Below are 72,089 nucleotides of genomic sequence, written 5' to 3'. Positions count from 1 at the left end.
GACTCGCGAGGTCTGAAACTGGAGCTGGCACAGTCCTGGCGGACGCGCTATAGGACGGCCAGTGGAGACCGGTGGGAGACGTCCCCTGGCTCTCGTCTGATCTGAACTGCCCCGAGTGCGTTTGCGGTTTGGGCAGTAGCTGTCTCTGATCTGAACTGCCCTGAGCGCCGGTTTGGGGTTTGGGCAGTAGCTGTCTCTGATCTGAACTGCCCCGAGCACGTTTGCGGTTTGGGCAGTAGCTGTCTCTGATCTGAACTGCCCCGAGCGTGTTTGCGGTTTGGGCAGTAGCTGTCTCTGATCTGAACTGCCCCAAGCGCCGGTTTGCGGTTTGGGCAGTAGCTGTCTCTGATCTGAACTGCCCCGAGCGCCGGTTTGGGGTTTGGGCAGTAGCTGTCTCTGATCTGAACTGCCCCGAGCGCCGGTCTGCGGTTTGGGCAGTAGCTGTCTCTGATCTGGGCTGCCGGAGCACGATCGTGACTAAATATCATTAATAAGTCAGATCAGATTTCCTTTGCAGGGATTCAAACCCACATTCCTTTACAGGAAGAGACTACAAATTATTACAGGATGGGTAATACCCAGAGCACTCCTCTATCTCTCTTTACAAATAATTTCAAAGAAGTAAGAGCAAGGGGCCATGATCTTGGTATGGAAATCAGGAAAGGAAAGCTAATTAATCTATGTCACTCTGAATGGCCTGCCTTTGATGTAGGGTGGCCACCCGAAGGGACCTTCCGACTTGCGGTCATCAGTAGGGTAAAGTCCAAGATTTTCCTACCTGGGCGTGCAGGCCACTTAGATCAAATCCCATATATCCTCATATGGCAGGACCTTGTGGAGAGCCCGCCTCCTTGGCTGTCCCCTTTCCAATTAGCCTCTGAACCCTGTAAGGCACTGGTTGCTCGACCACTAAAATCCAAGCAACCAACTGCCCCCCCCCCATCCTGTTCTACCTGATAGCGGGGACCCACTGTTCACAGAACCCCCTCCGTACCCCTCCGGGCCCCAGGCCCCGGCCCCCCGGGCTGAGTCACGGGAGGGAGCAGGCGGAGGGGAGGCGGCCGGCACACACGGGCCCGCTGATAGGGAAGGTAACTTTGAAGGGCCAGCGGGGTGGACGTGAGGGCGCACTTCGTGGGCTAGCCCCCCCCAGCCGCCTGACTCCACGGTGGCTTTACCCCTTCGGGAAATAGGACCCCCAGATGACACAGGAATCCCCAGGCTCCAGTACTGGCCATTCTCCACCAGTGATCTGTATAACTGGAAGACTCAGAGTGCTCGGTTTTCAGACAACCCCAAAGATTTACTGGCTTTACTGGATAGTGTCATGTTCACCCACCAGCCCACTTGGGATGATTGCCAGCAGCTCCTCCGAATCTTGTTTACCACGGAAGAGTGAGAGAATACAGGTAGAAGCTAGAAAGCTGGTCCCGGGGGACGACGGTCAACCGACTGCCAACCCCGACCTCATAAACGCGACCTTTCCTCTGACCAGGCTGGCGTGGAACTACAACATGGCAGAAGGTAGGGGACGGCTACACCTTTATCGCCAGACTCTAATGGCAGGTCTCCGGGCAGCTGCTCGCAAGCCCACTAATTTGGCTAAAGTATATTCTATTCTGCAGGGAAAGACAGAGAGCCCAGCCACCTACTTAGAAAGATTAATGGAAGCTTTTAGACAGTACACCCCCATAGATCCAGAGGCTCCAGGAAGTCAGGCAGCTGTTGTAATGTCTTTCGTAAATCAGGCAGCCCCAGATATTAAAAGAAAACTCCAGAAATTAGAAGACTTGGAAGGAAAGCGGATTCAAGACCTCCTTCAGATAGCCCAGCGGGTTTACAATAACAGAGATACTCCAGAGGAAAGGCAATTTAAGGCCACTGAAAAAATGACCAAGGTCCTGGCAGCAGTGGTACAGAAAGAGCATCTACAGCCAGAGTACACCCAACCTAGGCGGCCCCCCAGGCATGATAATCTGAGAAAAGACCAATGTGCCTACTGCAAGGAGGCTGGCCACTGGGTAAGAGACTGCCCCAAAAAGAAACAACGAGGACAGGGACCCCCTAGGTCTACACCCGTACTAGTCACTCAAGATGAAGACTAGGGAAGACGGGGTTCGGATCTCCTCCCCGAACCTAGGGCAACTTTGCAAGTGGAGGGGTCCCCAGTCCAGTTCTTGGTCGATACGGAAGCACAGCACTCTGTCTTAGTTAAAACTAATGGGAAATTATCCTCCAAGTCCTCGTGGGTACAAGGGGCCACAGGAGTTAAGAAATACCCATGGACAACACAAAGAACAGTAAACCTCGGAGCCAAGAATGTAACCCATTCTTTCCTGGTCATCCCTGAGAGCCCCTGTCCCCTATTAGGGAGAGACCTGCTAACTAAAATGGGAGCACAGATCCATTTCCTCCCTGAGGGGCCGGTCGTGACCAACTCCCACAATCGGCCTGTGTCCGTCCTGACTATAACCCTAGAAGATGAGTACCGGCTCCACCAGGAGCGAGTGGCCACTGACCAGGACATAGCAACCTGGCTCCAGCAATATCCAGAAGCTTGGGCGGAAACGGGGGGCTTAGGACTAGCAAAACACCGTCCTGCCTTGTTTGTTGAACTTAAGCCTGGGACAGACCCCGTGCAGGTACGCCAATACCCGATGCCCCTAGAGGCCAAGAAAGGAATTGCCCCGCATATCCGCCGGCTCCTTGACCAAGGGGTCCTTCGCCTATGTCACTCGCCCTGGAATACTCCATTGTTGCCGGTATGAAAACCTAATAGTGGAGAATACAGACCTGTACAAGACTTAAGAGAAATCAATAAGAGGGTTGTGGACATACATCCAACTGTGCCTAACCCGTATACCCTCCTGAGTACCTTAAACCCTAAACATCAATGGTACACTGTTTTAGATTTGAAAGATGCTTTCTTCAGCTTGCCTTTAGCCCCTCAGAGCCAAAAGCTCTTCGCCTTCGAGTGGAGTGACCCTGATAGGGGCATAAGTGGCCAACTGACATGGACCAGGCTGCCGCAGGGATTTAAAAACTCTCCTACCCTGTTCGATGAGGCCCTCCATGAAGACCTGGGTGAGTACCGACGCAAACACCCTGAAATAACTTTACTAAAGTATGTTGATGACCTCTTAATTGCTGCTGAGACCCAAGAAGCTTGCATCCAAGGGACCAAGGGTCTCTTACAAGCTCTGGGGAATCTGGGCTACCGAGCCTCGGCAAAGAAAGCTCAAATCTGTAAGCCAGAGGTAACATATCTAGGGTACCTGCTTAAAGAAGGGCAGCGCTGGTTAACAGACGCCCGGAAACAAACTGTTCTGCAGATCCCCAGGCCACAATCCACCCAACAAGTGAGGGAATTCCTGGGGTTGGCGGGATTTTGCAGACTATGGATACCTGGGTTCGCAGAACTGGCTAAACCCTTGTATCAGGCAGCCCGGGGGCAGCAGCCATTTAATTGGACAGACAAAGCCGAGTCGGCTTTCCAACAGATTAAAACCGCTTTACTCTCTGCGCCTGCACTGGGGCTACCTGATGTTACCAAGCCCTTCCACCTATATGTGGACGAGAATACGGGTGTCGCCAAGGCGGTAATAACTCAGAACTTAGGCCCCTGGTGGAGGCCAGTTGCCTACCTGTCAAAGAAGTTAGACCCAGTGGCTGCCGGGTGGCCCCCTTGTCTCCGAATGATTGCGGCCACGGCTCTGATGGTGCAAGATGCTGATAAACTTGTCATGGGACAAGAATTGCGGGTCGTTACTCCACATGCCATCGAAGGTGTACTCAAACAGCCACCTAATCGATGGATGAGTAACGCCCGGCTCACCCACTACCAAGGACTACTACTAAATCCTCTCAGGATAACTTTCCTGCCCCCAACAACCTTAAACCCTGCCTCGCTGCTGCCCAACCCGGACCTGGACGCCCCACTCCATGACTGCACCGAGATACTAGCTCAGGTGCACGGAGTTCGAGAAGACCTGCAGGACCGCCCACTTCCTGACGCCGACCTCGTTTGGTTCACTGATAGGAGCAGCTTCATGCATCAAGGCCAGAGGTACACTGGAGCGGCAGTGACTTCAGAGACTGAGGTAATCTGGGCGGAACCCCTGCCCCCGGGGACATCAGCCCAGAAGGCTGAACTGATAGCTCTCACCCAAGCTCTTACCTTAGGGGCGGGGAAGAAGCTGACAGTACATACAGACAGCCGATATGCTTTTGCAACGGCGCATATACATGGGGCCATTTACAGGGAGCGAGGGTTACTGACGGCTGAAGGAAAAGAGATAAAAAACAAGCAAGAGATCCTAGCCCTGCTAACAGCCCTATGGAGGCCAGAAAAGTTAGCCATTGTGCATTGCCCAGGGCATCAGAAACCAACTACTCCAACTGCTCAAGGCAACTTTCTGGCAGACCAAACTGCAAGGAATGTGGCAAAGGCTCCCAGCCAACTCCTTACACTCCAGCTCCCTGACCCGGGCCCCCGGGACTTGCCATATTTCCCTGAATATTCAGAACAAGATCTCCAGTGGATTGACAAACTTCCCCTGAAACAAATCCAGAATGGGTGGTGGACTGATACTAATGACCAAACCATCCTACCAGAAAAATTAGGACAACAGGTGTTAGAACACATCCACCGAACCACCCACCTGGGGGCCCGGTGGATGATAGACCTGATCAGACGCTCCAAGCTCAAAATCAGACATATAGCTGAGACGGCCAGCAGTATCGTGACAAGTTGCAAAGTCTGCCAGCTTAACAACGCATACCCCCAATCTCAAGCTGCAACAGGAACAAGGCTCAGGGGAACCAGGCCTGGTATCTACTGGGAAGTAGATTTTACTGAAATAAAGCCAGGAAAATACGGGTATCGGTACTTACTTGTCTTTGTAGATACTTTTTCAGGGTGGACTGAAGCATTCCCAACCAAAAGAGAAACTGCTCAGGTCGTAGCAAAGAAAATTCTGGAAGATATCCTTCCCAGGTATGGCTTCCCCGTCCAGATAGGGTCAGATAATGGGCCCGCTTTCGTCGCTAAGGTAAGTCAGGATTTGGCTTCCATCCTTGGGGCAAATTGGAAACTCCATTGCGCTTACAGGCCCCAGAGTTCAGGACAGGTAGAAAGGATGAATCGGACCTTAAAAGAGACCTTAACTAAATTGACTATGGAGACTGGCGCTAATTGGGTAGTCCTTCTCACCTACGCTCTGTTCCGGGCCCGTAATACCCCTTACAGACTGGGCCTTACCCCTTATGAAATCATGTATGGCAGACCCCCACCCCTAGTTCCCAGCCTAAAAGATGATCTGCTCAAGTCTGAAACAGAAAATGTCTCTGAACTCTTATTTTCCCTACAAGCCTTGCAGAAAATTCATCAAGAAATCTGGCCCAAGCTGAAGGAACTATATGAGACCGGTCCCCCGCCGACACCCCATCCGTACCAGCCGGGAGACTGGGTCCTGGTCAAGCGACACCGACAAGAGACCCTAGAACCCAGGTGGAAAGGACCGCTCCAGGTACTCCTAACCACACCCACCGCCCTAAAGGTAGAAGGCATCGCGTCGTGGATCCACTACACCCACGTCAAGCCGGTGGACCCAACCTCCGACCTCCTGGGACCAATCACGGCGGCGGCTGAAGCACCGGACACATGGACTGTGGACAGAGCTAAGAACAACCCCTTAAAACTCACCCTGCGCCGACAGCATAGCTCACTGCAAGCATGCAGTTAGGTAGTCTGACTCTAACGTTAGTCGCCCTAGTGGCCGCTGGGGAAAACATAAAGCCAGCTCCTAATCCCTTTGTCTGGAGATTCTGGCTTTATGAAAACCAAACCCACCCTGGGCAACCTCATAAGCCCGGGAAATTAGTGGCCAGTGCAGATTGCCCCTTCTCAGGGTGCAATAGCCCAGTTTTACTAAATTTTACCGATTTCCCAATAGCCAAACCAGTGGCACCAATGATATGCTTCGAGTATGATCAGACTCAATACAATTGTAAGCACTATTGGTGGCACCAAAGTGCTGGCTGCCCTTATAACTATTGTATCGTCCATAAATACCAATGGTGGGGTGGAAAAGAACAGATAAACCCCAGATGGCCCTTCCATCGTAGGCGAGATGGAGACCTTTCATATACATGGATAGTTAGAGACCCCTGGAACTCCCGCTGGACCACGCCTCAACACGGGGCTGTATACTACTCCTCCGCCTCCACATGGCCTAGTAGTCACCTCTATCTGTGGCGGGGTCTAGTGCAGGTACGGCCCCTGGTCCATGGAAATATCCAGCGACAAGAAAACCGCCTGACACAAGATTTACGTCCTTTTTCCTGGTTAAAATTATTGCAAGAAGGATTAGAACTTGCTAACCTTACAGGACTTCACAGCCTGTCTGGCTGCTTTCTGTGTGCCACTCTAGGGCGTCCACCGCTAACCGCTGTCCCCCTGCCATGGGGATCCTCTACCTCTGCCCAAGCTAACAACCACCGCAACCTCTCATATGCCCCTATCCCTAACGTGCCACTATACCTAAACCCCAGCCAAGAAAAGTTTCCCTACTGTTTCTCAGGAACTAATTCCAGCCTCTGCAGCATCACTGCAACGCCCCCTAATATCACCTTAAGGGCTCCGTCAGGCATATTCTTCTGGTGTAATGGAACATTATCTAAAAACCTATCAAGCCCCTCTGTTACCAACCTACTGTATCTTCCTGTCACATTAGTTCCCCGGTTGACTCTACTTACTGCCGGCGAGTTCCTAGGGTATACCGGCAACTGGACTAGTGCTGTTATTCACCCAGTCCCTAGACTGAGACCTGCACGAGCCATATTTCTCCCCCTCATTGCAGGAATCTCCCTCACCGCATCCTTCATGGCAGCCGGACTGGCGGGGGGAGCCTTAGGTCACACCCTCATAGAAAGTAACAAGCTGTACCAACAATTTGCCGTTGCTATGGAGGAGTCAGCTGAGTCCCTTGCCTCCCTCCAGCGGCAGCTCACGTCCCTAGCACAGGTAACCTTGCAGAACCGGAGGGCCTTAGACCTACTCACTGCTGAAAAAGGGAGTACGTGTATGTGCCTAAAGGAAGACTGTTGTTTCTACATAAATGAATCAGGACTTGTGGAGGACCGGGTCCAACAGTTACGCAAGTTAAGCACAGAAGTAAGAACACGGCAGTTTGCTTCAGCTGCAGACCAATGGTGGAACTCATCTATGTTTTCTCTGTTAGCCCCCTTCCTTGGACCCCTGCTGAGTCTTCTATTTCTGCTTACCGTAGGACCTTGTGTTGTTAACAGAATTTTGCGGTTCGTTAGAGAAAGGTTTGACACTGTACAACTCATGGTCCTCAGAGCCCAATACCAACCTGTAAACGCTGAAACAGAATCAGACTTGTAAGACCCAAGATTGGCTCTAGAGATACCTGAAAAGAAGGGGGGAATGAGAGGAGCCGGGCACATTCCTCAGCCCTGGGCTCAAAACAAACAAGCCCAGTACAAACACATCCCATCCTCCCATCCCACCACATATCGCCACATATCTCTCAAACTTCCTGAGCCCAGTACAAACACCACCTGGAAGGTCTCCGATAAGGAGACAGCCGTTCAAGGTTTTACTGAAAGCGCGGGAACCGAAAGAATTCCTTTGTTCCCCTGTAACTTTCGGGCTATAAAAAAGCAAGCACTCGCATTGTTCGGGGCCCTCTTGTATGCTGTGTAATGGAGGGACCAGGTTCGAACTTGCCATAAAGATCCTTGCCGCTTGGCTTTGACTCTGGACTCTGGTGGTCTTCTTTGGGGAACAGAGGGTCTGGGCATAACAAACTCAGGACCCGAAAAGAGTTGTAACACAAACAGGGATGAAACATGCCCATTGTTTGCCACCTTGTGGACAACAAGAAGGACAGAAGAGAGAAAGAGAGAGGAGCTGCAGCCCTTTGGGAAGCCCAGACCTAGGAACTCACCAAGCCAGGGCTGTGACACCCTCGTTGGGGTTCTCCTGGCATCTCCAAGCTTCTAGGCACCACTGCATTCCCCAGTGCCAGCCATGAAAGCTGCTTGTGGTACGTCTGGTCCAGCTGCAGCCTCACAGGGAGTCAGTGCCCATACTGGCACCTGGAGCTGCCCAACTTACCACAGCTGGCATGCCTGGCTGTGCACAGTAGCTGGACCCCACGTTTGCTCACATACCCCTCTCTGCTCTGCATCTGCAGACCAATGGGATCCAGGCTGGTAGCACAAGCCAAGTACAGCCTGCCAGGCTGAATGGACCGAACAAGCCCAATAGGCTCAAGCAAAACTTGTGCCCCAATGGCCACAGAGGTTTCTGTCTGACAAGGCAACACCCCAAGAATCCCGGGACAATATTTCCATGTAGGGGACAGGTTGTCTCTATAATATAACCATATCAAGCCAAAATGTTTCTCATGATTCAGCCTACTCTAAAATATTTTTAGGCAATGTAAAATTATGACCCTAAGAACTCTATGACCTTCTTCCTCCTCTGATTGACAAGAATCCAAAGCCATTTTTTTTTTTGCCCTAATCCTACAAAGCCTGGGTTTTAGGTTTGAAAAATGAGCATACCTGTTCTGGGTTCTGTTGCACATGTATCTATCCCTGAGGCATAGTTATAACTTCGATGCAAGGAAGTTCCCCCACCTCTATCCCCTCAAACTGCTCAAAAATGGCATGTACAATTAGTCTTCCTAATTAGAGGGTTTTAACAATCAGAGTGCTTCTGAAAGGTCCATAATGCATAGTAAATTATAAGGATAATAGTAGCTATCCTATAATGCTGTTGTAAAAATTAAATGCAACTTTTTTTCACAAGAAACTAAAAAGAAATTTGAAAGTCCAAGTATTATGAAGGACCAAAAACCTTTACTTGGGAATGAGCCTGGGGGTCACTCAAATATCCGCATCTCATCAGTGGAGACTTAAGAAATTGGAAGCTATCCCTCATTATTGACGTTCCATGGTAATCTCATTTGCTTGGGGTGTCTACAGGCATAGTGTTTTCCCCATATGTGTGGCCCACAGATATGGGTCATATCATAAAGGTAAACAGAAACACACACACACACACACACACACACACACACACACACACTGTGAGATATCTACTCCATGGTAGGCTCTAACCAGCTTTGATAGATTGTATTACTGTTCCTAACTATCCACTTTCTCTCCATAAGATGGTTATACATTTATGCCCTTAGTCATATGAGTTGCAGTGCTTCCTACTAGGAAGAACCCCTGTGATTTGTCTTGGCCAATGGAATATGAGTGAATGTGATTTACCCTAGCATGTTAGTTGAAGCTTTAAATGTGCTTGCCCAGATTGTTCCTGCCCTCTGCCCTGGAAGCTATACAAATGAAATAAGGGCCATGCTGGTTAAAATCTTTCCTAATTTTTTCATGTCAGTATAAATTCATCTCATTAAATATAATATGTAATATAGTCCTTCCCCATCTTGACGAACACTTATGAAGTCATTTTAAATTTTTCACTATTATTCCATAAATATAGACAATTGTTATTTGTCAATCCAAACTAAATTAGTGAAAACATTTTTAAGTTAGAAAATAAAATAATTTTTTACAATTAATGCTAACTAATACTTGAACTCCAACTACGTGCCAGGCCGTGTGTGGGCACTTTACATGTATTATCTTATAACATCCATAGGTTCTGCAGCTTAGGACATGGGTATCTTTGGGGACCATGTTTTCAGCCTACTGTGATGTCTGTGATTTATCTCCTCATCCTTTTCAGATATGCACTTTCCCTTCCTCCTCTCTGAGTAACAAAGTACCTAGCACATAGCAGGCATAGAATGGATGATGTTGGGGAGATCAAACCCAACACCCGGTCGTGGGGGCGACGAAGTCTGGCAGAGTGAAAGGACTGAGAAAAGACAGTTTGAGAAGTAAAGTGAGACCAGAGGGCCATCGCGATTGTGGAGGCTGCGCAGGCCACGAGCTCTGGGAGCCCATGCTATTTATTGGTGATCCAACAGAGAAACAGGTGGTGAGAATGTGGGGGTCAAAAGGGCAGGCTCATGATCTACAGCTGTGATGGTTTAGCATTTATATGGAACATATTCTGCTATTTGAGATAATGGGAATACAATCAATCTAGGAGCTTGGAGGGCTAGAAGCAAGGAGCCAGCAAGTCTACACACATTGCAGAGGACATTATGTCAGACATGCAAGCCCTGCCTCGGCTTTCTTCCCAACACTCAGCTTTTTCCCAACAGATGCTGTGCTAGAAATGACTCTTGCACTAGTCAGGATTGACTTATTAAGGGTTTACTACTGAACAAATAGCTCTCCACATTTTAACTCAGCAAAAGTATATCTCTCACTCATGTCACAGTCCAGTGCTTGTCAGGCACCTTTCCTTGGCAGCTGTCCCTCAAAGAAGCTTCAAGCCTATTCTATCTTACAAAGATGCCATTTAAAAGTGGCCTCCATGGAGCTTGCAATGAGCCAAGATCACGCCACTGCACTCCAGCCTGGGCGACAAAGTGAGACTCCATCTCAAAAAAAAAAAAAAGTGGCCTCCAAAAGAGACTATTTGCTGAATGAATATAGGCAAAATGCAAATGTAATAGAATTGGAAAACAGGATAGCATCTGAGTAGAAGTGAGACTGTATTGTTTGAAAGCTCTTCCTGGGATGGGCCTTTGCAGAAACTCTGCAAACCCAGTTCCACATGCATGTGCATCCATACCCATACACTCCTTCAAAAGCCTCATATGTTATCTTGGAATTAGTCATTGTTATTTCTCACTCATAATATTGCTCTTTTGTAATAGCATGAGTAATTGAGTTGAGTCTGTATATTAATTTGGGTGTATCAAGTTATTGGTCAATGAAGAAATTGACTCACTTGCAAATTGTCAGCTAGCTGAGAGAGAAAATTTGAGTCAAGGTTTAAAACATTGTATAAGTAATTTTTAAAACAACACAAAACATATTTGCTACATTCGAAAGCAATTGATTATAAGACACAATTGAAGTAGGGGGACATTAAAATAAAATTACATTGTTTACTAGATTTTAAAAGTAATTCTTGCATTATTTGTAAAACTGATTCAGTAGGAAGAAATTAATACTCAGTTTATAAAAGTATTCATGTTTTCCTTTAGGCATTTCTTCTAGTGCATTCAAAATTATCCAATTTACAAATAATTCATTTTAAGTTAACGTCCAGCATATAAAATGGTTGTGTTGAAACACTGTCTTCAGAATTTTATTTTTAAAAGATACTATTTTAGTATAAATTCACATTTATAGCTGAACGCTTTTGTGAAAGATATTAGTCTTTAAAATATTTTACAGGCTGGCCTTGTTGGTTCATGCCTGTTATCCTAGCACTTTGGGAGGCCAAGGCAGGTGGATCACTTGAGCCCAGGAGTTCAAGACCAGCTTGAGCAACATAGTGAAACCTCATTTCTACAAAAAATACAAAAATTACCAGATGTGGTGGCACACAGCTGCAGTCCCTACTCAGGAGGCTGAGGTGGGAGGATTGCTTGAACCCAGGAGATAGAGGCTGCAGTGAGCCATGATTTCACCATGCACTCCAGCCCGTGCCAGAGTGAGACCCTGTTTCAAAAAAAAAAAAAAGTTTGACAGTTCCAAAACATATTCATGTTAGTTAGAGTCCACTAAGTTGCTATAAATACAACAAAAAATTCAGTGGCACAAAGTATCAGTTGCCTCATGTAAAAGTCCAAGATTAGCAGGTGCAGATTAGAAGAGCAAAACTGACTCAGGGAGTGGTAGAAGGTGAGCAAGGATCCAAGGCATGAGTCACAATCCATGCCTCTTACAACCCCTCACATCTGTCAAATAGAACCCTTGGCGGGATGGGCCCTTGTTCTAGGCCAGTGCGTGAAATCTTGTTTCTATTATATTGGTGGTTCTACATGACTTTATATTTGAAAAGTTACATTTTAGAAGTGGATATTTTGTATGTTTGGTTACTCATCTAACTGTAGGAAAGCACTATTAAAAATACTTTTATTTCATTAAAATTATCTGCTTATGTTTTGGTTTCCTCCACTAAACTGTAAGCGCCTCTGAGTAGGAAACAATACATTCCTCACTATATTCCAGCACTCAGCTCAGTGCACGGGGTTTTAAAAGTAAATTTCTACCAGAAGTATAGATTCTTAGATCCAGATTGTGAGGAGGGGAGGAGAGAGGTATAGGCGAGGCGGGGGCGGAAGCGGGGGCAGGGTCATCTGTTTGAACAGATCACCTGAGGGGTAGGTGTTCACTGAAGCATTTGGAGCAGAACTTGCTTTGGGGTTGTTGACAGTTTTCTTTTCACTAGGAAGTGTTTGTCAGTTAAAGGCAAAAACCAGGAAGTTAAAAGTGGATGCAGAGGCGAGCACAGATGGGACTAGGGGGCACTCTGTTTTCAGAGAAAGTAGTTGAGAGTCCTGGCAACAGCAGCTGAAATATAAAGAAGTTGTAGGATTAACTTTTTCGCCCAAAGCAGCTTCAGCCCACGTTTCATTCCCATCAAGGGAGGGAGAATGGGTGCCGCTGAGTGGGCGGGGGAGTAGTCTCTGAAAGGAGGTGGAGCGCTACAGCCCCTCCCCGTTGGCTCTCGCTGTTTGTATACTGTTGGTTTATACTGATTTGACAACAGCCGGCTGTTGAGTCGCCTCCTGATCGCAGCTGAAGGGTCTGTTGAGGGCTTCGGGAAAGGCGGTGAGATCCAGTACAGCAGCAGAGCACTCCCGGCTCTGGGTTTCGCAGGCGCAGGGCTCCCCCGTGCCAGCAGAGGGATTTCCTCTAGTGAAGAGGACCGTCGAATCTGTCCTCCTCAAGGCAGCTCTTGTACACAATTTATTCGAATGCCATGGCCAAGGTCTTCCTTGAAAAATGTAGACCGATGTGTGCTTTTTGTCTTTTGTCATCCTTTCTTTAGGATAGGCAACATTGACCCACAGGTGAAGATCTCTGGAGATCATGACAAAGAAAAGAATTGCTGTGATTGGGGGAGGAGTGAGCGGGCTCTCTTCCATCAAGTGCTGCGTAGAAGAAGGCCTGGAACCTGTCTGCTTTGAAAGGACTGATGACATCGGAGGGCTCTGGAGGTTCCAGGTATATACATCTCCTAGTCCCTTAATACTTGAAACCCTCCCTGCAACTAGGTGCATACTACAGTTTGTCTTAACAGTGTCAGGTGGCCGGCCCGGTGGCTCACGCCTGTAATCCTAGCACTTTGGGAGGCCGAGACGGGCGGATCACGAGGTCAGGAGATCGAGACCATCCTGGCTAACACGTGAAACCCCATCTCTACTAAAAAATACAAAAAAAATTAGCCGGGCGTAGTGGCGGGCGCCTGTAGTCCCAGCTACTCGAGAGGCTGAGGCAAGAGAATGGGGTGAACCCGGGAGGCGGAGCTTGCAGTGAGCCAAGATTGCACTCCAGCCTGGGTGACAGAGCGAGACTCCGTCTCGAGAAAAAAATAAAATAAAAAAGACAGTTAAACTTATTATATTCCAAAGAATACCAGCCATCTTTATTGATCTCCAAACTGACATGCGTTGGGTTTGCTGAGTTTGCTTTTATTTTTATTTTTTCACTTTTTGAAGGATAATTTTTATTATTTTTATTTACAGAAAAGTCAGCAGTGTACATTTAACCCAGTTTAGTGGCAACTTCTTTCACCTTTCCCTTTTCCAGCTTGGTGATTCAAGCGACAGATTTAGGACCCAGAACATTGCCTCCCCAGTGGCAGCGAATCTCATCATATCTGTCCATGTAATTGGTTCTGAAAACTGCCACCAACTTAGCCACATCTCCTTTGTCTTCCTAGTGAACCTGTGTGAAGGCAACGTCGTGCAGGTCTTCCCGTGGACTAGACATCTCAATCTTAACTTCTCCCTGACAATGCAGTAAGGGACCCCCATTTTGGGACACAGGGCAGGCAGGAAGACAACCAGCTCTATGGGATCCGCATCGTGTGCCATCACCACCAGCTGAGTCTTCTTGTTCTCCACCAAGGTGGTGATTGTGTTAACCCCTGCTGGAGAGACGGGTGGTGTCTCTATGGGATATCCCCTTTGCCAGCAGCTTTCTTCACAGTCCAGGACAGTAGTCTCTACTTCTCTCGTTTTGTCTCTGGTCTGTGTTTGTGGGCCCCCATAAGCAGTCAGTAGCTGTTTGGCAGTGCAAGACCTGGGTGAACTGGTTAATGGCAGGAAGTGCTTTCAGCAGCTTATAGAAGGATAGCTATTTGCTGCTGCAAACTGATACAGGGGGGCCATTTGACAAACAGAGTGAGGTCCCTTTGGGGCTGGATGTCCTGTCCAATGCCAAAATTCTTAGGCTTTTTCTCAAACAGAGGATTTGCAACATTTTTGGCTTCCTGCTTCTTCACGATAGCAGGGGTGGGGGCCGCCTTCTTTCCCTTAGCCTTCTTTCCTATTGGCATCTTGGGTGGCTAGAGGAGAACAGGTTTGCTTTTAAGCTAGCTTTCTGAACAGTGAATAGTATTGAGGTGCCCTAGATAAGTTTTACATTTCATATTTCATAAAAACTAACACAGTGTTGGCCAGCTACATAAAAGTGGCTTTATAGCATTTCTTAGTTGAACAGAAATACAATCCTCTTGCACCCTGACTCTGTTTTGGGGACCAATTTTATGTGACAATGGTCCTTATTCAGATCTGGAGTGGATCCCCTTGGCTGACCTGCATACCTGTATCATCATCAGTCTTGGACATGGGCAAAAAGCCCGTTGTTTTTAGTAAACAGCAGAAAATTCTGCTCTTAAAATCTGGCCACAATATGGTATGGAGGTTAAGAACGCAGTCTTAAACTCAAATGTTATTTCTGTCACCTACTAGCAGTGTGACCTTGGGCACATCATTAAGCCTCTCTGTACCTCTGTTTCTTCATCTTTAAGAAGTGGATAATGATAGTATCCACTTAATAGAGTTATTGTCAGGAGTAAATGAATGGATCATTATGCCAATCACTTACAACAGTACCAGGAACATAGTGCTACATGTTGGTTATTATTCAGTACACCTAGGATGGGACTCACACATGTGGTGTCTTTACTAAGCATCTTAGCCAGGTTTGGCAGTTACTGAAAAGGCATGAAATCAATTAAGGATGGGAGGAGGTTGGGAGGGCATCCATCACGCTGTCTGATTATCAAGTTTCTGGTTTTTATCTCCAATGTGGTTTAAAATTATTATCTGCTAAAGACTTAATGTGGAGGTTTTTCTTCTGATTATCCACTTGGCAAAATTTTAACACTTTATAAACTGCTTCCTTGAAAATAAATAAGCTGTGTTTCATCATAATGCTCTGACCTCTGTTACGACAGACCACACCTGTGGTTCACCATTATATTTCTAGAGCCAAGCATGTATTCTACTGTCTCCGTTTTTTAAAGCTCCCCAGATGATTCCAATGTGCAGACCAGGTTAAGAATAACAGTTCAAAGAGAGTTTCTATTTCATGGGATTTTGAGAATCTGGCAGGAACAGTAGCCCCAAACTGTCCTCATTCCTCCCATTTAAATTTTTCTTCTTTCTTCTGTCCTTATTACTTCTTCCAATCCCATCAGTTCCAATTACCCCAACTTCCATCCCCTGCTCTCTCTCTCTTTTTTTTTCTTTTTTAGACAGAGTCTCAATCTGTTACCCAGGCTGGAGTACAGTGGCGTCATCTCAGCTCACTGCAACCTCCTGGGTTCAAGCGATTCTCATGCCTCAGCCTCTCAAGTAGCTGGAATTATACACATACTACCACGCCTTGCTAATTCTTGTATTTTTAGTAAACACGGGGTTTCATCATGTTGGCCAGGCTATTCTCGAACTCCTGACCTCAAGTGATCTACTCACCTCGGCCTCCCAAAGTGTGGGGATTACAGGCATGAGCCACCATGCCTGGCCTCTCTTTTCTTACACAGACTTCCTGATCAAATAAATGTGTGAGCCTTGTGCCTAGGTAGGAAATATAATCAGTGTATAGAATGTGTAGAGGGAAGATTTATTCATCAATGGTAGAAAATTGTAAAATCCAGGAGCAGAAGCTTCTTTTTCTTCTACTCACTAACCCAATACTGCTCTGTGCTCACTCTTTTGTAAAGCAGTGGATTGGCACAGTGATAAAACTTACGTAAGGTCCAGTCGGGTGGTTCGAAGGACTTGAAGGATTTTGTTGACACAGGATAACACTTTGTTGTGGTTAGTGATTTGAAAAAGAGTTGAAGTATAGGAGTACCTCAAAGAGGTGAGATCTGTCATTCATTTCACTCACTGATCCCAACAGACCTGCTGTGGAAAGCATGGCTCTACTCTTTGTAAACTTTGAATTTTTGGAATACAGGTACAGGCTTGCATTTATCAGTACCTCATAAAGTATTTTATTACAGAGGGACTTTATAAATATCTCTTGAATGAATAAATGAAATAAAATTCAGAAGTTAGGAACGTGCCTCCCCTGTTCTCCTTAACAAACAAACATCTTAATTCCAAAATGACCCTGCCATTCATTAATTTACCTTAATTTAAAAAAGATATACTTGTGTACAAACATGTTTAAACAAACTTAATTTTAGAACAGTTTTAGACTTACAAAATTTATTAGGAAGATAGCACAGAGAATTATAGTATACCTCATGTCCAGTTACCCCATTATTAACATCTTATATTAGTATGATACATTTGTAAATAATTAATGAACCCATATTGATACATTATTATTAACTGAATTCCATAATTTATTCAGATTTACTTAGTTTTTCCTAGTGTCCTTTTTCTGTTCCAGGATCCCACCCAGGATACCGTATTACATTTAATAGTCATATCTCTTTAGGCTCTTTTTGGCTATGAAATTTCTTAGACTTTCCTTGTTTTTGATGCCCTTGATAGTTTTGATGATTACTTACTGGTCAGATATGTTGTAGAATATCCCTCAGTTGGGATTTATCTGATTTTTTTCTCATGGTTAAACTGCAGTTATGAATTTTGGGGAGGAATATTATAAAGGTAAAGTGCCATTCTCCTAACCTCCCATCAAGGGTACATACTATCAACATAATACCCACTGTTTTTTTTCTTTTTTTTGAAACTTAAAACTCATTTTATGTTATTGTAAGTAAGAAATTAGCATTCAATATATGCCAAAATATATCTTTGTTGAAGTGTAAGTTTGTTTCACTTTTCTATTTTTCGTTTTCCAACTTTTATCTTAGGTTCAGGAGGTACATATGAAAGTTTGTTACAAGGATAAATTGTATGGGGCTGGGATAACTGCTAGCCATATGCAGAAGATTGACACTAGATCCCTTCCTTTTGCCATATGTGAAAAGCAACTCAACATGGATTAAAAAGTTAAATGTAAAACCCCAAAATATAAAAACCCTAGATAATATCACTATTGATGTTAACCTTGATGTCCTGGCTTGAAACAGTGTTTATTAGTTTTTGCCACTGTAAAGTTGCTCCTTGTTTTTCCCTTGCCATACTGTGTTCTTTGGAACAAAGCCACTATACACAGCCTACAACTAAGGACAAAGTCTTCTATTCTAGGCTTTCAGTCTTTCCATATGAACTTTAGAATCCATGTGTTAACTTGGATTCTAAAATAGCTTGCTGGGATGTTGATTGGGATTGCATTGTATCTGTAGGTCAAGTTGGAAAGAACTGACATCTTAACAATATTTAATCTTCCAGTCTACGAATCGGAATATCTCTCCATTTATTTAAATCGTAGACTTTCTTCATCTGTGTTTTATATCTGTGTTTTATAATTCATGCTTATAAATCCTATACTTTTTTTATATTTACACCTACTATGTAATTTCGGGGGCATTATTATTATTATTATTTTTTTTTTTTTTTGAGGCGGAGTCTTCACTCTGTCCCCCAGGCTGGAGTGCAGTGGCCCCATCTCGGCTCACTGCAAGCTCCGCCTCCCGGGTTCGCGCCATTCTCCTGCCTCAGCCTCCCGAGTAGCTGGGACTACAGGCGCCCGCCACCGCGCCCGGCTAATTTTTTTTGTATTTTAGTAGAGACGGGGTTTCACCTTGTTAGCCAGGATGGTCTCGATCTCCTGACCTCGTGATCCGCCCGCCTCGGCCTCCCAAAGTGCAGGGATTACAGGCGTGAGCCACCGCGCCCGGCCTCGGGGGCATTATTATAGATGGAGTTTTTAAAATTTCAAATTCCAGTTGTTCATTCTGGTATATAAAAAAGCAAATGGCCAGGCACAGTGGTTCATGCCTGTAATCCCAGCACTTTGGGATGCCAAGGCAGGTGAATCACGAGGTCAGGAGATAGAGACCAGCCTGGCCAACATAGTGAAACCCCATCTCTACTAAAAATGCAAAAATTAGCCGGGCATGGTGTCATGCGCCTGTAGTCCCAGCTACTCAGGAGGCTGAGGCAAGAGAATTGCTTGCATCCAGGGGGCGGGGATTGTGGTGAGCCAAGATTTCGCCACTGCACTCCAGCCTAGGCAATAGAGTGAGACTCTGTGTCAAAAACAAAGCAACTAACTTTTGTATGTTAACCATGTATCCTGCAACCGCGCTGTACTCACTTGTTGGCTCTAGGAGTTTTTTTTCTTTCTTTCTTTCTCTCTTTCTTTCTTTTTTTCTTTCTTTTTTTTTTTTTTTAATTCTTTGGGATTTTCTATGTAGACAGTCAGGTCATCTGCAAATAAAAAGTTATCTTTATTCCTTCCCAATCAGTATATCCTTTACTTTTCTTTCTTGTATTATTGTACTAGCTAAGACTTCTAGTACAATGTTCCACAGGAGTGGTGAGAGAGGACATCCTTACCTTGTTCCCAGTCTTAGGGGAAAAGTGTCCAGTTTCTCACTGTGAAGTATGATGTTAATTGTAGGTATTTTATAGATGTTCTTTATCAAATTGAGGAAGTTTCTCTCCATTTCTAGTTTGCTGAGAGTTTTTATCATGAGTGGGTGTTGTACAAACAACATTTTAACAAAAATAAAAGAAAAAGAAAGAAATCCTACTGCCTTAATAAATCAACTGGTTTTCTGTATTTTCACATTTTTTCTATTTAAAATAAATAAAGTATACTCAAAAGAGACATGTCTAACAGGGAGAGATTATACAATTATAATTATATACCCACAGGTAGACATAATATTACATATTTGGTGAATAGAATGTAAATTTAATTTTACAATTACTTTTTTACTTCAAGTTATATCATAGGCCGTTTTTAACGTTCCTGCACAGACTTCAAAATCATAGTTTTTGGTGTCCCCAAATTCACTTTCCATAATTCATTAACTAATTCATTTCAAAGCATTTATTGCACGTCCAGTACACACCAGGTCCATGATAATAGAGATTTAAAGAAGGATATGGCTACTCTCGGGTTTCTCACAGTCATGGAAACAAATGCTTGATAATATAGTGTGTTTACATTATCTTTATAGAAATATGAACAGAGAGTTTTGGGAGCTTGGAGGATGAATAGGGGAATCTAATTCTCTGAAGAAATTAGAAAAGTCTTCTTAAAGGAAGTGACATTTGATATAACTCTTGAAGGACAGGAAATTTTCCAGGTGAAGAAATAGTAATATGTACAGAGATTTTAAAGTTGTGCAAGAGCTTAGAGTGTTTCAGGAACAATTTAATGACTTAGAAATTTGAGATTAAATAAGGACAACACTGGATGAAGATTAAAAGATAAACCGGGCTAGATTGTGAAATGTGCTAAATTTCAAAATAAGGAATTTTGTTTTCCAGATGGAATCAAGAGAAACTATTAAGCAGTGGAGTGGCAAGATCTACTTCGTATTTATCAGGATACCCATAGAGTGGTGTGGAAGATAAATTCTGCAGGTTGAGGCTGGGCGCGGTGGCTCACGCCTGTAATCCCAGCACTTTGGGAGGCTGAGACAGGTGGATCACGAGGTCAGGAGATAGAAACCAGCCTGGCTAACCTGGTGAAACCCCGTCTCTACTAAAAATAAAAATTAAACAAATAGCCAGGTGTAGTGGCGCACGCCTGTAGTCCCGGCTACTGGGAAGGCTGAGGCAGGAAAATTGCTTGAACCGAGGAGGCAGAGGTTGCAGGGAGCTGAGATCGTGCTACTGCACTCCAGCCTGGCAACAGAGCGAGACTCCGTCTCAAAGAAAAACTTAAAAAAATTCTGCATGTTGAGATACTGTAACTTACTAAACCATTCATCTATTTTGGGAACATTTAACATTATTACTAATTAATTTCTATTTAAGTTATACAAAAATATGTCTTTCTGCATTTGACTTTATATTATTTTGCAATTTTTCTTAGGACAAAATTTTGGGAGATACATGTGTCTTATTGAACTCTTTTTGAGATAAATGTTGATGTATATTATTAGTTTTGTTATGCATTTTGCGAAACTTACATCTTATTCTGTATATCCCTTTCTCAATACAATTTGATATGCATCCATTAAACATTTATTGAGTGCTATGTATCATTGTGGATGCTGGGGGAAAAACCATGAGTACAATTCAAGGGGCTTACAATCTAGTTGGGGAGATAAGGAATACACTACAAAACATTACGGAGGTCTTTGGATCCTAAGCTGAGAAATAGGAACTTTATTCTACAGGAAATGGGGCAACATCTAAAATTTTAATTAGGGCAGAGATATAGTCCAGCCACACCTTAGAGAGAACACTTTGGCTGAAATAGGTAGGATAGGTTAGAAGAAGAGACTTCAAAGGAGACTTGTGAAAATGTTATTAGCAGTTAAAGAAATGAGATTTTGGATTATGGGTCAGAGAAATGGGAATGATCAATTTAGGATTCCTAGACTGAATAATTATGCAATAAAAATGGGAGAAAATCAATCCTAAAGGAGGACAAAGCCAACAAACACTCTCCTTTGTGGCTATTTAATGTTTCATAATACTCAATATTTCAATATCTGTTCATTTCTAGAATAAAAAGGGAGGAGGATATGCAAATTGATTAAGGTGATTTTCCATAGTCAAAGCAATTTTTGAAAATCTAAAAATTTGAAAACTCCTCATTTGTGAAATCTCTGTGACAGAATAATAGTTTGGGTAGATTGCATCATTGCATTACTTTATGTGGTCACCACAACAATGCTATAAAGTAGTTAACAGGAAGGTTTTTTTTATTTTTTTATTTTTTCTTGAGATGGAGTTTTGCTCTTGTTGCCCGGGCTGGAGTACAATGGCGCGATCACAGCTTGCAGCAACCTCCGCCTCCCGGGTTCAAGCAATTCTCCTGCCTCAGCCACCTGAGTAGCTGGGATTACAGGCATGTGCCACCACGCCCAGCTAATTTTGTATTTTTAGTAGAGACGGGGTTTCTCCATGTTGGTCAGGCTGGTCTTGAATTCCCGACCTCAGGTGATTCGCCCGCCTCGGCCTCCCAAAGTGCTGGGATTACAGGCATGAACCACCACGCCCAGCCTCAATAGGAAGTTTTTGAGGATGCAAAGAAGTTTGTTGTAGGGGAAAGAACACTGAATTGGGGATTAATGTCATCTAATGCAGTGCATCTCAGTTTGCATACACATCTGAATCACGTGAAGATTTTGCTAAGATGCAGGTTCTGATTCAGTAGGTCTGAGGTGGGGCCTGAGAGTCTGCATTTCTAACACCATCTCTCAAGTGAAGCCCCTGCTGCTAGTCTATAGGCCACACTTTGGTAGTAAGGATCTAGAGCAGTGGTTCTCAAATTTCAGTTGTTTTGTTGGGCATTTAGCTTGTTTCATTTTTATATTATGAATAATGCTGGTATTAACATCCTTTAACATAAAGCTTCCTCAGCAATGCTGAATATTTTTTTAAAAGGCTAGGTAAATTGCAAGGAGTTTCATATACATTTTGACACTGCTCTCCAGAAAACCGTGGAGATGTTATACTGTTTCCAGTACATGGAAACTGTTACACTCTCTCCTGTATATGTTCCCATTTTGCCTCACTGTTACTCATTTAAAAGACTATTACTCAGTGTTAGTAACACTGTCTTCACATGTTTAGAACTTCAGCTGGGATAGAATAGAATAGGTAGAATTTCTGGGGACTGACCACATATCTTCTGTCCCATTCTCTTCATGTGGTGAGGCTGGACTTCCTCATGGTATGGTGGTCTCATGGTAGTTGGATTTCTCATATGGCTGCTAGCTTCTACCAGAGCGAGCTTTCTGAGACCCAGGCAGAATCTGCAAGGCTACTTATGACTTGGTCTTAGAAGTCATTCAGTGTCATTTCAACTGTATGCTGTTGGTCAAAAGCAAGTCATAAAGATAACTGAGATTCAAAGGGAAGGGACTAGATAAGGGCACAAATACTGGAAGGTAGGGTGTGTGTGTGTGTGTGTATGTGTGTGTGTGTGACTGTGTGACTGACACTTCCTTCAGAAAACTTTTTCAGATGTTTATTGACTATTTATAAAACATGAAGATGATTCTCAAGTTGCTATGAATATTTTCTATTTATTGCAGGAAAATCCTGAAGAAGGAAGAGCCAGTATTTACAAATCAGTGATCATCAATACTTCTAAAGAGATGATGTGCTTCAGTGACTATCCAATCCCAGATCATTATCCTAACTTCATGCATAACGCCCAGGTCCTGGAGTATTTCAGGATGTATGCCAAAGAATTTGACCTTCTAAAGTATATTCGATTTAAGGTAGAAAATTGTGTGGATATCTTTGTGTTTGATGTTGTTTGCTAAGTAAATGAATAACGTGATTTCAATTACCAATGTTTACTTCTAAAGATTGGCTTGATTTGCACATGTATTTATCCTACCCAGCGAAAAACTCCATTCTTTGCCCTCCTTGCTCCTCAAAAATATTCAAGGGATGGTCTGGCTTTCATATATTTGGCTGCAGATACAGGAAGCCCCCTGGCAGAGTGTTTTCATCACCTTCATTTCACATTATTTGCACATAACTGCAATAAACAGATGAAGGGAATTGCTTTCCCCATTACAGAAGGGAACTGATAGGTATGGGAACTTTAAAACTTTCTGGTTCCACAGTCCTTTACTGCTTTGCCCTTTTGTACTTTCTGAAGTACTTTCCAATACATTTGTTTACATAAACATCATAAAACCCAGTGAAGTATAGTTGTTGGATAGTTAACTTTGGTGTAGAGGGAAGAACATGGAATTGCAGAACAAAAACCTGAATTCTGGTGCTTGCCCTACGACTAACTAACTTAGATGTTAGACAAGCAATTTCCTCAATTTCAATTTTTTAAAATTTTCTTGTTCGTAAAACAAGATAACTGTACTAGATCACTTCCGTGGTTCCTTCCTGCTCTAAAGTATTCTAGGACTTTTCTATAATTTCTGATCATGACCATAAAAGAACAGATATTTCTGAGAGCTGGCAAAAAGCCCAAACCTTCTGCCTTCTGATCATCCTGCTAACTCATGCCTTTTTCTGCTTAACGACAATAAGAAAATGAAAACATCTAGTGAACTTCTAAAGTAAGTCATTTACATTCCATTAATGCTTCTCTTCATTTGTTTAAACAATACTTATTGAACAAGTTTGTTATCATACTAAGCATTGAATATGCAAAGACAGAAAAGAAAAATCAGTAACTTTATAGTCTACTTAAGGGGTAACAAATGAAGAAAAATTTTATTATAAATATAATTAATAAAAATAAAGAGTTACGTGGGGACAAATGCTAGAGATCTATACGTTGCAGTTCGGAGGAGAGATGTTGAACCCAACAGGACAGGTTCTAGGGAAGTTTTCCTAAAGGAGATAAAGTTTTCTTAAAGCTGAGTCTTGAAGGGTGAGTAGGAGTCGACCAAATAAGGAATAAAAGGGTGATCTAGGCAGAGGCACCAGCCTGTGTAAAAAAGAACATGATAGAGGAACTATAAATAGTGCTGGATGGCCAGGGCATGCAGGGGTGGTCTCTCTCTCCCTCTCGCTCTCTTTTTTTTTTTTTTTTTTTTTTTTTTTTTTGAGACAGAGTCTTGCCCTGTTGCTCAGGCTGGAGTACAGTGATACAATCTCGGCTCACTGCAACCTCCACCTCCCAAGTTCAAGCAATTCTCCTGCCTCAGCCTCCCAACTAGCTGGGATTACAGGCATGTGCCACCACACCCAGCTAATTTTTGTATTTGTAGTAGAGATGGGGTTTCGCCATGTTGGCCAGGTGAGTTTTGAACTCCTGACCTCAGGTGATTCACCTGGCTCAGCCTCCCAAAGTGCTGGGATTACAGGCGTGAGCCACCGCACCTGGCCGGGGTGGTGTCTCTAATAGTCCATGAAGACATTATGGTCATAGGCCCTTAGAAGCACATACTGTTTCCTTAACCTAAGTAGGGTAACCCATATTTATTATTTTTATAAAGTTAAAAATCATAACACTATCCTGTTTCACAGCCTCTTTCTTTATAGTTCCTTGTAAAATGGGTATTTATGGGAGCTAAAGGGAGATTCACTTCTATAAAGTGAGAGCCACTGAAGTGTTTTTCTACCCTGCCAGGAAAAGGAGTCCTATAGCTCAGTCACTTGTTTAAAGGTGGCCAGGAGAAGAGAACCTGGGGTAAGAAGACATCAGAAGATCTCAGGACATATAGGGATCAGGAGAAGAATAGGCATTTAGTGCATGAAGTATCATAAAAACACAGGAGAAGCCCAGGCTTTAATCAGGTGTTACAGTGCCTTAGGACATGGACCAAGAGACCTAGTGACTTGCACTTTTCTAGAAGAGGAGGGTACATTAGCCTGCCAACATTATGTTATTTTTTTTCTGTCTCGGGGAAGTTTTCTCATTCTGACCACAGCCCAAAACAAAACAGTTCTTATTTGTGGAATATGCAAATCAAATATCCCTGCGTGGGTCCTATTATGTGATAGTACCTGTGATATCAGCCTTTTGTGTAACACTATGCAAGGAGAGCCATGTCAGGGATGTCCCTGTGGTTATCACTTTTCTTTTCAGACCACTGTGTGCAGTGTGAAGAAGCAGCCTGATTTTTCAACTTCAGGCCAATGGGAAGTGGTCACTGAGTCTGAAGGCAAAAAGGAGATGAATGTCTTTGATGGAGTCATGGTTTGCACTGGCCATCACACCGATGCTCATCTACCTCTGGAAAGCTTCCCTGGTGAGCAACTTACCAGGAAGGAAGACCTTTGACCCATGCCTGTGACCTGACCCCTGAGGAATGGGAGGATTGTAGTCTGAGTAATTCCTACTTTGGAATGAAGTAAGACTTACCCTAATTCCTCTTGTTCCCCAGAAAGATGTTGGGGTAACTTGTATTATTGTCATTTTTGTAATTTTGGAGATTAGAGCAAAATGTGAGGTCTCTTTAGTTTTACAATGACTTTAGTTTTTCTAAGTATCAAAAGGAAGAATGTGGAGTTCTTGAGGAGCATTAGGCTAAATGAGGAATTTTTCAACAATAAACAGGAATATTGAGTTTCTAAGGAAGGAATGAAAGCTTGAAGAACTTCAGTCTTTGGCCTGGATTTTCATTTTTTTAAAAAGTACTCTGTATACTCTAAAGTATGTAAGAATATATGTGCTATAAGCGAAATGGGAGTAGGTATTTAAGGGGATGAAAAGACAAAAGAGAATGGAGGTTTTCTGAGGCAGTTTTTATTTATAGTCTCTAAATCCAAAATACAAACACATCCTGAGTTAAGCAAAGTACCTATGACAAGGAAATCACAAGGTACTACTCTGAGGTTATGGGGGAAAAAAAATAGGCAAAAATACTGAGAAAGGCAAGAAAGTAGCTGAGTGAAGAGAACACTTGGAGAATATATGCTTAAACTTAAGTCTGCAAAAAGACCATGTGACTTGACAAATGATATCCATCATATAAACCATTACCCAATAATTATTTTCCCTTCTCTTGCAGGAATTGAGAAGTTCAAAGGGCAGTACTTCCACAGTCGAGACTATAAGAACCCGGAGGGATTCACTGGAAAGAGAGTCATTATAATTGGCATTGGGAATTCTGGAGGGGATCTGGCTGTAGAGATTAGCCACACAGCCAAGCAGGTTTGAATCACTCCATTATTTACTTTGCTTAACTCTAGCTTCAGTTTCTCCAAGGAAGCTGCAGGTGGGCCCAACAGAGAGTAGGGATACCTGCACATAGCCCATCAGTGCCAGTGGCAAATGTAGGGCTTGGTTTCATTACCTCAGTTGGCAACATTGTGATTGATGCTAATAGAGGAGTTAAGGCTACCAGTTAGAGTTCCATTATGCAGCTGGCCTCATACCAAGGAACTGGATCGGCTAAAGTCTGGGCTCATTATCCTAATCAGGCATCTTCTTAGAGTGTGCCTCTGGCTTTGATAAAGACCAAGTAATTGCTGGAGGTTGTTAGAGAGCAGTATTGAGAGTGAGGATCTTCTGTTGGCCAGCAGAAGTGCTATGTTCTTATATAAAGGAAAACACGCTGTGATCATTAGAAACTTTTCACTCATAGGATAGTGGGTGAATTTTCCTTTACACTCCCCAAAAAGAAGCAATCTTATCTTCCCAAAGACAATGTGGGTATCCGTATAGTGTCCAAACCGTAGCACATGCAAGCAGCTTGCCCCAGCCTTTGCATACAGTTAGGTAACTCAGAATAACATTCATTCTAAAGCAATTATATCTCCTTGGCTTTTTGTTTTGTTCGTTTTGGTTTTTGTATAGCAGATTTTGAACTGAGAAGCAAGTGTCTTCACTATGAATTCCTGGAAAAAGACATGCCAATATTGTATTTTGTTATTAATGTCTTTATTGAATTAAACTCTATTGGCAATAGGTAAACATCTTGGTTGTTCTTTAGTAACTTTAATTAAGCCATGCTTCTCTACAAAGATGTTTTAACTTGTTTTATTTTAATGAGAAGCTTAGTGCTACAATTCTGTTAAATGACTCTTACTCAGCAACTTTGTTTGAAAAACACTTCTTCTCATTACTATCCTCATCTACAACCACAAAAATTATTTCATATGTTACTTCATGAATTAATTCAACAGACATTTATCAGGAAATAACAATATAAAAACAAGGATTAAAAATAAAGTAATTATATAAACAAGGGTTAAAACATGTGTGGGTGTTATGGTAGAAGAATGTGCAAAAAAGGAAGAGTGGGGACCCATGGCAAGAGCTTTCTTTAATATCATTGGCTTGTCAAATGGGCAGTTCTAAGGGATCTTGGCCTTACCTGCCCTGGGGAACTGCAGGTTGCCAAATAACAAAGCATTTCTGCATAAGGTGGCTGTGTCTGTGAGAAAGCCTGGGAAAATGCAAAGGAAAACTATGTCTGCATAGCAGAGGCAATACTGTCACACCACTAATGCAAGCTGAAGAAACTCAATTGCTGAGTTCTAACTTTTTGCTTTACTTGTAAATTGTATTCATGAAGATTTGTTTATAAATCAAACATTTTAAATGGACCTATATGTTTCAGTATATCATGGAAGTTTTTCATATAATTCTTGTGGATGCTTTTGTAAAGAGAAAACATTCCTTTCTTTCAATATTAATTTCATATAAGATTACATTGATTAAACAATTTTCCTTATATATCTGATTTGTAAATGGTATTTGCTTAAAACAAGGTATAAATGGAAAACTGAATTAAGAAATATGACAGCAGTTAAGCACTTATCAAGTGTTTACTATATACCACAACTTTTACAAAAACACTTCTTAATTATCACAACAGCCTTGTGATCTATGTATTATTGTTACTATCTCATAAATATGAAACCTTTTAATAAGGGCTCTGAGTGTTTTCGTTACTCATCAGAAATTATATAGCCGGCACACAAAACTGTTCAATTTCTAAGACCATATATGCCCTTTCAACTGTGATTGTGGAAGTACATAATTATCACAGCGCTTACAGTCACCACAGGGAAGATAAGATTTGTGAAGTAAACAATTATCCCTCTGTAGACAGGTCATCTTAGACAAAAAGACTATGAAGCAATGTACTTACATAACTTACCATCTGGAAGCCATCTCCAGACAGTTTCATAATGTAGGAAAAGTGATTCTTTTGCCAGGTAACTGAATATCAAACCTTTATCAGCTCTGAACATGGACTTTAGCCAGCGGAGGACACAGAAAGGCTGACTAGCTTCCTGTTGTTCTACTAGCAATCTTATTTTTCTCCATTAAATAATCAGTCAAACATTTCTTAAGCACAGGCTTTGGAGTTAGTCAGACCTGGGTTGGAAATTCAGCTCTGCCACTTACTAGCTCTGTGATCTCAGGCAAGTTATTCATCCTTTCCATACCCCTCATCTATAACATGGGTGTAATAATACTTTCCTCAGGAGGTGGTTGTGATATAGATGAAGGACCTAGCACGATGACGTAAAGGTCACAAATCCCAATAAACAGAAGTGATGATAATCTGCTGTGGATGTGTAGGCTTTATCTCCTACCCTTGAGAAAACACATTTGAAGAGACAGAAATCAAGAGTGTAGAAAGTTTAATATCAACAGAAATGATAAATAGCAGGAGTTTTTGTAATAATGCAAACAATGTCAATGGCAAAAGAATGAGGGTTTTAGATTAAATGGTCTCCAGCTGCTTTCAACTTTACCAGTACATGATTTTTAATGAGTTCTATAGGTGATAAGTGCTAGAGAAGTTCAGAGGATGGGGAGAAAATTGTCAGCCTGAATGGTCACTGGTGTCTTCATGGAGGAGGCAGTCTTGATCCGGGTCTTTAAAATGAACAGGATTTGGAGAGTTAAGAAGAGAGAAGGCATTTCAGGCAGGCATAATGGCACTAAACAGAAATACAATGGTGGATTAGAGCAAGACATATTCTTGGACAGTAGATACACCAATTTAATTGTAAGTTTAGTGTTTGGGAAGGAAAATGGCAGGAAACAAACACAAAAACCCACAAAGATTATGCAGGGGTTAAAAAGCCAGACTAATGAGTTTGAACTGATTCTTGAAGAAAATGGGGGTGCTTTTGAAAGTTTATGAATCTGAGTGACAAAAGCAAACAATTTCTTCCATGCCTCAGGTTTTCCTCAGCACCAGGAGAGGGGCTTGGATCCTGAATCGTGTAGGGAACTATGGATATCCTTTTGATGTGTTGTTCTCTTCTCGACTTACACATTTTATGTGGAAGATCTGTGGCCAATCATTAGCAAACAAATATTTGGAAACAAAGATAAACCAAAGGTTTGACCATGAAATGTTTGGCCTGAAGCCTAAACACAGGTATGTTCCCAGGATGGGAATACAGGGATAATGGCCAAAGCACAAGAATAAGGACTCTTCACACTGGCTAATAGTAGAGCTACCTCTACCCACACATTAAGAAAACCCATAGTGACTGGGTGTGGTGGCTCACGCCTGTAATCCCAGCACTTTGGGAGGCAGAGGCGGGTGGATCACCTAAGGTCAGGAGTTCAAGACCATCCTGGCCAACATGGTGAAATCCCATCTCTACTAAAAATACAAAACTAGCCAGGCATGGTGGCACCTGTCTGTAGTACCAGCTATTCAGGAGGCTGAGGCAGGGGGAATCGCCTGAGCCCTGGAGGCAGAGGTTGCAGTGAGCTGAGATTGTGCCACTGCACTCCAGCCTGGGTGACAGAGTGAGACTCCGTCTCAAAAAAAAAAAAAAGAAAAGAAAGCCTATAGACTCATAGAATCTGAAATCAGATTTCTAACTTGTACCCACAGATGTCCAAGATCTATTGCTCTATGGGTTTTTAGTCTAGAATTCTCTTTGGCAGTAACGCTTTTCTCATTCCCCCAGGTATCAGTTCTTTTTGCATGATGCCCAACAACAAAATTGGAGCTGAGGGCAGTGCATCATTTACTCATTGAGCACCTATTATGAGCCAGGCATCATACATGGGCATGAAATACAGAGAGAAAAGACATAATAGTAATAGTAATAGAAATAACACTCACCTTTCTGAGGACTTTCTATAAGATAAGCACGGTGCTAAATGAGTTACATGCAGTATCTCACTTAATCCTTACAAGAGCCCTATAAGTTGGGACTATTTTTGTTTCACAGTGAGGAGGTCAATGCAAACCTACTCCAAAGGCTGAGGAAGCTGAGAGACTGAAGAAAAAGCTGACAGATTCAGTTTCTTAGAAACATTTTATAGGGACTTACAAACAGAAGCCGTGTCTGTCTCAGGCAATGGTGAGACAAGATGGTAGATCCCCACACCATTACCTCCCGACCCAGGGATTATATACATTAGGGGAGGGGCATACATACTTCAGAGCGAATGGGTAGGAGTTTGCCCTAAGAGTGGGATTTATGGTAAGTACATGCTATTAAACAACAGATTAACTGGAAATCTCAGAGGTATTCCTGGAACCAGGGTTGATCAGAAGTCAATATGGTAGATTAGCTTCTAAGATGGAGTTGCTTTGGCCTCCACAATTTTTTATCTACATTTTACAGATATAAAAACTGAGATGTAGAAAAAGTAAGCAATTTTCCCGAGGGCAACAGAAATAATAAATGGCAGACTCAAGAAATAGATCTTACCTTAAATACTCTAATGAGAAGAAAGAGGACAGAGTATAATGAAGAAATACATAGAGCGCTATGAAAGTACAAAGGATGGGGTCCTCACAGAACAAGGGAGGGAAAACATTTCTAGAGGCTGATTCCAAATTTATTTTCCCTCCAACTTTTTATTTTTGAAAATGTTCAGATCTACAGAAAAGTTGCAAAATGATAAGTACAATGAGCACCCATATACCCTTCACCTGGATTTACCTGTTAAGTTTGCTATATTTGCTTCATCTCTTTCCCCCTCTCTGTAGATACATCCACACATATAGGGCATACATACACAAGTACATTTTTTTTTTTCTGAAACCATTTGAGTACGTTACAGTCATTAAGACAGTTTAAATACTTCAGTGTATATCAAATAAGAAAAAGGGCATTCTCCTACATAACCATCATATAATTATCACACCTGGGAAATTTAACATTGATAAAATACATTATCTACTACATTGGCAATATCCCCAATTGCCCCAATAATATTTTTTATAGCTTTAAAAAATCTTTTTAAATCTAGTGTTCTGTCAGGTCATCAATCACCCCATTACATTTAGTTGTCATGTCTCTTTAATCTCTGTTAATCTGAAATAATTCTCTCTTTGACATGGGCTTTCTTTTTAAGAACCCAAGGCATTGTTTTGTAGAGAGTCTCTAAATTTAGACTTGCATAGTTTTCTTCCTTTTTCATATTCAGGTGAAATGTTTTTTACACATATACTACATAGGGGATGCTGGTCTTAGGGAGTCATATCAAGAGTTACATGATGTCAGCGTCTCTCACAGTAATTATGCTAAATTTGACCACTTAGATAAGGTGGTATAGATACCACCGAGTTTCTCCACTATAAAGATATTTTTTCCCTTTGAAGTTAATCAGTGTGGTGACATTTGGAGACTGTGTTTCCTAAAAACCTTTCACCTAATTATTTTAGCATGCATGTTTTTGGTGGTTGCAAAATAAATTGAGGCTTTGTTGAATAATAGGAGATAGCCAAACAAATAGAACAAGGGAATAGCATTCTAATTATAAAAACAAAGTCTCAGAACAGCAAAAAATACATAATGCTCCAGGACCTGCATGTAGTCTGGAACGGCTGGACTATATAGCAAAGATGGAAGAGTGACTGAATGTATCTAGGTTCATCAGGCATGACAACCTTTGCTCTACTACATAAAAAGTATGGAATGAAGACAGTCCAAAGCCATTCAAAGATTTAGGCAAGTGAGTAACATAATAATACATACATTTTAGAAAGACCATTTTGAAAATGGTGTGGGAGTGGGATGGGACAGGAGGTCCTAAAGACAATTGTATCATCTGGTTGAGATAAAGAGTAGATAAAACTATTCTGGGGATGTTAAGAGGAGAAAGGGAAAAGGCTTGGTGACCAGATATAAGACTCATGGTTTTGTGGGTTCGGCAACTATATGGATGGATGGTGGTATTGCTGGTGAAAAGGAGTAGGTTTGGAGAAAATGATGAAATCATTAGGTTGGAATGCAGAACACAATCGACCTAGTGTCAAAGCATAACTAAATGCAATAAACCAGTAGTGGTAATTTAAACATATAAAGTTCCTGAGGCCAGGATAGCTCCGTCTGAAGATGAGTTAATTTAGTATTCAGGCATTAAGACTGCTTTTTAGGCCAGGTGCCGTGGCTCATGCCTGCAATCCCAGCACTTTGGGAGGCCAAAGTGGGAGGATCATGAGGTGAGGAGTTCGAGGCCAGCCTGGCCAACATGGTGAAACCCCGTCTCTACTAAAAATACAAAAATTAGCCAGGCATGGTGGCAGGTGCCTGTAGTCCAAGCTACTCAGGAGGCTGAGGCGGGAGAATCACTTGAACCTGGGAGGTGGAGGTTGCAGTGAGCCAAGATCGTGCCACCGCACTCCAGCTTGGGCAACAGAGTGAGACTCTATCTCAAAAAAAAAAAAAAAAAAAAAAGACTGCTTTTTAGAAAGATCCATGATACTAGGAACCAGCCTTATTATTATTAAAAGTAATGGCAAAAAAAAGCAATTACTTTTGCACCAACCCAATGTTTCCAGTATCCATAACCTACGCTGTCCCTAGGAAACAATAACAGGCCCAAAGTATACCAAGATAATTCATTGAAAACAACTTTGAGATAAATTCTAAAATCCCAGGCTGTGTATCATTGGACAAGTCACGTAACTTTTCTAGGCCTCAATTTCCTCATTTATAAAACCGGGATAATGACACCTGTTCTGCTTCCTTCATAGAGTTTTGTGAGAGTCAAATAAGTTAATGCATGTAAAAGCCACTTACAAACTGTAAGTTGCTACATACATGTAATTTATTATACAGTTTGGAACACAGTGGCCTAAACCTAGCTCTTGAGCCTTTGAAACTGGAAATGAGACTGAACAGAATGTTGACAGCTTAGTTGTGTCAGACTTCTTGATATGAGGATACAAACTATTGACCTGTGGCCTTATCATATCACACACAGAATATTACTGTTACTTGAGAAATCATATATCCACTCCTCAAACAACACTCTTCCTTCACCCCTCCAACACTGTCCCTTTCAGTGCATCCAGGGTCCAACTTCAGCTCTGATCTTCATCTGTGCCAACCTAGTGTAAATTAGACCTTTCCCAAACTTCATGCATAGACCAAGGGGAAGATTATTGGCATACTGTTTACCTCCACCAAAGCAAAATTTTACTTATATGGTACTGATTTCTCTTTCTCTCATTTCTCCTTCACTTGATCTTTGTCACCACTCACAGAGCTCTGAGTCAGCATCCAACCGTAAATGATGACCTGCCAAATCGTATCATTTCTGGCTTGGTGAAAGTGAAAGGAAATGTGAAGGAATTCACGGAGACAGCTGCCATATTTGAGGATGGCTCCAGGGAGGATGACATTGATGCTGTTATCTTTGCCACAGGCTATAGCTTTGCCTTTCCATTTCTGGAAGATTCCGTCAAAGTGGTCAAAAACAAGATATCCTTGTATAAAAGGGTCTTCCCTCCTAACCTGGAAAGGCCAACTCTTGCAATCATAGGCTTGATTCAGCCCTTAGGAGCCATTATGCCCATTTCAGAGCTCCAAGGACGCTGGGCCACTCAGGTATTTAAAGGTAAGTGACCATGCAAATAGACTACTTAATTACTTGGTGATATGTTTACCTCTGTTTAGATAGTTGTTTCTAAATAGCTAGAGATAGCATGTATGGTTACAACAGTGCCTAGCACAAAGTTAGTACAGAAAAATTTATTTTTGAGTGTATCTAAAGTAGCAATTTATAACCATGGACATACATCATACCTGGGAAATTTTTCCAAGCTATGCATGCTTTGAAACCATCCTTGCTGATGCTTATTTAGTTAGCCTGGGATGAGGCAGTCATAACATCTTTGAGAAAAACATTCCCCAGTGATTCCAATGTGTACTCCAAATTAGAATTTACTCATCTAGATTTTAGGCAACTGGCATATATTTATGAAGTAAAATAGTTTTATCTTCTTTCATTATAGATAAAATAAAATATAGAAATAGTATGACTTGCTTTCAGCAAAAAATTAAGACCTGATTGGAGACTAGTCAATAATGTAGGATATTCAGTCTCCCAAATTCTCACTTTTCTCCTTTTATATCCCCTCTTTCAGTTTTGGCTAGGAATATATGAAAAAAATAATGGGGAATAGGTTTCATATGAGTCAGTAGAATGCTATAGCTTCCAAATAAATAATTAAATCTAGCATCATTAAAAAACTATAATGTCCTAGAACATTACAACTGTTGTTCTCTAAACTGGCCAGACCACACCTAATGATACATGTTAAAAGTGAAGCTGGAGTGCGTTAAATAAGGAGAGAGATTTAAATGGTTTAAGGGATTTGAAAACATGCCATCTGAAGTACATGTGAAACAGGTGGAGAGAGATTTAGCCTGGAGAAGATAAACTTCAGGAGAGATATGAGAATTTCCTTCAAATATCTGAAGGGAAGGCCCATGAAAGCAGGATTAGATTTACTCAGTATAGCTTTAAAGGGTCAAACCAGAATCAAGGAGTCAAATCTTGAGGGTTACACATCAGCTTACCATTAAGAAGAAAATCCAAAACCTTTTTCCTATCAGCCAATGCCATTTCATGATGGAACCGGCTGCCTCTGAAATTCTAAGCAGAATAGGAAAAGGATGCCAAATGACTGAACACTCACTGGGCCGGGGCGGGATGGGGGAAGGTATGGAGTAAATTCAAGCCTCAGGATAAAGAGAAACAAGGTAATGTTTAAGGGTCCTTCTAAAGAAGAAATTCACTGATTCTATGGTTGTTATAACAAAATTTGCTATTGTTACTAGCATTTAATTAAAACTCAGAGTTCCTGTTGGAATTACACCTTTTTTGTTTCCCCTAGTGAAAATCTTCACAGTTGCAGAGAGAAAAAGAACCAATGTTATTAGAGTTGATAATTCAACAACCTTTCTAAATTTCCCCAAATTTCTATTACTTCCAGTCCTATCCGCAGATTATGTACTACCTGAGAGCACTATACAAGTAGTCAAACGCAAATAGCCCATTAGGTTGGCCTAATTCTAGTCATATTAAAGTGATCTTTTAATTGGGTCAATTATATAAGGGGAGAACAGTTCATTAAAACAGGCCACAGCATCTTAGTATACTTTAAGCAACTGGGACTCTTTTCTAAGACCAAGTGAATTATTGAGAGGAAATAGAGAAAATGAGTATTTGCAAGAGTCTACATTATGGCTATGAGATTAGGGGATCTTAGGGAAAATGTACAAAAAGCCCAGCTTCCTATGGTAGCAGAAGCCTAGTGCTAATTCCTCTAGCTTTTTTCTAACACCTGGAAGGAAGAAATCTTCAGAATTCTATAACTTTACCAGACTTCCAACAGGAACCCTGGGTTTTTTATTCTGTCCATGACCAATCTGTCTGCCTCCCACATTCTTGCCTTTCTCTTCCCTGAATTATCCCTTCACTATGCCAATTTTAGACCCTTTGGATTAGCTTGGTTTTCCCATTTTTTCATGTCTGCCCAACAAAGCCTGCATCCTTCCTTGTCTGTCCCCTACCAAGCCCCATTTTCCTTCTTCTTCTGTTCTCTGGAATTATTGTTCTCTTGTCAAGAAAATGTTCTACTCTTTTCTAGAACACTGAATTTACTTCCTTGCCTTGACTGAAATGAAACGTAGTTTTTTTCATTGCTTCTTTTGCAGCCCTTGCAAGTGTTTTATTTTCACTCAGCAACTTTCTTTCCTAGAAAACTATATCAAGTTACACCAAATCTCTGGATCACAAGAAGGCATTATGTCATAACCTGGCATTCAAGATCCTCCACAAATTGGATACAACCTCCAATTTCAGGCCTATCTTTTTTTTTTTTTTTTTGAGACGAAGTCTCGCTCTGTCACCCAGGCTGGAGTGCAGTGGCACTATCTTGGCTCACTGCAAGCTCCACCTCCTGGGTTCACGCCATTCTCCTGCCTCAGCTCCCAAGTAGCTGGGACTACAGGCGCCCGCCACCACACCCAGCTAGTTTTTTTGTATTTTTTTAGTAGAGATGGGGTTTCACCGTGTTAGCCAGGATGGTCTCAATCTCCTGACCTCATGATCCACCCATCTCGGCCTCCCAAAGTGCTGGGATTACAGGCGTGAGCCACCACGCCTGGCCTCAGGCCCATCTTTCACTAGTCTTTACCATACTTCCTATAATACTCTAGATGCATTGGATGACGTACCCACTAAGCAGCAAACACAGCAGGTACCCTTGTACCCTGTGCTTTTGCTTCCACTGTCCTTTCTCCTTGATATGCCTCCCTTTACTTTTTATTTGTATAGGAAAAGCCTATGCATATTTCTTCCCTCCCTTCGTAGTATAGTGATAGCTCTTTAAGTAAAGGACTCATGTTTATTTGCCTTTGTATTGCAAGTCTAGACCAGTGCCTAGCACATAAGAGGTATCTAATAAACATCTATTCTAATAAATGCCAGTTTAGCCTTGAGGTAAATGAAATTCTAAATTCTGATGTAGAAATTTCTTACCTGAGGATCTCAGCTTCTGGGCTACCTTAGCCAATTTCCAGTTATGTTAAAAGCCTGAAAAGCCTGAACTGGACTGAAATTGCAGAATGGGAGCCAGATCTCTTTTGTCTCGTAACATCAGCTATACATTGAAATATGCAGGGGCAAGTCAGGAGTACACAGATACAACCTGCTTTAGGCTGACAGCAGACTGAAGGCCTGCTACCACAGGACTATAATTCAGGCTCTCTTCCTTCCCACCTTGTCTTGGAACCCTTGGAAGATCTCTGAACTTCAGTTCCTCACTGTTCTTCAACATTCTTCAGATAACATATACTGACCTCTTAGTATGTACCAGGCCCTCTGCTAGGGGCTGGAGATGCAAATATGACCAAACAAAAAATCCCTAACTTTCTAAATGCAGAGTCAAGCAAGGAAGACTGTGTTAGTCCATTCTCATGCTGCTATAAAGAACTGCCTGAGTCTGAGTAGTTTCTACTACTCAGAGGTTTAATTCTACTACTCAGGAAAGAGGTTTAATTCACTCACAGTTCTGCATGGCTGGGGAGGCCTCAGGAAACTTACAATCACGGCAGACAGCACCTCTTCACAGGGTGGCAGGAGAGAGAATGAGTGCTGAGTGAAAGGGGAAGCCCCTTATAAAACCATCAGATCTTGTGAGAACTTACTCACTATCATGAGAACAGCATGAGCAGCCTGAGGGTAACCACCCCATGATTAAATCACCTCCCACCAGGTCCCTCCCATGACACATGGGGATTATGGGACCCGCCATTCAAGATAAGATTTGGGTGGGGACACAGCCAAACCATATCAAACACAGACAAGTAAACAGACACTTAATGATTTGTTCATTCAGCAGATATTTAACTAGACCCTAAACAAGTGCTCCAGTAGCAATGCAGAAGAGCTGCCATGGGAGTAATGGGCAATAAGTACCCAATTCTCCCTACAACTACATAGGAATTTACTAAAAGAACAGGGAAATATTGACCATGGAGGGGATATAATCACTACTGTTTATGCAAAGTTAGATAAAAGTGACAGAACAAATAGAGTTCTGGGAACTGCAAGTAGTTCAGAATGCTAGTAAATAAAGTGTTATAGGAATGAAGGAAAATGAAACTAGCCATATTCACAGGCAATATCAAGAAGTTCGCATTTAAGGTACACAGTGGAGAACGACTGAAGGATTTTAAGTGGAAGAGGAGTCAAATCAGATGTGCAGTTTAGAAGATATGTTAGAGAGGAGTGAAATGGGAAATAGGTCAGTAAGAGCCTGTGGTAAAAGTCTCAGTAAGACATCATGAGGGCTTTAAACCAAGGCAATGACAATCTAAAGGAATTGGAGAAGCCAGACTTAAACGAAATCTCACAGGCAAATCTGAAGAATTTGGTGACAGAAAGCATATTAGAGAAGAGAGACAGAAAAGAATCTGTTCAGGTGTTGAGGCCATTCATTTGAATTGGGAATCTAAGATGGGGAGGAAAGACCTGGAGGGAGATAAGAAATATGGTAAAGCTGATATGTCTAAACAAGGAAACACTGCAAAAACAAAATTTATGAATTAAGACATAACTGTACCACAGGGTATACAGGTAAAAAGATGTATACATCTTTTTAAAATTTTTTAATTTGTAAAAATTTTTTCACCCCATGAGATCTAGACTAAGATGTATATACATCTTTATCTATAGACAGACAGAGAAATACAGGGTTTTTTGTTGTTTTTTTTCTCTCTTTTATGAACTGGGTGTCTCCCACAATCAAGAAATACACCTCCTCCTTCATGTTTCTAGCTAATAGAAGTAAAACTTGTGGTTGTGGAGAAGTAATTTGGAAATTGACTCTCAAAATGCATTTCTTGAATATCCAAAGAGACCTATGATTAATCTTCAATGAAGCATTTCAGTGTTTCCTAATTGATTTGTGAAGATAAGTAATAATTCCCATGGCTAAAATGTAAAAACACATGGAAAACCACAGAAGGCTATTTGAGAGTGATGAACTTCTGAGTTCCATATTTTAAGAGGGATACACCAGGATAGTTATTAGAGTATGCTTAGTGAAGGGCAAGCAAGATGGCAGAGAATGTGAAACCCGTTATATGGGAAACATGTATTTTTAGCTTGATAATTAGAAGACTTAAAGGAGTTACTACAATCATTTACAAATATTTCGAGAGCTGTCATGTATTAACATTAAACTCTGTGGCTCCAGAAGGCAGAGCTTGGTCAATGGTACAAATGCAGAGTCGGATCTTGGGGTCAATAAAAATAATAATGTTCCAGCAGCTAGAGCAGTCAAATAATTGTATAATCACCTCAGATATAATTATTATAGATACCCATCACCAGAGATGTTCTTTTTTTTTTTTTGAGACGGAGTCTCGCTCTGTAGCCCAGGCTGGAGTGCAGTGGCCGGATCTCAGCTCACTGCAAGCTCCGCCTCCCGGGTTTACGCCAGTCTCCTGCCTCAGCCTCCCGAGCAGCTGGGACTACAGGCGCCCGCCACCACGCCCGGCTAGTTTTTTGTATTTTTTAGTAGAGACGGGGTTTCACCGTGTTAGCCAGGATGGTCTCGATCTCCTGACCTCGTGATCCGCCCACCTCGGCCTCCCAAAGTGCTGGGATTACAGGCTTGAGCCACCGCGCCCGGCCTTACCAGAGATGTTTAAAGAGGAATGAGATAACCACAAGGTTAGAGTACTTGTAGAAAGAACACTTGTATCAGGTAAAATATATTGCCATTCTGAAATTCTATATTCCACAATTTTATGGAGTGACACCTTATGACTGGATGTGGCCAAAATCTTCTACATGGCATAGTCCCTAGTTATAGGGGCATACAACTAATTGTTTAAGCTTAGCATTATTCATACTGATTTAAATACTATTTAGCCTTTGTCTAGCCCTGTCCTTGGTATATAATTCCTACAACTGGAACTGTGTATGCATCATACTTAAATTTATCAGTCAAGATTAGGTATTACGAGTTCCCCTTGGCCTTAACCCCTACTCTTATCAGAGAAACATGTTTAGAAGATGAGGCTTATCTTCCACAGGACTTTAGGCATAAAAAGTGATTTTTTATTTTGGCCGGGCGTGGTGGCTCATGCATGTAATCCCAGCACCTTGGGAGGCAGAGGCGGATGGATCACCTGAGGTCAGGAGTTCGAGACCAGCCTGACCAGTATGGTAAAACCTCGTCTCTACTAAAATTACAAAAAAAATTAGCTGGGTTTGGTGGCATGCACCTGTAGTCCCAGCTACTCAGGAGGCTGAGGGAAAAGAATTGCTTGAACCTGGGAGGCGGAGGTTGCAGTGAGATCACACCACTGCACTCCAGCCTGGGCGACACAGCAAGAGTCCGTCTAAAAAAAAAAAAAATTTATTTTTACTCCTTCTCTTTCTGTTGATATAAGGCCCCTTTGTTATGAAGAATACAAGTACAGGTGTGTTTCCCCACTCCCCTGCCCTTTAACTTTGTAACTGATTTTCCATATACTTTTAAGGCCATTTTCTCATGTCCATATTTCATTTCCCAATTGAAAGACTGCATCAGGGAGGAGGCAGGTATTGGTTGGAAGTCAGAGTAGGGGAAATCTCTTCCAAAGACAAAGGAGAATAAGTAGAGTAAGCTACAGATGTTAATATTATATTGTGGTGGTGGTAGAGTAATGATCAAGGGAATTGTAACCTCCTTGAGTACAGGAAACTATCCTGTATTTCTTTGAATTCTCCATAGCATAGTAATTGTTTATAGGATTAGTGTTCCTACCGAGGTAATTTTACAGTTAAAATTTTAATTTTTATCTTTAGGGCTAAAGACATTGCCCTCACAGAGTGAAATGATGGCAGAAATATCTAAAACTCAAGAGAAAATTGAAAAAAGGTAAGAAAATCTCCCAGGAAGATATATGGTTACATTTCTATTTATTTCTTAATAAGAGAAATATTGTACTATATTTAACTTCCTCATGTTAGCTTGAGGATTTAGATTCTATTATGAAGAAAAAAGGAAAAATAGTCTGTGACAATAGAATGGAGAAATAGCACTAGTAGTCTAAATATGGATAAGAAAGGAGAGAAAAGTTTTAGGTGTCTAAAATCCTATGTTTAATGCCTTACAAAAGTCACATCGGAAAACACATTTGGAAATAAAATCAGAAGGCAGAAGGTGTATTATTTTTGTGAGGATTACTTGACGTGCTAGTAGACTTGCCAGAGGAAGGAAGAGTGACAGTGGATGAATGAGAGGCAGCTGTGGGTGAATTACAAATCTGTAGGTAGATTTACAAGTCTGCAGTGGCCACTTTGCTGGCTATGCTCATGTGACAGCATGCTCAAGTCACAGTGCCTCATGGTATGAATAGTCCGTGTGAGCTGGGAACATGGTAACAGCCAGCTGCTTAGTGTTTTGGTGAACACAGTCATTTAGCAGTCTGAATTTCAGAACTTAAGCTCAATCGCTGGGTTTTTATTTGGACAAAGTGAAAATTGATGATAAGTCTCCAAATTTCTGTGGAAAACTGACAGACAATCGTTCCAGGCCTAAAGAGGTGGTTATCTTCAACTGATTATACTAGCATAACTTTCCTTCCTGTAGGAGGAGAAGGAAGTTTTTATTTAATTCCATTACCACTTCCAGGCGCTCTCCTATTTTCCTCCTTCCTTTCACTGCCAAACTTCTGCACTAAATTTTCTAAATTCTCACCTTTTGCTCCCTCCTAAGCCTTCTGCATTGTTAACTTCCATCCTTACTCCTTAAACTGCCCTTTTTATTTTTATTTATTTATTTATTTATTTATTGAGACGGAGCCTCACTCTGTTACCCAGGCTGGAATCAGTGGCACGATCTTGGCTCACTGCAACCTCTGCCTCTTGGATTCAAGCGATTCTCCTGCCTCAGCCTCCTAAGTAGCTGGGACTACAGGTGCACGCCACCAAACCCAGCTAATTTTTGTATTTTTAGTAGAGACAGGTTTCTCCATGTTGACCAGGCTGGTCTCAAACTCCTGACCTCGTGATCCACCCGCCTCAGCCTCCCTAAGTGCTGGCATTACAGGCGGAAGCCACCGTACTGGTCGGAAACTGCTCTCTTAAAGGTCACCTGTGACCAGCTTCATTTTCCTTCTTCTCACTACTGAGTTTGGTGCTTTTAAACATTTCTTCCTTCTTGGAGTGCTTTCTTTTCTGGCTCTAAAGTATCTTATTTTAACTTTCCTCCTCTCTTTCCTTTGACTTATTTTTGTCTAACCACCTTCTGACCCTGAGTAGTCAGTAACCCAAGGATATAATATAACCTTTATTAAAGGCTATGTATATACATTGTTTTATATGAGTTTATTTAATCTGCATAATCAAGGTAGAAGATAGTGAACCTCTTTTGTGAAACCTTCATGAATACTATAGCTTTTTTTTTTTTTTTTTTGAGATGGGGTCTCACTCTGTTACCTAGGCTGGAGTGAAGTGGTGTGATCTTGGCTCATTGCAACCTCCACTTCCTGGGGTCAAACAATTCTCCTGCCTCAGCCTCCCAAGTAGCTGGGACTGCAGGCGCGCTAACAATGCCCAGCTAATTTTTGTGTTTTCTGTAGAGATGGGGTTTCGCCATGTTGCCCAGGCTGATCTCGAACTCCTGAGCTCAAAGTGATCTGCCTGCCTCAGCCTCCCAAACTGCTAGGATTACAGGCGTGAAACACCATGCCCAACCTCATGAATAGTATAGATCTTGACCTACTATTATAGGACAAATAAATGTATGCCTACAAACCCTTTTTTTTTTTTTTTTTTTTTTTTTTTTTTTTTTTTTTTTTGAGACGGAGTCTCGCTCTGCCGCCCAGGCTGGAGTGCAGTGGCCGGATCTCTGCTCACTGCAAGCTCCGCCTCCCGGGTTCACGCCATTCTCCTGCCTCAGCCTTCCGAGTAGCTGGGACTACAGGCGCCCGCCACCGCGCCCGGCTAGTTTTTTGTATTTTTTAGTAGAGACGGGGTTTCACCATGTTAGCCAGGATGGTCTCGATCTCCTGACCTCGTGATCCGCCCGTCTCGGCCTCCCAAAGTGCTGGGATTACAGGCTTGAGCCACCGCGCCCGGCCGCCTACAAACCCTTAAGACAACATATTGTTCATAACGGAAAGCTCTCAAATTTTTTACAGTTTTACCTTTTTCTCTCCTAAACTTAGTCCCATTTCAATAAATTCCTACTTGACCCTCTATCAGGTCCTCTGAAATTCCATCTCACCAGTTCTACCTCAAATTTATTTTCTATCGTTTTTTTCCTGTCCCTATCCCTGGATTCTTCAATCTCAACTGGCTTGATTTGGCTTTTCTCTTCTTCTCTGTCCTACAGTTCTTTCTTTTCATTACAGAAAGTAAAAAGTGAAAGTCACTCATTAGCTCACCAAATCCCACTCCACCACACAGATATCACTGTTAATCAAACACATTTTCCCCCTAAAAAGTTGTTTTAAGTCTTTAAATCTGTACTTGGTGTAATCATTTCATTTGTCTCCATTTTGGAGGGCTACTTCCTCTTGTGGAGTAAGTCATTCTCCCTCATCCTTTCAGGATTCCAAATTAACATTGGCCCTGGGAAGTCCTGCCCTGTGGACCCTGTCACCATTCCCTCATAAAATAATTGAGGATGCCATACTTGAGAATTTTTGTGATGGGTTTTCTCTTTCTCCTAACATCAGAGTCCTTTGTATCTGAATGTGCTATACCTGTCCCTCATCTTATCTGTATCTTTCACATCCTTCAAGAACCTAACGATTACAGCTCTCTTTTAACTATCCCCTCTCCACATTCCTATTTAGCAGTCTGAAACCACTCAGAAGTCTCTGCTTCATGTTTATCTCTTTTATCTCCTTTTGTAGATCCTAAGATCCTTAAGGACAGTGACAAATGTTTTATCTTTCTTCTCTATATTCCACAGCTCCTAGTCCGATATTAAGCCAATAGCAGGCACTCAGAAGGCTGTAATTGATTGACTGACTGATTGAATTATTGCTAGGCCACGGTTTCTGTCTTTTCTACTTTAGGTATGTGGAGAGCCAACGCCATACCATTCAGGGAGACTACATAGATACCATGGAAGAGCTTGCTGATTTGGTGGGGGTCAGGCCCAATCTGCTGTCTCTGGCCTTCACTGACCCCAAGCTGGCATTACACTTATTACTGGGACCCTGCACCCCAATCCACTATCGTCTACAGGGCCCTGGAAAGTGGGATGGGGCTCGAAAAGCTATCCTCACCACAGAAGATCGCATCAGGAAGCCTCTGATGACAAGAGTAGTTGAAAGGAGTAGTTCTGTGACTTCAACAATGACAATGGGCAGGTTTATGCTAGCTCTTGCCTTCTTTGCTATAATTATAGCTTATTTCTAGTTGTCCTATTGTCACTGCCCTGTTTTTCATTGGGCAGCTTATCTACAGATGCCTTCAGAATCTGACAAGATTGACTCTCAGTTTCATATTGCCCAGAAATCTACTTTAATGTCTCTTTCAAAAGCATTAATTCACTTTCCTTTTTCCTACAATGAAACCTGTTTTTCATTTGTAGTAACTCATCTCCCTTCCACTCGTGATCCATCACTCTTCCTTGTGGTAATCCCTAGACTGTGAGCTCAGGTACTCTTTTAGTCATCTTTGTATGTCTTTAGCGGAGTTCTTGACATGTGGTAGATGCTTCATAAATGTTTGTTGTTTATCAAATTTTATGGTAGGGAGAGTAAGTCAGCATCTGTGTAAAATCGCTTACTCCACGTAACTCTTCTTCTGATAGGATTTGGTTTTCTATTAGAAGCTCAATTTTTTTTTTTTTTTTTTGAGACGGAGTCTCGCTCTGTCGCCCAGGCTGGAGTGCAGTGGCCAGATCTCAGCTCACTGCAAGCTCCGCCTCCCGGGTTCCCGCCATTCTCCTGCCTCAGCCTCCCGAGTAGTTGGGACCACAGGCGCCGCCACCTCGCCCGGCTAATTTTTTTTGTGTATTTTTAGTAGAGACGGGGTTTCGCCGTGTTAGCCAGGATGGTCTCGATCTCCTGACCTTGTGATCCGCCCGTCTCGGCCTCCCAAAGTGCTGGGATTACAGGCTTGAGCCACCGTGCCCGGCGAAGCTCAATTTTTTTTTTCATATTATAACTAAATGTTTCCTGAGAGATAAGAGAAATAATGTTCTTACAATAGTTGTATGTTTCTAAGATAAGACATAGATGCTTAAGACATTTTGTTTCACTTGCTGTTCACTAGTGTACTTGATACATGGTCATTTTTAGCCCTTTTCCTTAGGGACCATGTCTTTATTTTCTCAATAAAGAAATTACTTTCAACTTTCTAGGCTCACAGTCATTCAGATAATTTACCATCTGCCAATGAGATCAACTTGGTTGAGAATTTTGGGATTTTAAATTAGCTGTCCTACCTTCTTAAATCTCTTTGTTCCCATATTAGGATCCAACACAACTTTATCTTAGGAAATATGATAAGTAGCTTCCAACTGTTGTAGTGTGGTCTATAAATGTGATTTGATTCATCTTCCCCCACTCTAATTTTCTCCCCTTTTCTCCTCCCTTACATGGAGTCTAAGTAATAAGTATTTGAACAAGTCATTTATGTATTAAACTAGAATTGATATTAACTAAATGTACGAACATTCTGCTTATACCAGTTTTTCTCATGTCATAAAGTGTAGTTCTGAAAAACAGAGCACATGAAATGCAAAGCAGGGACTTAGGTTTACATCCTAGTGCCACTGATGATTCTGTTTTCTCATCTGTGGAAGTTTCACTGTTCTTGTTTCATGGAGAAATTCACTAAGTGTCAGCTGTCAGGCACATTGAACTCAGGTGATGTTCATAAATAGCTCTTGTACAATACGTTTGTATTTGGATTGCTGCTTATTACTTAACAACAGGATAAATCTGAACAATGGAAAAGAACAACATTAGAGATTATTGTCTTTCCAAATACAAACACATGTAAGAGAACCAGAAATGTGAGAACTACAACGTCTTCTTGTTTAAGCATTTAGACAATTGCCTACCCTTTCACCGAATTTACCTGTGGAATGCCTTTTGAGAGTTAGAACTGAGAATTGGTGTTACTTTTCAGGTCTTTTGCTTTCCATAATCCTTGTGATACTGGAGATTTATCATCTATTAAAATGGACCTAGTATTTTTAAATCTGCAGATCAAAAGCAAATTGAATGTCTCTTGCTTCCTTTTAATTTCTTTTAACATATAAATTCGTTTCTCTTTTAGCATATAAATTTGTTGAATTAACAGCCATTTCATAATATAATTCCTAGTTATCGGCAATAAGTACACCAGTTTCTTTTTAAAATTAGGAGTATGTAATTCTAAATTAATTGATTCTCTCATTGTACATATTATATGTAAGGTTACAAAAAAAAAATCATTGGTTAATGATTTTTTAACTCAACCAAGCTAAAAGTAAGATGTGAACAGGAAATTGAACTAAAAACAACTTAAGATACAAAGCTCTTGTTACTGATAATGTCTAATAATATTCATCAATTTACTATATCTTGCTCTTACATTAAAATGTTCTATCATTTTCCTAATTATTTTGAAGCCAATTACAAATATATATATATATATATATTCTTGTAGTGCCAGAAAATAAGGAAGTGCTCAAAAAGCAAACTCAATGGCATATGTCAGAGGGACACAAGAGCCATCTCAAAGTGGTCCCAATGGCCAAAGCTAGAATAATTTGAGCAATAAAATAACCTAGTATTGCATTACAACATAAAATATGAAAAATGCCCATGAGTTCATGCTGATATAAATAAATGATTGAATAAATTAATAAATGGGGTAGAATAGATGAATCTCCCATGAAGAAGAATTCCAAATAACTTATGAACTCTGCCCTCAAGGATATGGAGCAGAACTTCCTACTTCTCCAGTGTGAGCTGAATAGTGACTTCCTTCCAAAAATTACGTATGAAAAGGGGGAAAATAACTTTATAGTGGAGAAATCTGATAAACGCTATCTCAGGTGATCAAGATTAACACTAACAGTAATAAGTCACATTGACAGTATGTACCTTTGAGATGAAGTGATAAGAAGGCCACTTTACCTCTCTGTGATATTCCTCTCAAAAACCATAATCCAGTCTAACCATGAGACAAATATCAGACAAACCCAAGTTGAACAATATTCTACAAATACCTGACTACCTCAAAACCATCAAGATCATCAACAAAGAAAGTCTGAGAAATTGTCCCAGAATAAAGGGGCCTAAGGAGACATGACATCTAAATGTAATGTAGTATCCTGGATGGGCTCCTGCAACAGAAAAAGAACTTTAAGTAAAAATTAAGGGAATATTAATAAAGTATGCATTTTGGTTAATAATGTATCAATATTGGTTTATTAGTTGTGACAAGTGTACCACAGGAATGTAAAATGTCAACAATAAAGGAAATTGGATGTGGGGTATATGAGAATGCTGTACTATTTTTGCAACTTTTCTTAAATCTAAAACTCTTATAAAATTTAAAAATAAAAAGAAGAAATGTGGAGTTATTATTATTATTATTTTTTGGCTCAGGATTTGACCCAGAGCTATGGTCTGGCAGAATTTTCTCAGAGGAGGAAAACTGGCTAGTACCAGTCATTCAAATTACTATGTTTTTCTATGATTTCTCCATAAATTAAGTTGCTTTAATAATGCATAATATAACTTAATGCAGCAGTTTTGCTTCCTTTGCTGAGTAAGTATGGACTATAATTATAGAGAATGTAAAATGGTGATATAAAGTCAAAATATACAACTTCTTAAAATCACTTAGATATGTTCTTTCTTGAAGCTGCGCACATTAAGCCAGCAGACCCCACTAGCAAATTTATGGTATGTTGATGTCATGTACATTCATAAATAAGATTATTCTACTTAATACTGGGCCCGTTACTTTTGTTAGGAATAATACAGCATTTAAACAACCTCCAGACTGCCTAATGGAATTTCTCAGAGCGCCAAGTTTTTCCATGCTTTTATACACATTCTTGTGCTGTACTTTCCTCTTGATAAATTCTTCACTGGCCCAGCTGGCTAACACCTATACCATTGTCCAGATTCAGGTCATCTGTTATCTCTTCAGGGAATACCTTTCTGACCCTCAGTATGAAATAGGTCACCTTCCTCTGTGCTCTCATTACAACTGGTGTCCTTCTCAATTACATTTTATGAATAGCCTTATCATACTATGTAACAATAGTTGGTTCTCTCACCTGTTTCCTCCTTGAACTAGTAAACTCCTTGATGGAATACATTTTGTACTTAATCTGTGTGTTCCTAGTGCCTGATGTAGTGGCTGGAACATAGTAAGACCTCAGTAAGTTAAGAATTAATTAATTAAATGAATACATTCAATATGGGAGGTAGATGACTTTTGAAGGATTAAATCAAACAGTGAATAATTTTAAAAAGTGATGAAGGAGATTAAAGGGTGATTAACATTTTGAAATGTCTGCAGGACAAGCATGCTCTTCCAAAACATATTCTGAGTCATTGATCTAAATCAGTTTGTTATCTTTAATGTTCAGTTGTGGTTTAAAACAAAAGTGTTATGTCCTTGTCTATAATTCATTTCCTCAATCAAACACAAGACATAAAAAGCCAAGATCTTAGTACAAGAAAGAAGGTAGGGTATATATATGTCATCCTTGACCCTCATGCTGCCCTAATTTCACTGCTGTTCTGTGGGGAAAAGAGAGAGAGATCAGCCTGTTACTGTGTCTATATAGAAAGAAGTAGACATGAGACTCCATTTTGTTCTGTACTTGAGATGCTGTTAATCTGTGACCCTACCTCCAACCTTGTCCTTGCAAGAGACATGTGCTGTGGTGACTCAAGGCTTAATGGATTTTGGGCTGTGCAGGATGTGCTTTGTTAAACAAGTGCCTGAAGGCAGCTTGCTGGTTAAAGGTCATCACCATTCTCTTAATCTCAAGCACCCAGGGACACGTACACGGCCAAAGGTCGCAGGGACCTCTGCCTAGGAAAGCTAGGTATTGTCAAAGGTTTCTCCCCATGTGATAGTCTGAAATAGGGCCTCGTGGGAAGAGAAGGACCTGTTCGTCCCCCAGCCTGACACCCGTGAAGGGTCTGTGCTGAGGAGGACTAGTACAAGAGGAAAGAAGGCCTTTTGGCAGTTGTTGGCAGTTAAGATAGAGAAAAGCATCTGTCTCCTGCCCGTCCCTGGGCAATGGAACATCTTGGTGTGAGACCTGATTGTATGCTCTATTTACTGAGATAGGAGAAAACCGCCTTAGGGCAAAAGGTGGGACTTGCTGGAGCAATGCTGCTAAAAGGTTTATGGAGATGTCTGCATATACATATCAAGGCACAGAATTTTCCTTTGAACTTATTGATGTCACAGAGATCTTTATCCATATGTCTTACTGCTGATTTTCTCCCTACAATGATCCTATTGTCCTGCCACTCCCTTATCTTTAAGATGGTAAAGATAATTGTCAATAAATACTAAGGGAACTCAGAGACTGGTGCCGGCGTGGGTCCTCTGTATGCTGAGCGCCGGTCCCCTGGGCCCACTTTTTCTTTCTCTATACTTTGTCTCTGTGTCTCATTTCTTTTCTCAAGTCTCTCATTCCACCTAACGAGAAACGCCCACGGGTGTGGAGGGGCAGGCCACCCCTTCACTGTTCTGCCTTGCTTTCCCAAATTCCCCAGCTCCTTTGAAGCACCCATAACTTCTGATTGAAGTTATTTACAGAATTGTTGACTGCCCTTCATTCAGTAAAGATTTTAGCACCAAGCGCTCTGCCACTCCATAATATAAAACTACTCCTTAACACTGAGGTAGGTAATGCTTTCACCAATCCAATGTCTTAGTCAGGATTAGCTTCAGTTACATTTAACAGAAAAACCCCAAATAACAATAACTTAAATAAGATTTAAGTTTATTTTCCTCTTATATTAAAAAAGTCTGGAAGTAGATAGTCCTGAGATGATATAACAGTTCTTCAGCTTCTCTTTCTGCTCCACTATCTTGAGCATGTACCTTATACTTCACGGTCCAAGATGGCCACTGTAGCTATAGCCATTATATGGACATTCTACACAGAAGGAAGGAGAAATGTAACAAGGGCACGCCCCTTTTCTTTTAAGGAGACTTTACAAAAGTTCCACATAACATTTTCACTTAGTCTTATTGGAAGAACTTAGTTACATATCTAGCTACTGGGGAGGCTACAAAACGTGTCTTTATACAGAGAGGCAATATGCTCAGGAAAAAAATCAAGGTTCTGTTATTAAGGAGGAAGAGAGAATAAATGTTCAGGTAGATCTCTAACACTCTCTGCTATCTGGCCCTTTAGTTATGTGATCTTGTTATACCCAGACCGTTTGTTCCCCAAAGAAGACCACCAGAGTCCAGAGTCAAAGCCAAGCGGCAAGGATCTTTACTACAAGTTCGAACCTGGTCCCTCCATTCCACAGCATACAAGAGGGCCCCGAACAATGCGAGTGCTTGCTTTTTTATAGCCCGAAAGTTACAGGGGAACAAAGGAATTCTTTTGGTTCCCGTGCTTTCAGTAAAACTTTGAACGGCTGTCTCCTTATCGGAGACTTTCCAGGTGGTGTTTGTACTGGGCTCAGGAAGTTTGAGAGCTATATGGCGATATGTGGTGGGATGGGAGGACGGGATGTGTTTGTACTGGGCTCAGGAAGTTTGAGAGCCCGGGGCTGAGGAATGTGCCCGGCTCCTTTCAATCTTCTTACTCTAGTGATTTTATAATCTACCTCATCTCAACTACCTATACCCACATGGACATATCTAAGACATTGTCATGAATAACTGCAACACCACTGAAGTCTCAATTTCAAGCATCCCGCTCTCTAAAACTCCTGCCTTTTCAGTTCATTCACTCTGGTACTCCAACTCCAGCAGTTCTTTGACTCCACTGAGCTGCCCATCAACCTGCTGTCTTCATTTCCCAGCCCACCTCATTTAAAATGCACGGTCCAACATTATAATCACACCCTACCATGCACTCTCAATTCCTTTGTTGCTCTCCTCCATACTTGCTTAGCTAAAAACTTCATCTTTGGTTACATGCCTGCATCAAAGCAGCTAAACATGACAAGAGAAAAATACCAGTATGGTGACTTGCCTTATCTTAAATTCATAACCACCGAACATAGGTAGGCCTTCAGTGCTACTGCCAATCACACTTCATTTTTCTAGACAATTCTCTGTCCCACCCTTCTAGTTGATTATTGCATATCTCCTATCTCCTCAAACCTCAAATATGTTGTCTCCTTTCCTCACAGTCAGCTGATCATCTGACTTCTTTTTTTCCTCTAAGAAAATGGAAACAATCAAAAGACTTTCACATATCTTCACTCTCTGATGAGGCTTTCAGTGGGGGCTAGTCACATAGGCACTGTTTGCTTAACACATACCAGAATTCCAGGCTGCCAGAAGAAAAGCAAGTGTTCAGCATAAATCACATTGTTTGTACAAACAGTTTAGAAAAAGTGAGCCACTCTTATCAGTTAAGGTGGTAAGAAACCTCCCAAAATCCAACTTCCCAGATCCCACCCATGGGCCAAACTTACAAGCTAAGCAGTCACAAGCATGCAGTTGTGCTCTAATTCCCTGAGGGGGCAGTAGCTACACAAATTATTTGGAATTCTGTGTGAGAGATTTGTTCCCCCACATCCTAGTTGCTTTTAATTGTTTATTTTTTAGGTATGGGAAGTATTATTATGGTTCTAAGAGTCAGCTAACTCCTTTCTGCACAATGCCTTTTACTCGGGATCTTGAATACTGGTCTCTAGACTCTTGCCTAGCCCGCATTTCTCAAAATGTGGTCCTTGAAGCAGAAAATCAGCCTTGCACTTGATACAAGTCCTCAGGTCCCACTCCAGACTTACAGAATCAGAAACTCTGGGCACAAAGACCAGCAATCTGTATATTTGACCCTCTTGGTAATTTTGATGTATGGTAAAAGTTTCAGAACCACTGATTTAGTCAAAAGGAGAGGTGAACCTGTATCTGTTCTGTCAGGCCTCTCACTGATCCTTAGGCCTTTATTGTACTCTATTTTAATCTGCTAGTACCAATAGCTTCTGACTTGTGGAAATTGGGTGGGTAGGGGTAGAAATGGCATGGAGCTGGGGTGTGTTCAAACTGGCATCTTCCTTTCTCTGAGAATTTTAAATAAACTTATTTTAAGGCTCTTTTCAGGGCGGACATGGTGGCTCATGCCTGTAGTCCCAGCACTTTGGGAGGCCAAGGCGGGTGGATCACGAGGTCAAGAGATCGAGACCATCCTGGCCAGAATGGTAAAACCCCATCTCTACTAAAAAGTACAAAGATTGACTGGGCGTTTTGGCATGCAACTGTGGTCCCAGCTACTTGGGAGGCTGAGGCAGGAGAACTGCTTGAACCCGGGAGGTGGAGGTTGCAGTGAGCCAAGTTCACGCCACTGCACTCCAGCCTGGCAACAGAGCAAGACTCCATCTCAAACAAAACAAAACAAAAAAACAAAAACAAAAACCAACCAAACAAAAAAAAGCTCTTTTCAGAGTCTTTTCTGTCTATTTTCAAATGCACATTCTCTCATTTGAAGAATCTTCTGACTATAGAACATGACACCGGACTTCCTCACTGGTATAATTCCTATTTTATACTAATAAAAAAAATATTTTTATTACGTTAGTGATTTTTAAGACTTTTTATTTAGAAATGATTTCAGTCTTCCACAAAATTTACAAAAATAATAGAGTTCTTATATATTCTTTACCAGGCCCCCTAAAGAGAATATTTCACACAACATTATGACAATTATCAAAAAAAAAAATGAACACTGATATTATACTATTAAGTAAATCATGGACCGCATTCCTATTTTACCACTTTTCTACTAATTTAGTTTTTGTGTTCCAGGATCAGATTCAGGGTCCCATTTTGCATTTAGTTGTTAAGTCTCCTTAGTGTCCTCTAATCTTTGTCAGTTCCTCAGTCTTTTGTTGTCATTCAGGACTTAGGCACTTAAAAAAAAAGGAAGTTTCATACTCAAGTTGGATTTAGTTTAACCTAATGTTCTTTTTCCGTCCTGGGATTCCAATCCAGGATACCACATTACATTTAGTCATCACCAGGCTCTTCTAGACTGTGACAGTTTCTTATACTTTGCTTGTTTTTGGTGGCCTTGATAGTTCTGAAGAGTACTGGTTAAGTATTTTGTACTTAATTTGAGATTGTCTGATATTTCTTCATGATTAGGCTGGGGCAATGAGTTTCAGGGAGGAAACAGAGATCAAAGATCAAATGCTATTCTCATCATATCATATCAAGGTTACATGCCACTAATGACATTACTAGAGATGTCAGCCTTGATGAGCTGGTTGAGGTAGTGTTCTTCCTCCTTTCCATACTGTGCTCTTTGAAAAAAATTTACTAAGCTCGACTTATGCTTATGGGGTAGAGAATTATGTTCCATCTTCTCAAGGGTAGAGAACATAAATTTTTGGAATTTTTCAATATGAGAATTATCTCCCAATTATTTGTTTCTTCAATCATTTACTTGTATCAGTATGAACTCATGGATCTTATTTTATAATTTGGGTTATAATCCAATGCTGAATTACTTATTTTTTGTATTATTCTAGCTTTAGCCATTGGGAACTCTTTTAGTTGGCTCCAATGTCACTTTGATATACCATCAGTTTTTTGTGTCTTTTTAAAGCACTTGTTTACTTTCTGACACTATGTTTCAGACTCATCTTGTATATCCCCTGCCCCAGTCCTAGAATTAGGCATTTCTCTCAAGGGTTCTGGTTCCTTTTGTTGGAGAACAGTATTAGAAACCAAGAACTGTATGCTGGGTGTGCTCCTTGCTTCTGCTTGTCATTGCTTCTAGGCCTTTGGAGGACAGAACTTGGAAATATATGTGTGTATAGTAATGTATTACACATGAATCCACATGTATTTTTAAGTATTTCAATATTTACTGATCTGTATCTATATTAAGCTAAACATTTCATATTGATGCCTCCTACCCTAACCCAGGATTTAATGATCACATGCGTAATCCTCTCATTTTACAGATGAGAAAATTTATGGCTAGAAAGATAAAAGTACTTGTCCTACATCAAATAATTTTAGAGTTGGCAGCCTCTTTGCACCAAATTAATACTCATATGGTGATGATATATACATAGTAGATACATAGTTAATGAAGATGCTAATTGAGTTACTAATTATTCCAATAATGTATGTCTATAATTTTAGAGGAAATTTTCAGTGAATATTTAGTCACAGTATCACTATAAACCATATCTATCTAGAGTTGTAGTAGTCTCCTTAGAGATTTCAAGAGGGTGTGCGCCTCTAGAGCAGGGGTGGCTCAGCAAAAGCTCAACAAGTATTGGGGCCCTCAATCAAGGTTTGTTGAAATAAATGGACTATACTTATCACTTCAAGAAATACTGGCTAAATATTTAACCTGCACCTCATTTATAAAATGGAGTATCATTGATCATATCTCTTCTGCTAACCCTCATAGGGTGGTTCTGAGGATCACATGATAGAATTTACATGCAAATCCTTTGGAATCTGAAAGGAAAAAGTATGATACTATTTGGGGAAAATTCTGTACCTTTGAATTGGGTCTATCTTCCTTTAGGTGAGCAGAATCACTATTATTTCTCTGCCTGTATAAAAACTATAAAAAGATTAAAATCAATGGTATTTGTTTTAAAAATAATTAGTTTACCCAATGGTTGAGAAGTCTCTTGTGTATAAACTCGTATCTTTTGCTAATGTTGATTTTAGTAATAGTTTTTTAAATTTAGGCATAATTTTCATACAATAAAAACTTACTTTTTTATTGTACAGTTTGGTGAGTATAAATAACTCCACTATAATCAAGATCTAGACCTGTTCCATAACTCCCCTTCAAAATTTCTTCATGCCATATTGTAGTGAATCACTCCCCACCCCCATCCCCAAGTCCTGGCAAACACTGATCTGTTTTCTGACTATATAGTCTTCCTTTTTCCAGAATGTCATATAAGTGGAGCCTGGCTTCTTTTACTTCCCATAATGCATTTGAGATTCATCAATATTATTGTATGTATTGAGTTATACCTTTTTATTACTCAGTAGTATTCCATTTATAGCTATGCTACATTTTAATTATTGATTCACCAGATGTATTAGCCTATTTTCACACTGCTATAAAGACATACCTGAGACTAGGTAATTTATAAAAAAAAGAGGTTTAATTGACTTAAAGTTCTGCATGGCTGGGGAGGCCTTCGGAAACTTAGTTATGGTAGAAGGGGAAGCAAGCTCGTCTTATGTGGCAGCAGGTGGGAGTCAGTGAGTGTGTGTGAATGAAGGAGGAACTGCCAAACACTTTTAAAACCATCAGCTCTGGTGAGAATTCATGCACTATTCCAAGAACAGCATGGGGAAAACCGCCCCCATGCTCCAATCACTTCCCTCCCTTGACATGTGGAGGTTATAGGTCCCTCCTGCAACACGTGGGGATTACAATTTGAGATGAGATTTGGGTGGGGACACAGAACCAAACCATATCACCAGGTGAAGGACATTAATGTTTTTTTTTTTCCATTTTAGGGTTTGTGTTTTTCTATTATATGAATAAAGACATATATGTGCTTACAGGTTTTGTGTAAACTTGTTTTTATATCACTTGGATAAATATCCAGGAGTGGGAATTACTATGCTACATGATTAAGTAAATGCTTAACTTTAAAAAAAAGACCAGATTGTTTTTTGAAACAGTAACCATCAAGATCAGATGTTATACCTATCCTTGGTCATAAATGGAGGATGAAACTTGGTGAGTGGAGATGGGAATATAAGCCTCCAGATGCCCAATTTAACCTGTCATCCAGTTCTGTAAAATCAATATACTCTTCCCTCATTCTCACATCCTCACCTCTCAGAGGAAGCGAGATCTCTTTAGCAGTGTGTGTAAACGCTTGCATGTGAGGTTGCCCATGTTATTTTCCTGTTTATTAGGCAGAATGGTCAATCTGAGGAGACCAGTGGCAATGATGTCCTAGACACAGTAACATCAGGACAACCCCCACCAATTACTTTTCCTATTACCCCCTTCTTTTCCTTCCCTTTAGAAAGAAGAGCATTGGGGTGACAGCAATAAATCTAAAGGGAACAATTATACTGATACTGGTTAAGAAGATCTTGTATCTTTACCTACTTATTCCTGAATCTAAGAAAAAAAAAGGAATTTGGAACTAAGGAGAATTCATTCTTCCTACAGTGTCATATTACATTTGTTCTGTGTCTAAAACATGCAATATTCAAAATTGACTTTTATTATTAACTGTTGAGTAACTTACAAATGTTGTTAGAGCAGAGCAGGGCAGAACAGTGTCATGGATAATCTTCCAAAGGAGATAATACAAAAGTCATTTCCATTTAGCTGTGTAAAAACAGTTTATTTCTCTCCTTCAGTTTTCCATTGGCTAACATACTTAGTTTGTTTCTGCTAAGCTGATTTCACTACTGCAAGGAAATACATACCAAGGACATATTATTTGGCATGGTGAAACCACCTTGGGGTCAGAAAACTGAATACTACACAAGTCAAGGTTTAATGTATCACACCTTGAAGGGCCTTGCTTCAGTGTCCTATGGTAAGGAATTGAGGGGTGGAGGGAGAAAGGTAGGGATAACCAAAAAGGATGTACTCAGACAGTAAAGATTTCAGAGGGGTAAGCAAGAAGTTGCAGTAAAATCGTACCTTTTTTTTTTTTTTCCTTCCTGTAAGCTGTCTTTGGTTTATGAGCCAAAGAATGAGTTTATAAGGGGCAGAGCAAAGAATGGGGGAGTAGTGAATTTGTTGTACTTAAGTGGGCTGTCAACTTCATAATATAAAAATGAACTTTTCAACAAATAGAGCTGCTCACTCAGAAAGGGTGGCCTATGTAACTTGGGGTTCTCCATCATTGGCCGTGTTTAAGCCTAAGTGGCATATCTTGTTAGAAATGGATTACAGTAAACAGTATTCCTGTATCCTTCATTCCGCAAATGCAAAAGCCTGCTCTGTACAAGGTACATGCAGAATATGAAAAGGTATCAAATCTGGATCTGCTCTCTGCCAGCTGTCAAAGCATTGCTTCTCACACACGTTAATGTGATCTTGTTAAAATGCAGATTCTGAACCCTGGGGATGGGGCCTGATTCTACATTTCTAACAGGCTCCCAGGTGATGCCAACGCTGCTGGTCTGTGTAACACAGATAAACGTTTCTAGTAGAGAAGGAGACATGCAAATACTTTTAATACAAAGGTAAGTACCTTAGGGATTCCACTAATTTTCTTAAAAAACCTGGATCCCTCCCAACCCTACGACTATCTTTGCCCTTTTTATACCTTTAGAGTGCCTTCTGATGTTTTCGTTGTCGCCATCTTCCTTGAATTTTATTTCTTCTGAGGTTTCTCACTGCGTATGCTGTTTCTTAGACTGGGAAAGCCTTTTCGTTATTCTCCTAAGACTAACATTTTACTAATTTGTCAAGGTCTAGCTCCTAAATACGCCATCTTGAATTCTTCCCTGCGACCCCAGTCGGGCTGACAGCTCCTTCCTTGTCGCTCCCCATTGAGCAGGTTTTTCTTGTGGGGGGGCGGGGGGGCGGGGGGACGGAGTGTCGCTCGGTCGCCAGGCTGGAGTGCAGTGGCGCGATCTCGGCTCACTGCAACCTCCACCTCCCGGGTTCAAGCGATTCTCCTGCCTCATCCTCCCCAGTAGCTGAGACTTCCGGCGCGCGCCACCACGCCCAGCTAATTTTTGTATTTTTAGTAGAGACCAGGTTTCAACTTGTTGGCCAGGATAGTCTTGATCTCCTGACCTCGTGATCCGCTCGCCTAGGCCTCCCAAAGTGCCGGGATTACAGGCGTGAGCCACCGCGCCCGGCCAGAACAGTTTTAATCTCCAGCAATGGCCATTGCTTCCTTCTGCCTGCAGTTGGAAGTCAGTTTCAGTTTTCTTATTCCGTGTAAGGAACCCACCTCTCCCGTCGCCTAACACACAGATGCTGCCCAGAAAACGTGCTGGCGCACCTGAGGCGGGGTAGAAAGCCGCGTCGCTTCTCCCGGCACCGAGGGCCGGAGCCCAGGGAGGCGGCCTCCGAGTGTCCTGTGGGAACGTCCCTTCCGCCGGGTAGTCTCAGAGGCCCAGCGCTCCAATGATCCCGGGTGCAGTCTCCCCAGGCGGCACAAGCCCTGCCTGGCGCCCCCTCCTGGCGCTGGAGGCTGCGTGCGACTGCCCACCATCGAGGCGGCGGCGGCTAGAGAGGCCGGCGGGCCCGGGACGCCGAGGCTGCAGGCCGCAGGGAACGCGCACGGGGCCGACTCCGCGCCGCCGGCCTTGTAGCCATTTTAGGAGGAATCGCTGATCGCCAGCGAGGGGTGCGGCTTCAATTTCAATAACTTTATTGGTGGCCTGATCTGCAGAACAGTCATCACTTCAGTGGCCCCTGGAGGAGGGAGCGCATCGCCCGAGGTGACTGGCTTGGGGGCGCCCCTGGCAGTGAGCGCGGGGACGCGGGGGAGTCCCGATAGCGGGTTTCCTGACTAGGGGCAGCGAGGGCACCGGGGTATTTGCAGGCATTCCCGCAGGCCAGGAGGGAGAAGGCTCCGGGGCTTGGCTTCCCTGGGGCGGGGAAATCCCTTGCCCTGTCCCAAGGCGTATGGGCGGGGCCGGGGGGCGCCCCTGACGCGGCTACTGAGGTGTCCCCAGCCCGGTGTGGTTCTCCGCGGTAGGTGGTCCCCGACGAGCTGCAGCCATGGGAAACACCACCAGCGACCGGGTGTCCGGGGAGCGCCACGGTGCCAAGGCTGCACGCTCCGAGGGCGCAGGCGGTCATGCCCCGGGGAAGGAGCACAAGATCATGGTGGGCAGTACGGACGACCCCAGCGTGTTCAGCCTCCCCGACTCCAAGGTAAGCGTCCCACGCCCGCAGTTGGTGGCAGTACTGCAGCGGGTTGATTTCCGGGCTCCTCTTCCCTTTCTTGGTTCTTTTCTGCCGCGCCGAACCGGGCTATGGTTTTTTGAATTAAAAGGATTTTTCGGGGACAGAGGTGTTGGATGGTAATCCCTTTGCAGTGCCGCCTCAAAATAGGATAAAGAGGCGGAGTTCTTGTTTTCCTGGTGTTCTGACTAATCTGTTGGCCACATTTTTAGGATGGGGACAATAGACATCCCCGATCCTTGGTTCTTCCTAACATGCACGAGTGGCTCTCCTCTAATAGCGTTGCTGAATTTGTAGTTTGTTAGCCCTGGTGGACAACTTCAGAGGGTAGGTTGCACGAGTTGCTGACCATAGGTGGTAGTTTCTCACCTTTGCCCTGAGGTGGCTACATGAAATTCTTTTTCTGAAAATTTCAATGTATCAGTATCATTTTTGCCCTTCTAGCAGCTCTGCACTTGTGATCTTCTTGCCTTTTGGCACGGCTGTAAGCAGCAACTACTTGCTTATTGAATACTTTTCCCTAGTCTTGGGGATCAATTAAGGACATCATTTGGTTGACTGCTTAATTTTTGTCCCATACTTTATAGTTGTGGTGGCTGAGGCTGTGCCTCTTTCACGCCCCGCTGCTGCTCCGCAGGTGGAAGAGCCAATGATTCCACGACTTGTTTACTCTCCAGTAGTACTTCAAAATGTTGCGTGGCTAAAAAGCGACAACCCATAGCTGCCTTGAAGACCTTGCTCTCAATTCCAAGGACTTTCAGGAAGAGCCAACTTGTTTTTTCACTCTGTAAGAAAGGACAGATGGAGCTGATAGCAGCGATTACCATTCTAATGTTTCTAATCGCTTTTAGAGCTGTCAGCATGAAATACATGTAGTTTCTCCAGGTAGACTGACTGGATGAGATAGAAAAATGGAGGGCTTGAGGAGATTGGGGTGTGTTTGATGTTTCCTATCATTTCGTCACTTCCCAGGGAACTGGGGCTTTAGAGAGTGAATAGAGTATTATTTGTCATATTGGTAGCACGTGGAATTTGGATTCCATGATTTATTTCCTTGGATCTCAATTGATAACATCGTCACAGCCGGGCGCGGTGGCTCACGCCTGTAATCCCAGCACTTTGGGAGGCCGACGCCGTTGGATCATTTGAGGTCAGGAGTTCGAGACCAGCCTGACCAACATGGTGAAACCCCGTCTCTACTAAAAATACAAAAAAATTAGCTGGGCGTGGTGGTGCATGCCTGTAGTCCCAGCTACTCGGGAGGCTGAGGCAGGAGAATCGCTTGAACCTGGGAGGTGGTGGCTGCAGTGAGTGGAGATCCAGTCACTGCACTCCAGCCTGGGCCACAGAGTGAGACTCTGTCTCAAAAGAAAAAAAAAAAAAACAAAAAAACCATAATCACAGAGAAGTGAGAATGATTAAAAGGAGCACTTATTGGTGTTTATTCTCCATTCTTATTTGGGCTATCTACAAGCCATCTGAATTTACTTATTCAAAGCTTTCGAAAGATGATCTGCCTCATTATATTTTTACCCTTTTCCTACGCTGATGACTCAGGATTTAAATACAGTGTATTTGTTGAACTGTGACTGCAGTAATTGGTGTCCTGATTAAAAGCCAGGTTGCTCTGTCTGAACTGGGGCCTATTTTGTATTATTCTTATCTCTCACATCAGTCTTGGCATTTGTGAATTAAAAAAATTATTCATATAATTTTCAGATTGTCTGAAAATTAGTTCAGATAATTCCTAAGGTCTCATTTAAATCTAATATTTTATAGTTCTCAATCTACCCTCTTTACTTCTAACCTCAACATTTTACTTAAACATCAAACTGTAGTTCTAATTGTTGTTTTGCCTCTTTTCCTGGTAGTTTTGCTGAGTAACTTGGAGTAAATAATCTTTCTGCTCGTCAGCCGCATTCATTCCTACTACAGAAATGTCATGTCATAAGTGGAAGGGCTTTCCTCCAAAGCTAGGCATATTAATAGTTTGTAGCTTTCAAATTCTAAACTGAAAATCCTGTCATAAAAGTAACTGATAGAAACAGTGGTAGAGGGGCCTACTTTGCTTGAATGCCTGCCTTTTTCAGTGGACTAGCTCAGTGGTTCTCAATCCTGTTTGCACATTAGAATCACCTCAGATTTCTTTAAATACTTTTTGGAAAATTTTAAACATTGTCAAAGTAGGGGGAAACAATATAATGACATCTATATACGTGCCACCCAGTTTGAACAATGATCAGATCTTGAATGAACATATAACATCTATACCCCAGTCCACTATTCCCCCACTAGTTATTTTGAAGCAAATTCCCAGACGTTATATCAAATATTATTTTATCTGTAACATTTTAGGATGTACCTCTAAAGATGAGGGTTGTTTATTTTAACATAATCACAGTATATCTGGGAAGCTTTTTTTCTTTATTTTAACGTAATCCCAGTATTATCTAGAAAGCTTTTTAAAAATAGATTCCCAGATCTCATATCAGAATCTGAGGGTTATTCTTAGGCATATGTCAAATTCTTGATTCTAACGCAGCCAGTTAGGCAAGGGTGCATCGTTCTGATAATATGTAGTTTTCTCTGAAGTCAATTCCTTATGTGAAAGTCCTTTCAATTCTCTTTCTCTATTTACTTTGGATTATCCTGCTGCTGATGTCTTATACTGTAGTTTTGAGGAATATCAAGAGAATGTATGGAGGGGAAACTATGTCAACCATTTTGAAAAGAAAGCCCAAATGAATAAGCTAGTCCTTTAAAAAAAAAAAAAAAGAAAGAAAAAGAAAAACCCCACATTATTCTATTTAGTAATACTTAGGCTTAATACTATACAGTCTTCTTCACCAAAGTCACTTAAACCAGTCTAAAACAGGGGTCAGCAATCTTTCTGTAAAGGGCCAGATAGTAAACAGTTTAGACTTTGTAGACCATACAGTCTCTGTTATAGCTACACAATTCTGCCACTCTAGCATGTAAGCAACTATAGACAATATAGGTAAGCAAGGCAGGTATTTTGGTTCATACCTCTAGTCTCAGCTTCTCTGGAAACTGAGGTGGGAAGATGGCTTGAGCCCAGGAGTTCAAGGCTGCAGTGAGCTATGATCACACCACTCACTGCATTCCAGCCTGGGTGATAGAGCAAGGTCCTTTCTCAGTCAATCAGTAAATAAAATAATAGGTAAACAAATGGGCAGAGCTATTTTCAAATAAAACTTGATAAAAGCATCTAGCTCACTGACTGGCTGCCAACTCTGGGTCCAAAGGATAGTAATGAAAAGAAACTGGAGTTACTGTTTTTACAATCCCACAAACCTCATTTGATAAGAGAGCTACTTTTGACAAAGGAAATTGTTTTTTTGATCTCTTGCTCCTTGAGGCTCTAGAATTTTTATTCCTACTCCTGAAATAATTAGTGTAAACCTGGGATAGGGGAGTAAGTAAGATTTCATAGCCACTTCTCAAGTTTTAAGAAATCAGTGATCTGGTTTTTGAATTTTTAATGTTTCTTCTTTTTGTAACTTGTTAGCTGAAATAGAGTTTATGAATTACTTATAAACTAGAATTTTGATATCTCTAACTTCCATTACAACTGGTAATTGAGAACTATTCATATTTGCCTATAAAAGTATATGGCTGACTTAATTATTTTTTACAGAACCATACTTTGTTTTCATTTTTTCTCTCTCTCTTAAAAAAAGACTCAGTAACAGGCTGGGCACGGTGGCTCACGCCTGTAATCTCAGCACTTAGGGAGGCCAAGGTGGGCTGGTCACGAGGTCAGGAGATCGAGACCATCCTGGCTAACACGGTGAAACCCCGTCTCTACTAAAAAATACAAAAAAAATTAGCCAGGAGTGGTGGCGGGTGCCTGTAGTCCCAGCTGCTCGGGAGGCTGAGGCCTGAGAATGGCATGAACCTGGGAGGTGGAGCTTGCAGTGAGCTGAGATCACGCCACTGCACTCCAGCCTGGGTGACAGAGCAAGACTCTGTCTCAAAAAATAAAAAATAAAAAAAATAAAAAATAAGAAAGACTCAGAAGCATATCATAATTGCCTGCCTATGAGTTAAACTAGTGGTAGGGAGTTAGTTTTTTTTCTTTTTTTTTTAAAGGGAGAGTCTAAGGCTGTGAAAGGGTGAGTGATATAGGTAGACTCAAAAGTTAAGCTGTGATTTAGGCAGTGCTTGAGCATAGGCCATTTGACCATTTTTGGTCCTAGATGAGTTCTTTTTCTATAATTTGTTCAAACTCTGATTTAGTTGCTAATTTTGGGGTTTATATCCTTAGCCAAAGCCTAGCACCCTTCTCTACTCTAGGAAGGAGAGTGACCTTTTTAGAATTCTTGGGTCACAGTTTATTCTAGGGATGACCTACTCCTTCTTACAGCTCCCTGGGGACAAAGAGTTTGTATCATGGCAGCAGGATTTGGAGGACTCCGTAAAGCCCACACAGCAGGCCCGGCCCACTGTTATCCGCTGGTCTGAAGGAGGCAAGGAGGTCTTCATCTCTGGGTCCTTCAACAATTGGAGCACCAAGATTCCACTGATTAAGAGGTGACAAGTATCTTGGTTGAATCTAAGGGTCCAGGAATAGAGACCTGATTTCTTTTCTCAGAAGAGAGACCCAGCTGGACTACTTTTCTCCACCTGCTAAGGACTCTCTCTAGAACATATCTCTGTGGCCACTTAGTATATCTGTGGGATTTTTTTAACCTCATAGTGAGTCAGAGGTCTTTTATCCCTTAGAATTTCATTGCCTCAGAGGGATTCATAATAGCTTTGTGACTACATTCTTTAGGACTGTGTCATACAAGTCCTGTCTATGCTTGTGGGAAGTCTTCTGTAACTGGCTGAGTCTTGTTGCTCAGACTTCTGCACTAAAGCAAAACATATTTTGAAGTTCTAGGTAGTCATGTTATTCGTTGCTTCCAAAGCAATAATGAATGATTTAACTGGTTGTCAGAATGAGCCTTTGTATGGTAGTTCATTTTCCAGAAAAGGTTCACCAAAACAAAGTACCTTGAGGCACTTCTGTATCCTGAACCTACCTATCTCATTTGCACTGCTGAGGAACTTGTTCTACTGAAGCAAAATAGTTATACTAAGGTGAACCATTTGAGGGGATTAATGTTCTTATTATTCTTTTCCAGATATTGGTTAAGAACTAACGTTGTTGGGAGGAGCTGGTAAATACATGTCCAAGATGGTACAGAAAAGGAGAATGGGTTTATATGTTGTTTTTTACACCAGGGATACAAGGCTTAGGAATCTGGGAAATTATTCATATGATACTATGATTGCCATTTGTTTTTTACATTCAGTCTTCTAAAAGAAACTTGGCCTGTCTGCCTTTCTTTTTTCTTCTGTAGCCATAATGACTTTGTTGCCATCCTGGACCTCCCTGAGGGAGAGCACCAATACAAGTTCTTTGTGGATGGACAGTGGGTTCATGATCCATCAGAGGTAAGGCCTTGATCTCCAAGGGTAACCATTGACTTAGCAGTCTCATTTTAGCTGTCATTTCTGTCAAGACTGATGGGCAACTGCCCCTCTACACTGGAGGATTTCTCTCTTGATAAAATGTGGAGGTGCTGAGTACAATCATGTGTAAATTTTAGTAAAAAAGGAAGGTTGGATGGGAGAGATAGATTTGAAAGATTCAATAATTTTTTTGTATTCACTGTTTCAGCCTGTGGTTACCAGTCAGCTCGGCACTATTAACAATTTGATCCATGTCAAGAAATCTGATTTTGAGGTGTTCGATGCTTTAAAGCTAGATTCTATGGAAAGTTCTGAGACATCTTGTAGAGGTAATTTTGTAGTATTTACTCTCTCTTGCTGTGTCTTTCTTGTAATGTATGTTCCTTCCTAAAAGTTGTTTGTGTGTGTGTATATATATAGAGAGAGAAAGGGACAGAGAGTGGGGGGCGGGGGGAGGCAATAGAGAGACAAAGATAATTCTCCTATAAACATTTAAGTGTTTTCTTTGCAGCAAACATACACACACACACACACACACACACACACACACACACACACATTATAACCACTAATGGGCTACAGCCTATAGTTTGAAAAGCTGTTTCTAGTAATATTTCAAGTTTTCCACTGACCTTTGATGATATTACCCAGCAGAGGAGATACACGTATGTAGTTTGTTCGGTATGCCCCATCTTAATCCTGCCAGTTTGAGAGCTCAGTTAGCAGTTTCATGATTTTATGAGGCCCAAAAAGTGTGGGGAAAAAAAAAAGAAAGAAAACCAACAGCCTAGGCAATATGGCAAGACTCATCTCTACAAAAAAATTTTAAAAATTAGCCGAGTGTAATGGCACAAGTCTGTGGGCCCAACAACTTGGGAGGCTGAGGCATGAGGATTACTTGAGCCCAGGAGGTTGAGGCTGCTGTGAACTATGTTTGAACCTCCGCACTCCAGCCTGGGTAATAGAGTGAGATCCTGCCTCAAAAACAAGACAACCACTGCCCCCACCACCCCCCGACAATTCTGTTGTAGGTAATTGAAATTTTGTAAGTTTTTGGTTTTTAAAAAAAAAAAAAAGTCTTTGGTAGCGGAAAAGATCTTTACACTTTTATTTCCTATAATATTACTTGATCCAAGGCCTTCATCTCTACTTACAATTGCTATAGTATCAGAGAATGTTTTGCTAACCACACTTGTAGTTACCATTTTGTTACTTTACAATAAGAGCTAAGACTATCTAAAGAATTGTGCACTGTATTCCCAGTGAGCACACTTCTATCTAATGAGTTCAAAGCCTACCTCTGCTACTAACTAGTTTTGCCATCATGAACAAATGTCTCAACCTTTTTCATTCTGAGTTTCTTCACAGTAAAACCAGGGACTTACACTTTCAGTGATTCTCAGCTGAGGAGGCACAATACCTTAAGTGGAACATATTTGAATTTCAGGGGAGAAGGGTGGCTTTGCTGTTTCTAAAGGAAATTATTGCCTGGGCACAGTGGCTCAAGCCTGTAATCCCAGCACTTTGGGAGGCCTAGGCGTGTGGATCACCTAAGGTCAGGAGCTGGAGACCAATATGGCTACCATGGTGAAACCCTGTCTCTACTAAAAATACAAATTAGCCAAGCGTGGTGATACACGCCTCTAGTCCCAGCTACTCAGGAGGTTGAGGTGGAAGAATCGCTTGAAGGTGGAAGAGGGAGGTTGCAGTGAGCTGAGAAGGCGCCACTGTACTCCAGCCTGGATGACAGAGTGAGACTTCATCTCAAAAAAAAAGAAAAAAGCCTGGCGTGGTGGCTCATGCCTGTAATCCCAGCACTTTGGGAGGCCGAGGCGGGCGGATCACGAGGTCAGAAGATCAAGACCATCCTGGCTAACACGGTAAAACCCTGTCTCTGCTAAAAAAAAATACGAAAAATTAGCCAGGCGTGGTGGCGGGCGCCTGTAGTCCCAGCTACTCAGGAGGCTGAGGCAGGAGAATGGTGTGAACCCGGGAGGCGGAGATTGCAATGAGCCAAGTTCGCGCCCCTGCACTCCAGCCTGGGCGACAGAGCGAGACTCCATCTCAAAAAAAAAAATAAAAAAGATTTATCAATAGTGTAGTAATCTGTTGAGGAAAATTTTGAAAATGTTGTTTTCATCATATAAGCTCAGAAGGTTAAACTGGACATGATTTTTGACTGGTAGGACAATAATTTAAAAGGGTTTAAAAATGCTGAATTAGATTATGAGGATACTTATAACTAATTTTTGTATTATATAATTCTGGCTAAGTAACCAATAAATAATAGACATGTAATCATAATTATATAGAGAGAAGACTAACATACTTTTGATATTTCCCTCTTTCCCCTAATTTCCCAATCTATTGAGGTAACGCTTATAATCCATTTTTTACTAGGAATCTGTAGATAATGGATTTTAGTCTGCCCTCATTTACCATCTAGTCATGCATGTAACTTTAGGCAAATAACCAATTTGTATTTTTTTTTTCTGGTGAAAAGGCAATAAAAACTATTTTGTGCATTTCCCAAGGGTATTTTGTGGATCATGTAATGAAATAACAAAGCATAATACTTTGTAAAGTTTCAAGTTCCATATGTTTTAAAGATAGTATTTAATATCAGAGTATTCTACTTTTTTTCCTTTTGCCTTATATGTATTTTTTTTGTCTTTAATTGACACATAACAATTGTACATATTTGTAAGATATAATGTGATGTTTCAATACATTTCATATGTGTAATGATCAAGTCAGGACAATTAGCATATTCATCATCTCAAACATTTGTCATTTCTTTGTGGTGATAACATTCAAAATCCTTTCTTCTAGCTATTTTATTTTGTTACATTATTGTTACCTATATTCACTCTACTGTGCAATAGAACACTGGAACTTAGTTCTTACAATGAATTTGGTGGCTCACACCTGTAATCCTAGCACTTTGGGAGGCTGAAGTGGGAGGATCACTTGAGCCCAGGAGTTTGAGACCAGCCTGGGCAACATAGTGAGACTCTGTCTCTACAAAAAAATCAAAAAATTAGCTGGGCATGGTGGCATGTGACTTTAGTACCAACTACTCTGAAGGCTGAGGTAGGAGGATTGCTTGAGCCCAGGAGGTCAAGGCTGTAGTGAGCCGTGATCAAGCCACTGTACTCCAGCCTAGGTGACAGGGCAAGACCCTATCTCAAAAAAGAAACAATAATATTTAAATAAAAGATATTATCATAATATATTTCTCTTCATTTTAGTATATTTCATTCTATTCTTGTCTGCATACTTTTTTCATTTTTTTTGGAGATGTAATTTATACATCATAAAATTAACTCTTAAATTGTACAACTCAGTAATTTTTAGTATACTCAGAGTTGTGTGATTATCACAATTATCTAATTCCAGAGTATTTTTATCACCTGCAGAATAAACCCTGTACCCATGAGCAGTCACATCCCATTCCCTCCTCCCCTCCGCCTCTGGCAACCACAAATCTTGCTGTCTTAAGGATTTGCCTCTTCTGGACATTTCATATCAGTGGAATCCTACAAATTGTGGTCTTTTGTGACTTGCTTCTTAGCATCATGTTTTCAGGATTTATCCATCTTGTAACCATGTATCAGTACTTTGCTCCTTTTTATGGCTGAGTAAGAGCCCATTGTATGGACATACTGTTTGTTTATCTTTTCATTAGTTGATAGACATCTTGATTGTTTCCACTTTTTGGCTATTATAAATAATGCTATTATGAACATACAAGTTTTTGTGTAGACATATGTTTTCATTTCTTTTGGGTATATACCCAGTGTATAATTGCTGGGTCATGTAGTAACTTTATGTTTAACTATTTGAGGAACTGCCAAACTGTTTTCCAAAGTGGCGGGACTACTTTACATTCCCTCTAGCAGTGGGAATAGTGTGAGCGTTCCAATTTCTCCATTCCTTTGTTGACACTTGTTACTGTCTATCTGTTTGATTTTAGCTGTCCTAGTGAGTATGAAATGGTAGCTTATTATGGTTTTGATTTGCATTTCCCTAATGACAGTTACATACATTTTGTCCTTATTGTTGTAATCATTATTGTATTGGTAGTCTTAGGGGTTTATAAACTTGTTGTTTGGCTGGAAAAAAAAATCTAATCTTTTCCCATTGTTTGAAAGTTACAAGACATCTTCACATCCATTATCTAATTTGATTTCCTCAAAAACATCATGAAATAGGGCAAAGATTATTTTTATTTTATGAAGAAACTGACCATTATGGAGGGATTCTTCCAAGGTCCTACAACTGATAAATGTAATAGCTCTTCCTTGAGCCTGGGTCTTTGAGTCTTTATCTCTTTGTCTCCCAAATCATGTTGCCATGTTGAGGAGCTTCATGGTTTATGTCCAGGGGACTCGTATTTTTTCTCTGGTTACCTTACAGCTGTAGATCCCACAGGTCACAAGTTTGTGATCCAGGACTTCTACTATATTTAATGTTAGCTGCCATGTATTGATAACTTTTTCCATGCATTCTTGCTAATTCTCCAACTCTTTCTCATATTTGTATAAATATCTTTCAGACCTTTCCAGCTCACCCCCAGGGCCTTATGGTCAAGAAATGTATGTGTTTCGATCTGAGGAAAGATTCAAATCCCCACCCATCCTTCCTCCTCATCTACTTCAAGTTATTCTTAACAAAGACACTAATATTTCTGTGAGTATCCTCAGTATTACTGGGGCATCTGGGAGTGTCTAGGACCATTTGGACCAAAGTTCAGTGATCCTGGAGGTTAGGATGATTACAGAGGTGTGTTGAGATTACAAGTCATACACATATCAGTAACATTACAGACTGCCTTTTTCCAGTGCTGAGTCACAGCTGCTTCAGCCACTCATATAAAAAATCGTAGTTGTCTCCTCATCGTAATAAAATCAGGATCAGAGTTATGGACTTCTGTTTGAGCACAGCATGAAGTAGTAGTTATCATTTGGGGATGTACAAAAGAATTATAAAAGTTTTTTTGTATATAATTTATGTCTCTATTCAATCTACTTGATTCCTACTATGATTATTTTTACCTTGTAACACAACTCTTCCTTGTGTGTTGTGGGCAAGATTTTCGTTTTAACCCTCTTAAGGAAGATCAGTAGATGCTGAGGCGTAAGATTTCTGCCCTGGACTGATAATTTTTCTAATTTTCTGTAATAGGATTTTATTATTGATACATACTGGAGTGGGTACATTATTGAAAAGAGAGAGCGCATTCTAGTTTAAATTTCTCAAAGAGCTCTGAGGAAGAGTAAGCTGTTTGGTTTGTCTGTGCCTTAATTTCATTTAGTAATTTTTTTCTCTCTCTCTTAGTGTGACCCAGCCTTACTCCCTGAGCCCAACCATGTTATGCTGAACCATCTCTATGCATTGTCCATTAAGGTGAGTGGTGGCCCTGGCTCTTCACAGAGCTCCCTGGAATGAGAGGTCAAGGGTAACATATGTTCTCAGTGGTTACTTTCTCTGCTATTTCATTGAAGCTGAAACTGGCAGTAATGATCAAATTATAGAAGAACTCTTTTTTTAACTAATAGGTTGTTTGTTTTAAAATCTGAGTCTCTGTGTTCTGGCTGGCTGAATTGCCCTCTGATAAGACTTTTTTGCTGCCCAGTTATTTTTTGGGTGGCTAGAATCTTTCCACCAGCTATTTACTTAAGTTTGAGTTCATCGCATAGGATTTATTCTGCAGAAAAAGCAGGTTTAGCTTCCAGTTCAAAGAATGCTTTAATGTGATATTAAGGCTTTCACTTTTTTGAAGGTGGAATTGAGCTACTTTCAGGTGCCTCATTCATATATACTCAGGTGCTTGCATCTCTCCTATACACGAGTTAAAGGAGAGATGTGACCAGATTTGCCCTGTCTCTTCAACTCTAGAGTGCTCCTTGGTTTTTCTGCTGCTTTAGAGTCTGGGTTGAAAATAGCCATTCTGTTCTGTCTTGTTGTGTCTTTGTGGTTTGGCTATTGGAATAAAGTTATATAGCTCTGTGATTATCAAACCAGGCTGATTATCATCAGAGTCTCCTGGGGGAGATTGTAAAAATACAGATTCAGCAGCTCCATTCCTAGAGATTCTGAATAAGTGCATCTAGGATGGGCCCTATAGTTTTTTTAAGCTGCTTTTACTTGGATATATAGCTGGATTCGGGAAATCACTGATACAGCTAACAAATTATGTGGTACAATATAACACTTAAAAATATATTATTGAATTTAATTTTTATAATAACCTTGTAAGTATTATTTTTAACCCCTGTTTTATAGATAAAGAAACTAAGGCTCAGAGAAGGTCAAATTGCCAGTAAGTACCAGAGACAGGACTGCTGAGGTCCAATCCGCCTATGCTAACTTCATATTCTTTCCTATATTATCATTATGCCAGGTCTTTCCAAGTAGGTTTTTCTCACCTATTCCTCATTTCCACAAAACCTGTGGAAGTGTAAAAGTGAATTTTTTACCTGCCTTGCTTCTGTCGTATTTAGGCTTTGTGTCAACTCTGGAGTGTTAATGCGAGAAGCATTCATGGTGGATAATACAGTATGGGGGAAGGTAGAAGGATACACTTGTTCTTAATGGGATTTGCTTAGGTTCTTTGGGATCTGATGGATTTTGCCTCCTGTAACTGCTCGTTGGGTGTCATTTAATTTACCTAGGCTTGCCATCTCCTCCTGTGGTACATCTGTAGTCTGCAGCACAGCCTGGGAAATGGTGCTTCTTGCTCTCTTCTTACTGGTTCTGACTCAGGTGAAGGTGTTGGTTATTGTGGCTCAGCTTGGTTCAGACCCATTCCTGATTTTCTCAGATTGTTTAGGCGGTTTGGAATTGATCCATTGGATTGGGTGTCTTTCTGAAGAGGATTTTGGCATGTACTTTGTTCAAGGATGGAGAGGGATTCCTAGGTTCCTTCTAAATCAGAGAGATCTTTTTGAATTCATCCCTGGCATTAAATGGAAGTTAGACCTGCTTTGGGACTTGGAGATAGTTTTTCAGAAGGATTGTTTCTTTTTTTCTCATTGTCTTTAAGACTTTCTTCTGGAAATGGATGCCAGAATATTTCTTTCTTTTTTTTTTTCCTTGCTAGTTTTAGGCCCAATATTAGAATTTAAAGTAGGGAAGGGAGCAGGGTAGGAGACTAATATTTCTTCAGCACTTTTATGTGTCAGAAACTATGTCAGATATTCTCATGTAATCATCAGAGCCACCTTAATGGTAGGTGTTATCTTTTGTAATGATGAGATAAAAAGACTTGGACACACTAAGTAGATTACCCAAGGCCACAAGTAGAATGATGACAGGAGTCAGAATTGGAACTAAAACTTATCTGACTTCCTTCTCTTACATCAAACTATCTCTGTTAAAAGTGAGTGACTGAAGGACTGATGGCTGGGAAGAGCTACCTACTGTCTGAACTAATGAATTAGCTGCGTATGTTTCTTTTCCTTGCAGGACAGTGTGATGGTCCTTAGCGCAACCCATCGCTACAAGAAGAAGTATGTTACTACTCTGCTATACAAGCCCATCTGAAGGAATCCCTTCTTGCCTCCAAGGATTCAGGAGAAGCATCTCCCTTGCCTTTCTGGACTGAACCAGTCTTACCTGAGACTGGAAGGCTGATTTGCTTTGAGGCCGATATGTGTGTTTCAGAGCCTCTGAGTAGGACGCTCTGCTTTTGCATTTGATTGCAGATGAGAGCTTTATGAGTTCACGGAATTTATTTTAAGAAAAAAATATATACATATGAGAAGAAGGTAAATGAAAGCCTCCTAGCCCCAGCTAGAAGTATTATTTCTGCCTATGGGTTTTCACCAAGACCTGTTTGGGGGCGCTGCAGGAATAACTATATAGGAAGCTTTTTTCCTAAAACGAAAGAACAGCAAACTCTTAGGATCCTTGTTGGGCGGAGATTCTATCACTGCTACCTTGGCTCGCCAAGGAATGGGCT

General features: G+C 41.4%; 2 protein-coding genes across 3 annotated transcripts in view; both read left to right on the top strand.

Moving 5' to 3' along the window:
• Nucleotides 1–12,380: 12,380 nt before the first annotated feature.
• FMO5 (flavin containing monooxygenase 5) lies at nt 12,381–47,431 on the top strand. 2 transcript variants are annotated; one of them, XM_025375436.1, is made up of 9 exons: nt 12,381–12,751; nt 12,962–13,137; nt 22,511–22,699; nt 24,985–25,147; nt 25,910–26,052; nt 29,046–29,245; nt 33,329–33,681; nt 40,435–40,507; nt 46,758–47,431. In XM_025375436.1, exons 2-9 carry the CDS (start codon nt 13,003–13,005, stop codon nt 46,894–46,896), a joined length of 1,395 nt encoding a protein of 464 aa, XP_025231221.1. In that variant the 5' UTR covers nt 12,381–12,751; nt 12,962–13,002; the 3' UTR covers nt 46,897–47,431. The 2 variants fall into 2 exon arrangements, with proteins under 2 accessions (XP_025231221.1, XP_025231212.1); XM_025375427.1 differs by lacking the exon at nt 46,758–47,431 and adding an exon at nt 43,659–44,298 and having other exon boundaries at nt 12,381–12,741.
• Nucleotides 47,432–57,057: 9,626 nt separating this feature from the next.
• The window catches only part of PRKAB2 (protein kinase AMP-activated non-catalytic subunit beta 2), a 19,369-nt gene continuing 4,337 nt past the window's right edge, over nt 57,058–72,089 (top strand). Inside the window, exons 1-8 of the mRNA XM_025375849.1 lie at nt 57,058–58,173; nt 58,434–58,612; nt 63,030–63,196; nt 64,012–64,105; nt 64,332–64,452; nt 68,682–68,815; nt 69,464–69,532; nt 71,594–72,089. The exon at nt 71,594–72,089 is cut by the window's right edge and continues 1,689 nt beyond it. Of these exons, the coding sequence (XP_025231634.1) occupies nt 58,457–58,612; nt 63,030–63,196; nt 64,012–64,105; nt 64,332–64,452; nt 68,682–68,815; nt 69,464–69,532; nt 71,594–71,671 (819 nt within the window). The 5' untranslated portion in view covers nt 57,058–58,173; nt 58,434–58,456 and the 3' untranslated portion in view covers nt 71,672–72,089. The remainder of the gene's footprint in view (nt 58,174–58,433; nt 58,613–63,029; nt 63,197–64,011; nt 64,106–64,331; nt 64,453–68,681; nt 68,816–69,463; nt 69,533–71,593) is intronic.

Source organism: Theropithecus gelada, chromosome 1 (genome assembly GCF_003255815.1).
Source record: "Theropithecus gelada isolate Dixy chromosome 1, Tgel_1.0, whole genome shotgun sequence".
Classification (NCBI taxonomy): domain Eukaryota; kingdom Metazoa; phylum Chordata; class Mammalia; order Primates; family Cercopithecidae; genus Theropithecus; species Theropithecus gelada.
Note: the sequence above shows the minus strand (reverse complement) of the source record. Positions and strands in the feature narration are given on the sequence as shown.

Coding starts and splice junctions, on each gene's coding strand:
- FMO5 (XM_025375427.1), top strand. CDS start 13,003: ATGACAAAGAAAAGAATTGCTGTGATTGGGGGAGGAGTGAGCGGGCTC. Junction 13,138..22,510: donor GAGGGCTCTGGAGGTTCCAG/GTATATACATCT, acceptor TATTTATTGCAG/GAAAATCCTGAAGAAGGAAG. Junction 22,700..24,984: donor TAAAGTATATTCGATTTAAG/GTAGAAAATTGT, acceptor TTTTCTTTTCAG/ACCACTGTGTGCAGTGTGAA.